The sequence below is a fragment of the Leuciscus leuciscus genome (assembly GCF_965113295.1).
Source record: "Leuciscus leuciscus genome assembly, chromosome: 16".
NCBI classification, from domain to species: Eukaryota; Metazoa; Chordata; class Actinopteri; order Cypriniformes; family Leuciscidae; genus Leuciscus; species Leuciscus leuciscus.
In genome coordinates this window covers 6,420,232-6,492,320 of record NC_138740.1, presented here as the reverse complement: position 1 = coordinate 6,492,320, position 72,089 = coordinate 6,420,232, and the positions used below count along the sequence as shown (strand labels likewise).

General features: G+C 39.3%; 1 pseudogene across 1 annotated transcript; it reads right to left on the bottom strand.

Moving 5' to 3' along the window:
- Positions 1-30,271: 30,271 nt before the first annotated feature.
- LOC309477977 (DNA repair protein RAD50-like) lies at positions 30,272-56,493 on the bottom strand (annotated as a pseudogene). Its single transcript has 20 exons — positions 56,314-56,493; positions 55,972-56,114; positions 53,996-54,181; positions 52,001-52,205; positions 50,568-50,696; positions 49,322-49,487; positions 48,671-48,864; positions 48,089-48,295; positions 46,923-47,105; positions 45,373-45,530; positions 44,576-44,751; positions 42,126-42,333; positions 40,002-40,191; positions 38,606-38,732; positions 37,121-37,314; positions 34,650-34,762; positions 34,385-34,474; positions 34,175-34,288; positions 32,455-32,582; positions 30,272-31,697 (listed from the first exon to the last, which is right to left on the bottom strand). The product of its transcript is annotated as a DNA repair protein RAD50-like (transcript).
- Positions 56,494-72,089: the final 15,596 nt, after the last annotated feature.

Here is a 72,089-nt window from a genome sequence, read left to right as displayed (position 1 = left end):
AAGAAAACAGTATCTTTTGTTGTTGTGGCGCTGGCTGATGTTCTTACCTTCAATGCCAGGAAACCAGGTCTGGAGCTTCTGAACTCAGCCTTCTCTTCTTCAGCGTGTTTAGAGTCAGAAACTACTGAATAAAACATTAAAAAAATCATTAAGTGACACAATTGGTGAAAATAATATACTTATATATATATATATAAATGCAGGTGACTTGACTATAAAAAGAACATTACAATGAACAAAATTTTGAAAACCTCACTACAAATAATCCAGAATTGAAGACAAATGCTAATAATCCTACTCTGTCTGTTACACTTCCTCACTCCTGAAATCACTGATCGAGTGAATCTCCTGAAGTTCTCCATCCTACAGTAGATCATTTCTAATCCACTCATGTTGTAAGATCTGCTCTAACGTCGGGCGTTTAGCTGGATCCAGGGTTAGGCACTGGCTAATCAGATCACTGCATTCTGTACACATTTTATCAAGGAGAGAGAGAGCTGGTTAGTCATGACCATGTGACACTAATGTTGGCATCTATGAAAACAGCATCTGAAACATGATTAATATAAGGTAAAGTGTTCTTCATCTTTACTTTAAAGGTGAAGTATGTATTTTCTTCTGCACTAGTGGCACATTGCGAAATTACAAAATAAAGCATATTTTTAAATACCTACGTCATCACGTCATCCCCGACTCAAACATCACAAACGCAGCTCTTACTGGTTCTTGTGAAGGCATGTTTCAGGTCCAACATATTAGGAATACTTTTAACTGTGTTGCATTTGTCTTTATGAACATTTGTCTTTCTGAACGGATGCATGATGATGCTGTATGGTATTAAAGCATGCTTTATAGCGTGTAGCATCACAATGATCTGTTCACTTTGACGAGTTCATGACCTGTTTAATCTCCGAAAGTAGAAATGCAGTGAATTTTGGCTTTCACTTCTGTGACTAAAGCTACATTTCTTATAGTAGTTAACTATATATCAAGAATTTTACACACTTCAACTTTAACTGTGTCTGTACTGAGCCTTTTGCTTTATGTGTGTGTTTATTAATGTTATCAATATCATTCACTCACCGTTGGATAAGCTGGTGTTCTGAAATGTAACTTTGGCTTCTTTGATTTCCGCTGGATTGTGAAAAGGAGGACATGCGTGATGCGTTCACCATCTCGTACAGACACACTCCTAGAGCCCAGACATTTGCTGGGACGGCGTGAAATCGAGGTTCTGTGAAGACTTCAGGAGGGCAGTAATCCAGGACTCCTGTAAGAAAGACATTTGTGCATTGTTGAGCAATTTTTTCAAAGTGTCAAATAATCAGCAAGTCATTACATCCTTCTTCAACAGGAAATTGTGTGCATGAACATCATTGTGAAAAACGTCATGATCAATGCAGTGTTGCACTGCCAGAACAGCCTGTCTCATGATGACCCGTGCGGTTGTTTCGTCCAGTTGAGGATTCCGATTGATAAAGTCCAGCAAGCTCTCGCAGGGTTCGGGATACTCCATTCGTTAGCAGCAGAGCCACTTCTGTAATGAGAGGTTCAGGACGCCCAGGCTAGAGAAAAGAAAAGAAGACAGAAGATTAGCTGGGTAAAAATCTGAAGAAAACTTCATTTTTAAAGGTACTTTTCTTTGATCTTTGTAGATACGATCAACAGAGCCTTTCCAGGCTTATTTGTCTATTACATTTACACCTAATGCTTCCTACAGGTGTATTGACTACAGTAATCAGCACTTAAACAACTAAATACACATTCAGCTTTTGGCCAACTTACAATAATAGCAGGATAAAGATCGTAGCAAGTCTTGCGCATCCGCTTGATGGCAACCTGCAAAAATGAAAAAAGAAACGGTATTCAATAACAGTAACAGCATTCAAGCGCCTGACCGTGCTCATAACATTTACCATTTGAGCTTCTAAGTATTAAACCATGTGTATTAAATATGTTTTGATGCGTGCAAGAGCAAAATGTTTATACAATTCAGCAAAATCAGCAAAAACCTTTTTGCCATCAAATTTGCATGTTCCCTCGAACACTCTTCCGAATCCTCCGGATCCAATCATCTCTCCCGAGACTCAAAGGAGTCTGAAAAACAAACAGGAAAATATGAAGAATATATGAGCTTCCTTTGTTTTATATTAGAAATATCAGTGCAGGTCGAAAAAATAATATTAATATTCTCTGAAAACAAGCCTCAAGATATCTTTAGTGGAAAACAAGACGATAATACTGTTTAAAACAATAATGACTGCAGATTTACCATGATTTGAGTCCAGATCTAGTGGAGGAACGAAACGCTCCACAACATCCACAGATTTACTGCCAGAACAGCAGCGGGACAGACTCCTCCACAAGTTCCTGATGAACGAACTAATTCTTTCCATCTTCTTCCGTTTTGTAGGTTTTCCTGAAAAAAAAATAAAAAAATAATTAGAAACATCTCTGACCTCACATTTAACAATGATATAACTTCCATTTTACTGTTAAATTCTTATCTTTAATGTCACAAATCCAAAGTAATGCAAATATTTCCAAGCTATCCGCCTGACGACGCCCTGTTTCTGCATAATACCTGCATTAAATGTCCCTTAGCGGTGACCAACATTTTTTTCACAATATTAAGTAATAATCATTTTATTTCACGATAATGATTTTTTTGTTATTTTACTTGATCTTTTATTAAAAAGAGAGCATACATTTCCAGGCCTCATTTGGCACAGTTCTGGCAATGGTAAAGGTCATATGAGCCATCATGTCTTAAAATATATTTCACATTTATTTTTTATGAAATATAATATATTTAAATAAACATTGATTTTATTAAATACAGCAATGTCTTATTAAAGACATAACTTAACCGACTCTGTTTACATGAATACTGGTCACAACAGCCATTTTGACACAATTTTGTCAGTATTTGACCATGCAAACAGAAACAGTAAATGTGACCAGACCTTAACTTGTCAAACATTTTAAGCAGTCACCATTCTGCCTTATTTCAGTCTCACCTGTGGAGCTCTTGATCACATCCTCCATGGCACCCGGAGCAGTCGGGATGTTGGAAGTCTTCACTGGCTCGACGGGAACTTGACCAGGCAGTGGAGGACACATCCACTCTTGGCACATTTCTAATAATATTAATAATCAATGTCAGTGGTCTCACACCAAAAAAATGCAACTTTCTATTTTAAGCAGTCACCATTCTGCCTTATTTCAGTCTCACCTGTGGAGCTCTTGATCACATCCTCCATGGCACCCGGAGCAGTCGGGACGTCTGAAGTCTCGACGGGAACTTGACCAGGCAGTGGAGGACACATCCACTCTTGGAAGCTGTCGGAACTGGACGACGACCCACAATACCGCCGCACCACATCCCTCACGCAGTCGGACAAAGATGGTGTGGACATGATGCCCGGTGGAGAATCTGTGGGAGCATCTCCACTGGATCTGCCTGAGGCTGGAATATACCAGACATTTTTTATAATATTAATAATCAATGTCAGTGGTCTCACACCCAAAAAAATGCAACTTTCTATTTTAAGCAGTCACCATTCTGCCTTATTTCAGTCTCACCTGTGGAGCTCTTGTTCACATCCTTCATTGCACCCAGAGAAGTCGGGACGTTTGAAGTCTTCACTGGCTCGACGGGAACTTGACCTGGCAGTGGAGGACACATCCACTCTTGGAACATTTCTAATAATATTAATAATCAATGTCAGTGGTTACACCCCAAAAAAAAAAATAAAATAAAAAATGCAACTTTCTATTTTCAATGACAAATAATTTATGAAGTTTAATAAAAACCAATTCTGACCTCTGCGAGAGCGTTTGGATGAAGTGGACGGACGTCCATCATCTGGCCTCTGCAACTCTCTCTTCCTCTGAGCCGGACCTGTGGACACAGAAACAAACTCACAAGACATAACGTTAGGTGTTAAATATCCAGGAATAATCTCCTGGCTCGGGCCTGGCATCCTCCTTCAAACTTTAAAAAAAAAAAACAATACAAATACAATACAATAAAATACAATTCTCCACAGAAATACCCCTCCCAATAAAACAACAACAGAAAAAAAAACCCTCCAAACTCCCTTTAAAATCAGAAAAGAACAATCAAATAGAAGTGTCCTCAGAAATAATATGATAAAACTGTAAATAAAACTATGTAAATGATTATATCCTCCGATCTCCTTCTAGAATATAAGTCTCCTCTCTGAAATCCTCCAAACAGGTTCAAAATCGCAAGATCAGCACAGCAAATATTCAGTCTCAACCAGCAGTAAGTGATCTAGCGATCTGTAGATATTTGCAGACAGAATTCATAACACGCCGCAATAACGAATTCAAATCACGCGTCGCTTTAGCAACACAGCATTATTCGAAATACCTGAAGTCGCGCGCGTGAGCAGAGCGCGTGACCGGTCAGGGGATCTCTGGATAATCCGTAATTCGTTTGTAATTATAAAACGAAAATACCGTTTTTCTGTTTTTTGTTTCAAAACGAAAAACCAAATAACCGTTTTTGGTGTCAGAATCAAAAAACGAAAAACCAATTAAAAACGGCCCGTTTTTCGTTTTTGCCGATCATTTTATCGTTATTCCTTTTTGAACAAAGAATGAAGAGAGCCTTTGAACTTCAGTCAATTCGTTTTTCGTTTATAAACCAAAAACGGAAGTCACCCCTTTATTCGTTTTTTCAAAAAACGAATAAATGACTTCAAAATTCGTTTTCCACATGTGGGCGGCCTGACACGCCCCCTTCCGCCGATTGGTCAAGCAAGTCTGAGCATGTGACGTCATCAGTTGTCGCTCAGGTCTGTTCAACAAAATAATAGTCCTCTACTATAGCTACAGATTCTTAAACTGTACAGGGCATGTCCGGGCTTTCTTCTGTGCAATTTTACACGTTTCACAGAAATCTTTACATCAGAAATATTAATTATTAGTCTGCCACCAGACTAGCGGGAGAGGCTCACTGACCAATGTTCAGTCAGCAGTCAGAACTTTTATTTTAGACGCTCCGTTTTGACACGGGATGGTGATTGCAAATACTGTAATGCCAATCGGCTGAGGGTGGGTACCGATGATGGTGAAATACATTTTTACTGAAACTGTAATCAGCCGCGACCCGCGAGAATGAGACAGATGATTGACAGGACGATAGCGGAGGCAATTAAAGGCGCAAGATAGCTTCTGTTAACAAAAACATAAATAAAAAAGTGTTTAATATAAGTGACTTTGTCTTTGTTTTATTGTTTTTGTTGGTTTTAATCAAATAATTGTGAACCACAAACTGAGCCTTCGTTTTAAAGGGCAATTTCCAAATATATTTTATTTATTTGTTATAATATGGGTATTTTATAATACAGCATAAATAAAAACAAACACACGTAATATGTGTATGCCTATAGGCAAAACACCACAGTTTTTTGGTTTTGTTTGTGTGAACTTTTATCCCCAACCATATTTCTTCATGGGCTCCACACCAGGGGTCACGCTCAGCACCCCTACTTCCCATGGTACTAACTGTAATTATGCTGACCCAGTTAATATGTAAAATCTTTGGTATATGTAATCTAAAAACACTTTACAGTGTGATGGAAATAAACTTTTCTTAAAGCGTCTTGTATATCACCACAGATTTATTGACACCCTTCTATCTGTGTTGTATACTGTAATAGACAATTGTCCTGCAGAATGATGAGGTTTTTTCTAAGAAAAACATTGCGAGCAAATGTCGAATTGTTGTTTGAAATATAAATCAACAACGTAAGAGGCTTTAGGCTTTTCTGACCCTGCATTTAGATGTACATTACACACTGTCTAATGCAGCTCAAAGGAGGCACTGTGAATTTGCATAGCAATTTCATTCTAAGAGGCTATTAAATGTGAAGTGACAACATGAAACACTACTTTCAATATCTAAAAAAAACACCAGTAGTTGGTGGCAAGTCAGCCTGATAATGATTGAATACCAATTTACTCATTTAGGCTCACAATAAGCACATTACATAATTATACCATAAAAAAAAAAAAAAAATATATATATATATATATATAAGGCAGGATCACTTACTGGTGGAACCCAAACGGAAGTCCAGTTCTGGCTGTATAATCAAACAATAAAAACGAGAAACAATGCATGCCATCAAGAACATTAATGATTCCACAGGAACTTGATCCAGTTTCCCCCATTTTTACTAATAACTACTTTGTGTTAATTCAGAAGACAGTAAGGCAAACTATTAAGCATGAACTCGAACAAGATCAATTAAGATTTTCAAAGCAATTTGGAACCCTTCTTGGTGGAAATTGACAGCACGTTCAAAAAGAGATAATGCATCATGCTGCAGGAGCATTATGGGGTGCAAGCTGTGCGTCAACCAATGGGAGGCAACATCTACACAGTGCCCTAAATGCCACTCCGAAGAGTACAACATCACTGAGGCTGCGGGTCTCTCCAGTGCCCTAGCTGGACGCAACTAAAAATATTGTTTAATTTTCAGTTCAGTGTTTCAATGAGTTTCAACTTTTGGGGAGAATCCATTTCAGTCACCAGAGGACCAGGAGGCTGTGGAGAGGCAGTTTTCTATGCAGTGTCCTGACATTTCATCTCTTTTTGAACGTGCTGTCAATTTCCACCAAAAGGGTTCCAAAATGCTTTGAAAATCTTAATTGATCTTGTTCGAGTTCATGCTTAATAGTTTGCCTTACTGTCCTCTGAATTAACACAAAGTAGTTATTAGTAAAAAGGGGGGAAACTAGATCAAGTTCCTGTGGAATCAATAAATGTTCTTGATTGTATTGTGTTTCGTTTTTATTGTTTGATTATACAGCCAGGACTGGACTTCAGTTTGGGTTCCACCAGTAAGTGATCCTGCCTTATATATATATATATATATATATATATATATATATATATATATAAAAAAATTTTTTTTTTTTTTTCTTTTCATGGTATAATTATGTAATCTGCTTATTGTGAGCCTAAATGAGTAAATTGGTATTCAATCATTATCAGGCTGACTTGCCACCAACTACTGGTGTTTTTTTTAGATATTGAAAGTAGTGTTTCATGTTGTCACTTCACATTTAATAGCCTCTTAGAATGAAATTGCTATGCAAATTCACAGTGCCTCCTTTGAGCTGCATTAGACAGTGTGTAATGTACATCTAAATGCAGGGTCAGAAAAGCCTAAAGCCTCTTACGTTGTTGATTTATATTTCAAACAACAATTCGACATTTGCTCGCAATGTTTTTCTTAGAAAAAACCTCGTCATTCTGCAGGACAATTGTCTATTACAGTATACAACACAGATAGAAGGGTGTCAATAAATCTGTGGTGATATACAAGACGCTTTAAGAAAAGTTTATTTCCATCACACTGTAAAGTGTTTTTAGATTACATATACCAAAGATTTTACATATTAACTGGGTCAGCATAATTACAGTTAGTACCATGGGAAGTAGGGGTGCTGAGCGTGACCCCTGGTGTGGAGCCCATGAAGAAATATGGTTGGGGATAAAAGTTCACACAAACAAAACCAAAAAACTGTGGTGTTTTGCCTATAGGCATACATATTACGTGTGTTTGTTTTTATTTATGCTGTATTATAAAATACCCATATTATAACAAATAAATAAAATATATTTGGAAATTGCCCTTTAAAACGAAGGCTCAGTTTGTGGTTCACAATTATTTGATTAAAACCAACAAAAACAATAAAACAAAGACAAAGTCACTTATATTAAACACTTTTTTATTTATGTTTTTGTTAACAGAAGTTATCTTGCGCCTTTAATTGCCTCCACTATCATCCTGTCAATCATCTGTCTCATTCTCGCGGGTCGCGGCTGATTACAGTTTCAGTAAAAATGTATTTCACCATCATCGGTACCCACCCTCAGCCGATTGGCATTACAGTATTTGCAATCACCATCCCGTGTCAAAACGGAGCGTCTAAAATAAAAGTTCTGACTGCTGACTGAACATTGGTCAGTGAACCTCTCCCGCTAGTCTGGTGGCAGACTAATAATTAATATTTCTGATGTAAAGATTTCTGTGAAACGTGTAAAATTGCACAGAAGAAAGCCCGGACCTGCCCTGTACAGTTTAAGAATCTGTAGCCATAGTAGAGGACAATTATTTTGTTGAACAGACCTGAGCGACAACTGATGACGTCACATGCTCAGACTTGCTTGACCAATCGGCGGAAGGGGGCGTGTCAGGCCGCCCACATGTGGAAAACGAATTTTGAAGTCATTTATTCGTTTTTTGAAAAAACGAAAAAACGAATAAAGGGGTGACTTCCGTTTTTGGTTTATAAACGAAAAACGAATTGACTGAAGTTCAAAGACTCTCTTCATTCTTTGTTCAAAAAGGAATAACGATAAAATGATCGCCAAAAACGAAAAACGGGCCGTTTTTAGTTGGTTTTTCGTTTTTTGATTCTGACACCAAAAACGGTTATTTGGTTTTTCGTTTTGAAACAAAAAACAGAAAAACGGTATTTTCGTTTTATAATTACAAACGAATTACGGATTATCCAGAGATCCCCTGACCGTGACCGCACATCGAATCTGGAAACAAACTGAATCAGGACTGAATGTTGTAATAATAATGTATCTTAACTGCTTAGCTAAAAATTGTATATGTTAAAGCATGAAATAAGGTACCACGAATCAGTGAATTTGAGTTTGATGTGTGTATATTATTATTATATCAGTAATAAAATATATATATATATAAAAAGTTCATGTTCAAAAAAGTATTTCAGAGACGAATACTAATGTCGTCCACCAGAGGGAGCCACAGAACAGCAAATTAAAAGACTATGAAAATTGTTCAATAACTTATAGTCAAAATAGCATACATTCATTATAGTTTCATAAAGTTGAATAAAGCCCAAGGGTCCGTGTACTTTTTGTTCATTTGATTTCCTGTTTGGAATGGAATAACGAGAAATGAAAACCAGCTTGTTTATTCGTTTTTTAGTTTAGTTTAAAAAACGAAAAATGAGATTTTGGCTCGATTTTTCATTTTTCGTTAGTGGTTTACAAATCGGTTTATGGGCTCGATATATCATTTGCACACGTGGGCGGCGCTGAAACGCCCCTTTCATCTGATTGGTCAAACCGCTCCGCCTTCAGTAAGCTATGAGCTTTTCTTTCTTTCAGGCAGAATAAGAGTCAGTACGAGTGCGGCACTTTAATGCACTTTAATCAAATAATGTCTGAAACCACCACTCACTGTTAACTACGCACAATATGTGAAGCAGAAATATGTTGCTGGTCACGTAATTCGTGTTGCTGAGACTTGCAAGTGTGACTCCATCTATATGACAGATTATTTTAGCATGATGTATTTCCCATTGATAAATACAGTGCAAATAGTTCAAATATCTCCTTGGATAAAAGGGAAGTGGAAATAAAAATCAATAATAGGCTGAACTGTGCCATGATAATATGTCCGTAATATTAGATGCCCGTAGATGACAATGACATACCCATAACTGTTACATTAGAGTTAGGGGATGACACAGTTTGTACAGTATAAAAATCATTATGTCTCAAGTTCCCATTAAACATGAAAACCCAACAACCCAATGGGAATATATCCTTAATGCGTAAAACATCCAGAGGTGGACAGTAAAAAAGTACATTTACTTGAGTACTGTACTTAAGTACACTTTTTGAGTATCTGTAGGCTACTTTACTTTTACTGTACTTGAAACTGATTTTCATTTTCAACGTTGGGTTTGGTCTTCTAAATGCAAATGTTGTCTTTGTTTTGGCTTATAGATAACAGTAAGGCTAACATATTCATACTAAAAGCCAAAAAACATTAAATCCCATTACTGGAACTGTGTTCTAGAAATAAATGTGATGTTGATATGAGGGTAGAAAGGCAGGCGTAGATTCAGAGGCATAAGGTAGGCCTACTGTAAGTATTACACACAACAATGCAACAATAATAAAACAATGCATTGACATTTACTTTTGATACTTAAGTACTTTTAAAAACGAGTAGGCTACTTCTGTACTTTTACTTAAGTAAAAATCGCTCTTTACAACTTTTACTTGTAACGGAGTAATATTTGACCAGTATATCTGTACTTTCACTCAAGTGAGGAAGTTGTGTACTTTGTCCACCTCTGAAAACATCTGTTCATAATCTGTGATTACACAATTCCAATACAAATAGCACCGGGAGGCGTCTGGAATAACTCTGCACTGATCAATACGCATTTTTAAGCCCGCTAATTTTATAGTAGCCTAGGCTCATATTCAGAATGTCCTTTTCGTATAACGCCAACAACCGCACAAATGGGCTTCCTTTGTGAAATATAGCAGACCACTGTTTTAAATAACAGTTTAAAAAAGGTGGTCTGCTATTTTTCTCAAAGGAAGCTCAGTCAGTCAGTCAGTCAGTCAGTCAGTCAGACAGACAGACAGACAGAGAGACAGAGAGACAGAGAGACAGATAGATAGATAGATAGATAGATGCGCCTTTGTAAGATATGCGCTCGTCTTCACAAAAACTACATGCAGGGTTTTTAAACATCTCGTGTGGAGAAAATATTGTTTGTTCTGGGCAGTATGGCAAAGCCATGGCAAAAAGCAGGATAACTTGTAGGCTATAGCCTACTTGAAAGGAAAACAAATTTGCCAAGTAAAAACAGTGTTTGTGTTATTTTTTCTCTCTAGTAGGCTTAGGCTACATCTTTAAATATAGAGCTCATGACAAATAAAAGTTCCAGATGGACAAACATTAAATGCAAAAACCAGTGTGAATAACAATATCTTAAAATAAACTAGAGAGTGGATACCCAGATATGGCCTGTTTATGAATGAAATTAATGCATTTATTTGTCATTTAAACTGATGCAAACAGGGAAAGAGAGTAGAAAACACTTATTATCCTGTCGCCCCCTCTAGTGGACAGCATTAAGTATTACCGCCTTCATTGCTCAGATAACGCAAGTCAATGGATTTTTTGGGAAAATAAGTCTGACCAGTTAGAAAAGATATAAGCGAGTCAGACCAGTCTTAAGGTCTGAGCTGAATTTGGTGAAGCATTAAAGTTCTAGGCGGAGTCAATTTCTCATAATAATAATAATAATAATAAATAATAATAATAATAATATTCAAATACGCTGGCTTTCTTAAGCCAACATAATAAAGAAAATTCAGAGAAACATCGACCAATTCAGTATGTAATAAAATTGTATTAGTTTTATAATAAAACTAATAACATTTTAAAGGTATGCCGTGCTCTTCAATTTACATGATTTTAATTAATCCCAAACCTGGTAATTTTGTCATTATTAATGTACGTTCACTGATTCTAGCTTCTTTCTTTTCTGTCTCTTTCTTTTCATGTGAACTGAGTAGGCTACACATGCTTACATTCATAAATATAAACTTTATTTCTATTCAATTTTCAAAATGATTTATAGCCTACATATAAGCCTACACGCCTACCTGCCTTTTGATGTAAATAAAAGACGAGAGTGGTAAATGTTACGGACATATTATCATGGTACAGTTCAGCCTATTATTGATTTTTATTTCCACTTCCCTTTTATCCAGAGAGACGGAACTATTTGCACTGTATTTATCAATGGGAAATACATCATGCTAAAATAATCTGTCATATAGATGGAGTCACACTTGCAAGTCTCAGCAACACGAATTACGTGACCAGCAACATATTTCTGCTTCACATATTGTGCGTAGTTAACAGTGAGTGGTGGTTTCAGACATTATTTGATTAAAGTGCATTAAAGTGCCGCACTCGTCTCGTACTGACTCTTATTCTGCCTGAAAGAAAGAAAAGCTCGTAGCTTACTGAAGGCGGAGCGGTTTGACCAATCAGATGAAAGGGGCGTTTCAGCGCCGCCCACGTGTGCAAATGAAATATCGAGCCAATAAACCGATTTGTAAACCACTAACGAAAAATGAAAAATCGAGCCAAAATCTCATTTTTCGTTTTTTAAACTAAACTAAAAAACAAATAAACGAGCTGGTTTTCATTTCTCGTTATTCCATTCCAAACAGGAAATGAAATTATCAAAAAGTACACGGACCCCCAAGAATGAGTTTGCAAAAACTTACAGACCATGAATTTTTTTTATTTTAATGATATTGACAACATATTTGTCAAGTTGCAGACATGAATGTATGTCCAACTGAAGAAGAGGCACTATATTAACTGTCTACTTTTATATAGTACATATATTCATACTTCCATAAAGAGACACTTAAAAACTCATATTTTATTTGAAAAGAGACATGTCCATCCATTGTATAACTATATATCATCAGCACAAGCCATTGTGCTTGAACACCGACGATCGCCTCAAGTTAAACTGCATTGTTTCATTTACCTTCTGTGTCATTGCCCACAACGCTTACGTGACAGGACTTTGAAACAGCAAACAGCTAAAACAATAAAAGGCATGACTTACATCGCATCCTTTTTTATAAGCCCACTAAGATCCACTTATCATTTTCAAGAATTTATTTAATTTTTTTATTAAGCTGAATGATTAATACGGCCTAAAATGAACACTCGCCAAACGCGAGTAAAAATCAACGTTGGCGAGTATGAAACGGTGTCAATCACCAGTTGGCCAGTAACATTTTTATGAATTCTAACAATGCAGTGTTATGAGAACATGAGCAAACATGACCGACGCTCGGATTGATGGACCAGCGCTGCATCGAAAGTTTAAGGCGTGCCAATTTAAACATGCAAGCGCAAGAACAGTTTGAACTCAATTTGTTATTCGCAAGTGGTTTGGGAAGTTTCTGTGCGCAAAAGCACACGCCCAGAAAGCTGTGACTCAGACAGCGCGCAAATACTGAATTGAGCCGTTTAAAAAAAGTGCGTGTTTCAACGAGTATCCTAGTGAACATAGTCAAGTCAAGTCACCTTTATTTATATACAATACAGATTGTTTCAAAGCAGCTTTACAGTGATAACATAAAAATAATACAACAAAGTTTGTTTTTCGAAGAAAATGGCATCATCGTCCACCTTAAGTAAGGCAGATCAATAATATTGTTGAATATTAAATGTCCCCCAACTAAGCAAGCCATTATAGGTCAGAAGTCAGATTGGATCAGAACATTGAGAATATTTATCCAGTTCCATCTGGTTGAAGATCGGAGTCACGCCGGTATGGAGACGAGTTTGTTGAGGATCGGTGCCGATGAGGCCTTCACAGGGCTGATGAGGCTGACCCTTGAGGAAGGCGTTGTGGTCGTGTCTAGGCGCAGGTCCACCATCTGATCTGGATACGGCCCGGATCTGGCTGACTGCAGTAAACCTCATTAGCGTAGATGCCATTCTTCTTATGATGTAACGAGTACATCAGGTCAGGTCATCATAGTCAGTTAAACAGCTGAGAAAGAAAACACACATGTACAGTATAAGTAGGCTATATTGCATCAGTGCATTAGGTCTTAAAGTGACAGCAGCCTAATAATCCTGCTGCTCTCTCAAAGGACAAAGGGGAAAAAAACTTACTGCTCTTGATTGAATACCTTTTGTGACTTTAATGAAGATTAATCTGTTTAATTTAGTAATTAATGCAGTGTTATTTAACATTTGATAATTGTGATTAATTTATAATGGCCCTTTTGCAACTTTTCCCTGTATTTATTTCAGATATCTGTCAACAGGAGACTCATTCCGATCAATAGCTTTTAGCTACAGGGTGGGTTACTGCACAGTGGCAAGGGTGGTAAAAGAAGTGTGTGAGGCAATATTGTCTCTCTTGGTCCAGGAATACATGCTTGGTGTCTCACCAAAAGTGGCAGATGCAGAGGTGTGAAGGCCACTTGCATCCTTCACAATTTCCTACGTTATGAGGATGGCTGATGCAGAGGAAGGAAGTTGTGCCCCCCTGCCATCAGAGCCACAGTTTGCCATGCAGCCCATCCAGCGAGCTGGCAGCAACAATGCCTCTAGGGAAGCACTGGAAATAAGCCAAAGGTACACCACCTACTTCTCTTCTCCAGCAGGTGAAGTTGCATGGAGGTATTCTGTCATCTAATGCCTCATAATTACTCCCACCACCATCAGGACCACTGCCATCAGTGCCATCCAGGACCACCACCAATAAAAATAAAAAAAAGGCTCTTTTAAAGCGTAACTCTCTCCAAAATGCAACCTAGGCTCTTTTTGTTAATCTACCCGAGGCAAACTTTCGTTTAAAAGCATAATTAGAATGGAAACGCCACTTTAAGTTTGACCGTATTTTCGTTTTAGGTTAAAATGCCTTGTGAATGGGAGTGAATGGAGCACTTTTATGATAGCATCAAAGCCCGTCTACGGAAAGCCTGTTCACTCCAACGCCCTATTAAGTCCTATTGGTTGTAGTTCCAATCAGAGTTCCACTGGGGGCGCTCGCCATGAGTGCAAAATGAATGGGAGTCAATGGGGCTAGACGGCTAAATTTGTCTCTTTCACCCGATTGCCGTTGAGAAATCTCAGATTTGATTGTAGGTTTTATAAGTTCAACATGGGTTATAGGTCGAAAGTTGAATGAACGAGTACTTATGTCCTTTCGATTTCTTACAGGTTGAGTTGTTGTTGCCCATAACACACTAGCATTCTGCTAATGAACGCTGATTGGTCAGTGAAGGACTGATTACGACCAGAGATGCCGCTTGATGGCATCGTGGCATCCGAAGCGGGACCAGAAACAAACAAAACAAAAACTCATCTAGCACGTGTATTTACCTGTGTCAGCTGTGTTGTGTGTTTACCTGTGTCAGCTGTGTTGTCGATGCCTCGAGAGAAAAGAAAGTGCAGAGCGCGAAAGCACCAAAGTGACTGAAGGATTGCCGTGAAGCAGTATCTCTGGTCGTACGATGTGTATGACGTCATTGACATTTTGAAAGACTTTTTAAAGCAAATAAGTGACTCTAAAAAATCTAACACCAAGCAATGTGTAATTTCTTTGCATCCCCTTTCGAAAACAACATTCAAATTACTAGACAAAAAATTATATTCTGAGAAAAGTGGATTTTGATGTGTATAGCGCCATAGACCTCCATTCATTCTGCACTCGTCCTGTGAGCGCCCTCATATGGAACAAGAGTGGAACTGCAACCGGAAGTTTATTGAGTGGCACTTCTCCCCTCATTAGACTTTCTCTGATAGCATCCAAAATCACTATTTTTAAAACACTAAGGAGGCTCGATACGACATGAAACTTTGCTCAAAGTATCACCAGGGGCTCTACACATGAACTCGAGCATTGAGAACATTGTTTGTGTACACAGAGTTTACTGAAAAGAAAGATTTTGAACAACTCACTGTAGCTGTGTCCACCGGGATTTTGACAGTCAAAAATAGTCGATTTCCGAATGCGAATGAACGGACTCTGAATTTTAGTATTGTTTCTTATATGAGGATCCTTTTTCAAATACAAGGTCAATATTAATTTTCACTAACGAGAAAACAACAAATTGTCCGTGAATTTATATTGAAGTAAGCTTTAGGAGCTTTCCTCCCTGTTACGGAGATTGACTATTTTTGACTGACAAAATGTCGGCGGACGGAAACACAGCGAGTTGTTCAAAATCTTTCTTTTTAGTAAACTCTTTGTAATTCCAGTTTACATCTGGTGTTTTAATCCGTCTCTTTTGTCCACTTCCAACCACTTCTGTCCTGATCTCTTCGAGGGGAAAGTCTATGGGTGGGTAAATGTATGGGGTTTATTCAGATCTTTCAATCTAATGGACAAAATAAGCTCACACAATTTACATATGAACGCGACCGGAGCCGACAGAAAACACAAGCAGAACATCAGCTTTAGTTTCTGATCTGACAGATGCAAGCCCAGCCGAACTACTGTGAGTGTGTGTTAGAAATCAGGGGTCCGTTCTTCGTACGTCGCTTAATACATCCGCACTGTTTTTCTCCACAGCAGAGCAAGAGCTACACTTATGTTACCCGTTTAAAATGTGCTTCCACTCGATCCAGCCCGATCTCATGAAAGTGTATAGCACGAATTTGATTTCTCATACCATTTATAATCTCTAACCACGACGCTCCGACTTTTAAAAGATCTGCTTCGCACTCCATACTCAGTTGGATAAGCTTTCAGACACCGGTTCACATGGAGGGCTTTCCCCATAGCGTCATCGACACAATGTCTCGTTCCCTGTTCTCAGGAAACATGTTACAGTCGTAACCTGAGACGTTATAGTTATCATCTTTAGATTAATCAAAGACTGAATTTAGTTACCTGAACCTAGATTAATCAAATCTTAACAAAGTGACCTAAACATTTTACTAGTAATCACACGTTTTATGTGTAATTTTACATGTAACGTTACAATAAATCGTAGGTATAATTTAATTATTTTCAATTTGAGTTAATACAGGTGGAGCTGGGAAAGGTGTAGTGTTTCTGAAAGCTGTAACTACAACAAATGCTGACAAAGTAATTGAAGGTTGAGCACGCAAGCTCATTGGCTACTCATACAGCAGGAACCAATCAGCTGTGCCCTACAGAGAATGATGGACCAATCAGCCTGTTTCATGACATTACTTTTTATTTGTTCTTGGGGAACTATTCCTATAAGCTTCAAGATTGACCTACATCTTTCTAATAATACAAAAATAGCATCTTTAACTTAAATAACCAATGGGGGTGTCAGGCAACAAATTGTATTATTATTATTATTACCCACAGACTCTAGTCTCATTTATTGTAGGGTTATGTTTTAGACAGGCTGTGTAAATTTGCAACCATGTACAGTAGATGGAGATTTTAAACCTTTTTAGGAACTGTACGGTTATCCGGACCACATGTGTGTCTTTTAGTTCCGTATAGTCATCCCTGATTGGTCTTAACCCCAGTGAGGGTTTGGTTTAGGGGCGGGGTTAGGGTTAGGCCATTGTATGATTGGTCTTAACCCCAGTGAGGGGTAGGTTTAGGGGCGGGGTTAGGGGTAGGCCATCGTGTGGTCCGGATAACCGTATAGTACCCCTTTTTATTTCGGGAAGCACAAAAATAGGCTTTAGCCTTTTCACTTCAAAGTTTTCTCATAGGTTGAGACTTTTTTAAAGCATTTCTTCTTTTGTATTCATTGAAAGCATTTATTCAAAGGGGACATATATACAGATTGGTCATTTATAAAGCACTATATACATAAAGATGACTTGTCTTGACTTTTAAAACAAAGATGACTTGATGACTTCTTTCCAGTCTTCAGTCTCTCATGTTCTGGCTCAGACGTGGACAGGCTCTGATCTCTAGTGTGACGGCTTGAGTTCCTGTCAGGATGGGGTTGGACTTCAGGCTTCAGGTCAAGTCTCGAGCTCGAGCCCTCCACCGAGGACAGCAAGTATGTTATTTCCTGTCCAATACAAAGATTATATAAGCAAGTCATCTCATGAATGTTTTTTTGTTTTGTTTGTTTATTTAAAAAAAAAAGAAGAAGCTGATTTACACAACGGAATTGAATTTTTTCTTTTGAACAATTGAACAACTGATTCTGTTTATTACCATTGAAGCCGCTTTGAAACTATGTGTATTGTTTAAAACGCAATATATATATATATATATATATATATATATATATATATATATATATATATATATATATATATGTTTGTGTGTATATATATATATATATAATAATCTAAGAGAAAACTATATTTTGTTGTTGTTGGCCTGGCTGATGTTCTTACCTTCAATGCCAGGAAACCAGGTCTGGAGCTTTCTTCTGAACTCAGCCTTCTCTTCTTCAGCGTGTTTAAAGTCAGCTACTAGTGAATTAAATGTGCTTCCTGGGGAGGCAGTGGACATGAGTGCTTCCTCTTGGGACGAGTTGGGCACAGGTACTTCCTTAGGGGACACAGTGGTCACTAATGCGTTTAGGTACAGGTATTCCCTGTGGGGACCCGTCTGGCATGGGTGCTCCCGCAGGGGACTGGGCAGGCACAGGCTCTCCCTGCTGGTACCTAGCAGGAGTTGGGGCTCCTTGTGGGGCCTCCACTATTCCCCACTGGCCTGAAGTGAGCCCACACCCGTTCTTCTCAAATGATGAGCGTAAACGATCCTCTACCTCCATTATTGCCCAACACCTCCCTGCGCGGAGGGCTGTGACGAGCTCATGCTCACCTAAGGGGCTTAAGGGTTCTGTTTCTCTGGAACAGGAGGGCATGGTGGACATGCTCAGTTTGATGGATAAGCATCTTTGATGGCTGTAAGACATGTTGTTCAAAAAAAAAGTGTATAACCGAATGGCTGTTCGTGTGCAACAGTGAACTATCTGTGAAAAACTGTGAGAGAAAGAGAGAGGGAAGAGAAGAGATGACTTAAGTACACCCAGGATCTCCGGAAGCTGGTTGCCTTAGTTTTATAACATTCATTAAATGTATCAATCTCTTTATGTATTATTATTCTTTACAATAAGCGATATGCCCAGTGGCAGTCCATCAGAGGAAGAAAAGGAGACAAAAATGAAAAAAAATTAATATAACAACGAAGTTGATGAAGTTAACTTGTGTTGTATTAAAAAAAATTCTGTATTAAAAGTGTTGTTATTATACTTTTATTTTTAAATATACTAAAGTAATTAATTATACAGTGAAATATTTGTTTAAGAACTTCGGAAACTACCTTGACTATTGACAAGTTGTGTTGGTGCTCGACGTGATTATAACGCGTATCAAGACTTTATCTAGACTTTAATTATCAGCAAATATATACAAATTATTTGTCTTAGTTTTTATTTGTCAATTTATTATTATATAATTGTATAATTAAGTAGGCTATAATTATCCCCAAAAAATTAATAAATATATACATATATAATATATATATATATATATATATATATAATGTCTTAAATACAAATATTTAGACATTTTATATAGATAATTATAGCCTACTTAACCCTAAAACAGGCAGCGTGACCTGAGAGTCTTTTTTGGGGCATAAGAATTTTTTTCCCCATCAAATCCTTTTTATCATTTATCACAGCCTGGTCTGTCTTGAGTATGCTGGTCACATAATTTGCTTCAAATTTTTTGTGATAAATTAGTCAGCCTGACCTAAATCCAACATGGCTACCGGTGATGCAGGACATTCAGATTTTGAGGAAAGTAAATATATATTAAACTTACTTTTCTTCTGGAAAAATAATAATAATACTGCTAACATTAATTTTGAACATTGTCTTAAGGTGCTGAAGAATAAAATTAATTAATATGTTGTTCATGTTGTTATTTAGCACGTTTTGAAATATATGCGACTCCTGAGTCACGTTGCCTTTTTAGGGTATAAAAAAGGGATTCATTTTGACCATCTTTGTATTTTGAGTTTTTAATTCACTATATTACAATTAAATCCTAATCTAATCATGACAAACTATATATCGTTGGAAAGGTCTAAGACTCCTAAATATATATTTTAGCACTGTTTTTTGTTAAATTTATGACAAGAGTGCACCTCAAAAAATCTACATCATAACAGGAGTTCTGGCGATTGTCACAAAAAAGTCGACGCACACACTTTTGATAATTGAAACTTTGGTTTTCATGCTAAAAGTTCATAATAAAACATAATCTAGTATTTGTCAATAAAAAATGATCAAATAATATTATACTCTATATATATTATCCTCTAAAATATAAAATTATCTTTTTATCACTTTTTTATTACATCATATTTTAGTAGTTATCATAAATTAGGTATCATTTGAAAGCTTACAAACTCAGAATTCATCCTGTGAAAAACGTTTTGAAATTGGACATTGCGTTACCATAGAAACGGTACTCTAAATTCTATTATCGGGCTCCTCCCCTTTTGGGCGTAATCATGTTTCATAATTTATGATCAAAACCTTTTCTAATCTTGACAAAATATTGTCAGAAAGGTCTGAGTCTCAAGGTTCAATATTTTGTGATAGAAGTGATATTTGGACAGAAGTGTATTAATTTGTTACGGCAGAATGCATACAATTAAATTCAATGGAATGTATGTCACCTGGTGGCTATTTTTGGTATTACGCCTAAACAAAATCTCATGGGAACTTAAAGTTTTGTGATATCAACTTCAAATTTGGAACACAACTTGATTAGATGAGTTCGTAAGCTTTCCAATGATATATAATTTGTCAACATTAGATCAGATAGGCCAGTAACAGTTAACAGATTAATGACTTGGTCCTTACCCTAATCAGGCAACGTGAACTGGGAGTCACAACTCATAAAATCCAAAATATATCAAATATTTCAAAAATTCTTTTGGATATGTTTTACTTAAGTCCAGATGATACAAAAAATGACTCGATCCCCTGGTCAATAAAACAAAATGCATTTGATTATAATTAACATGACAATGTGTACAAAAGTAAAGTAGCCTAAATTCACGTTTATTTTTACGTTTCTGTCAATCTGAGGTCGGTGTCGTTGCCACAACGCGTTGCTATTGGTTGCGTCAAGTTGTGTGTGTCTTTCTTCGGATGAGGGTCTAAAACTCCAGAGTAGTGTGTGTGTGTGTGTGTGTGTGTGTGTGTGTGTGTGGACGGCAGGCGGAACCGTAGCAAAAGTTATGCGTTTTAAAATGAAAATGCACTAGTGTAAACGTAGGTATTCCACATTCTGCCCGGGAACCGATGCTCTCGAGCCAAATATAGTTATTTCAGTGGCCTATGTGGCTCGACGGCAGGAAGGAATAACCAAACAATTTTTAAATGTTTTTTTTCCAATAAAAGTGTCGATTCAATTAAAAATCCACATATCACATATTTTAAAATATGACATAATTCAATGAAGCCTGTTTGTCATGTATAATACACCGACCAATCGTTATCTGGCACAAGTTAAAATTTCATTGGACAATGTGAAGTGGAGCGGTAATTTTCCAGTCATTCATAAATCGTTTGAAAATTCGATGGACAGACGAATTTACATTTATGAAGCGATCTGAATCTGCGTCAATGGATGCTAAAATCAGTGGCGGAGCTAGACTTTTAAAACAGGGCTGGCAAAGGGGTGGCAAGGTATTCTTTTGGGGGGTCAATATACAAAGTGTTCAATTACACTAAAAATAAATTATTTTCCACAAAATGTATATAGATTAAATTGAAGTTGTTTATTTTCCAAAATGTACACAATTATATATGTATTAAGTATACAGCAAAAATAGAACAAGTATTCAAAGTGCTCCTTGGACTAATCAAGTCCAGTAGTAAACAAAAACTGAGGTAAACTTGGACCTGTCAAAACAAGGCAGGACAAGGCAGTTGTACACATTCAAATATGTACCAAAAGAATAATAATAGAACAACAATACAAAAAAACATAGAGCCCTTTAACACTGACTCTAATGATAAACTTCAATAGTTGTACCAGGTATGACCTGCATCTACCCAGTGGTATGACATCACTAAGTTCACAAAAACAAACATTCAGAACAGCATAATTCTGCGGTTCTGGTGAGATGAAGCAAAATGTTTGACAAAGTCCTCCATATTAATGGAATATGCCCTCCTTGACTCAACACTGAGTATGCACAGGTGACTTAATCTATCATCTGCCATTGTTGTCCTGAGGTGGGTTTTTATTAATTTAAGGGCAGAGAAACTTCTTTCGCAGGATGCAGTGCTAACTGGAATCGCAACCGAAATTTTACTAAGCCTAAAAAGTTCATGGAAAACCTCTTCCAAAAACCCCACAAACTCAAGTAGAGAAGCTGGTCTCTCTCCACTTTTCTCCCTTCTTAAAAGAAGCCGTCTCGTTTGATGAAGCTCATGCTTAAGGTCTTCTAAATCTGACTCGAATGTTTTCCCAAAAGCAAGCAGGGGTTCCTCTTTTAAGAATGATGGGCTTTTGGGGTCAAGAGACTGCACTCCTTCCATTATCTCACAGTTAACTAATTACAACTAATTACAAAGCACTGCACAAAACCAGCACCAAAAGTCGCATTAATGGGTATATTATAGCTCATTTATAAAACAATAAGCTGGTCTGTCACAGGCTGAGGGACATTGCGATTTAAGAGACAGATTTTAAGATTGTCTGATTTGAATGTTTTTTTTGTTTTTTTTTTACCACTGATTGATTTGTAAGAATGCCTCATGTGAGCAAGACTCTGAGATTGTAGCTGGTTTTCTACTCTCAGAATATGATGTTGATGATGATGATATTATAATAAAGCTAATAAAAGATTTTACAGGATCCACCTCTTAGTTTCTTCAGCTGTTTTAATTCAGTGATGTATAGAAGCTTGTTTCCGCCACAGAATAAAAGGTAATTACGCCTTTTTAATCTCACAATTCACATTTCTAAACTCCTTATATCCTGCAATTCTGATTTTTTTCTCATTATTTCTAGCCTTGATTAATTTGGACAAAAATCATCCCTGCACAATGTCCATTGCATTGTGATGGTGGGAGTGGTCCTATGTGTGTATATACAATGCAGTTTTCTCTAAGCGGTTCTCAGAATTGCGTCCTTGGGACGAGGGCACGTTAATATATATATGATGTGCATGGATAAATCATTTATAATAAATTATTTCTTTATTGCAATATTCAATAAAAACAAGAATTGTCCATTTCATGGTGACTATAATATGTTGTTCAGGCAACACGTGCATACTATGATAGTTCCAATACGCAAACCAGGGAAAGATTGCACAAATCCAGGAAATTATAGACCAATTGCTTTGACATCTAACATCTGTAATATAATGGGGGGAAAAAAGGTAAATGAAAGGTTAATGTATTATGTGGAAAATAATTTTAAAAAATTCAAATATCAGAGTGGTTTTAGGAGAGGGAGAAATACCATGGATCCAGCTGTGTGTGTCTTTACATGAAATAAGAAAAGCACAAATAAATAGAGAGTGTAGTTACCCTGGAAATCCAGAGTTCTCACGAGAGCACAAGTTGAATTTGCTCAGCAAATTTTACTCTGGCGTCGAGTAATGATGCTCATTAAATATGCCCTTGTCTCCGAGCTGCACCAATCACATCGGGTTATCTGATATAGGCGGGCCAGAGGTGAGCTAAACAGATGACGACAGCGCTGTGACGTCGAAGTCATTAGTTAACATTGCAAGATGGCTATGGATGAACACCAGTTGTTTGAAACGGCTTTGGCCGCTACAATGAACGAGTTAGACTTGGCTTTTCATCTAAAACAGGAAATGAAGACGGCGCTCGAATCGTTCCTTTGCAAGAAGGGCGTTTTTGCTGTTTTGCCAACCGGATACGGCAAGAATCTAATCTACCAGTTAGCGCCGCTGGTAGCTAAGCGTATGGGGTTTATTGTTGTGATTGGTCGTAGTGTTATCTTACGTGCAGTGAGATTTTTAAAATGCATGCTTGGTGCCGCCCCTCGAGCTGGCCGATTTTCATTAGTCGACGCCAGACCATTAATCTTTCAGATTTAGGTCTGGATTTCCAGGCTAGAGTGTAGTGGCATTTTTCTTTGATATAGAGAAAGCATACAACATGATGTAGAGAGAGAAGGGCTGTTAATCAAATTAGGCAAGTTAGGAATTAAAGGTCAAATGTATAGATGGATCAAGGATTTTTTTATTAGGGAGAGCAATAAAAGTTAGAATAGGAAACAGATATTCAGAGAAAAGTTTATGATCGAAAATGGAACTCCACAAGGAAGTATAATGAGTCCTTTATTATTTGCTATAATGATAAATGATGTGGCAATCTGGAAGAGGGGAAGGAACACTGATTTTATTGTAAAAAAAAAAAATACAGGAGGCTATTACAATAGTTGAAGAATGGTCATATTGATGGGGTTTAAAATTCTCAGTTGACAAGACAAAGATAATGTTTTTTTTACAAGGAAAAAAAATTGGAGGTGAGGTAAATCTAAAATTATATAATAAAGAACTGAAAAGAGTGAAACATTACGTTTTTAGGGTTGTGGTTTGACGAAAGAATTACATGGGCGATGCATATCCAGAAAATATTGGACAAATGTAAGAAAGTGATAAATATAATGAGGTGTTTAGTAGGAAGTGGATGGGGAGCAGATAGAATGGCATAAAAGGCCATATATAGTGGGCTGATTAGATCTGTAATAGATTATGGTTGTGTGGTGTATGGATCAGCAGCAGATACGTCTGTCTCTTAGACAGTATACAGCATCAGGTATTGAGACTATGTACAGGAGCTATAAAAACTACACCAATTATAGCACTACAGTAGAAATGGGGGAAATGTCATCAGAAATGAGAAGGATACAGTTATCACTGAATTATTGGGCCATAGTCAAGGCCATAGTCAAGAGCATCCAACACAAGACAAAGCCCTGTTGGGAAAAAGAGAGGAGGAAAACAAAAAGCTTCGGATGGACAGTCATACAGAAAGCAACAGAACTTAAAGTTAATCAGTTAAAAGTTAGTTCAACTAAACCACTACCAGTAATAAAACCTTGGTTACTTTCAGACGCCACAGTAGATTTTACATTGTTAGAAAAGAGAAACAAGAATAAGGAATGTAATTCATGTAATGTGCAGACATATATTAATGAGTACCACAGCTATGTTCAGATCTACACAGACGCATCAAAGAGTATAGACAATAAGATAGGAGTTGCTTATACATTTGACCGTCAGTGCTGCTAGGAGGCCTGCGGGGACCAGGCCCTTCATCAAATTAGTTTCCCTCACTCCTAAATCCTCATGTGATGTACAACATACTTATGCTTAAATACATTTTTGATAGTATTTGAACTAATAAAATGAATTATGGAAAATAAATAAATAGAACCTTTTCTTCTTTTCGGTGTGGCAATGTGCAATTTACCCTATACGTCACATCATGTAAAATCACATGATTTATTTAATCAGCAGTTGGTCAGTTAGTTAGAATCTAACTCTTCTAATGGAGAGTTTTATGTTTTTATATATTACTGTATGATAAAATAATGCAAAGCCTATTTTTATAGGCTTAGTATTTTAATTAACGTTACTTCAGGTTATCACTGACCCAAATAATTTGATCCCAGTGGTGGACAGTAAATATTTTTACTTCGTTACTGTACTTAAGTACATTTCTCAAGTATCTGTACTGTATCAGAGTATTTTTCTTTTGGGAAACTTTTACTTCACTACATTTCAAAGCATAATATTGTACTTTTTATTCCACTACATATTTTTTTTTGTACTTTTTATTCCACTACATAAAAACATTTGCTCCAGTTGAATTGTGCTTGTATTGCACATTGCACCACTGATCTATATAAGTGGTGCAACCATAAAGCTGCCTCTCAATACGCTCGCGAGTACCACATTTACTTCTTTTTCGTGGCTTTTTGTGCTTAAACGGCCAAATACATACAAAATTGGCAAAATGCCCATCTTGCTATTCAGGTAAATACGGTCAGTCTTGGAACCCAAAATAGGTGAGAGAAAACGCATGTTGTGTAACAGTATATTGGATCCGTGCATAAGCTCTTAAGTGTCAGCAGCCTAATAAACCTGCTGCTGTCATGTTAATCATGCATTCAAGTTTTACAATGGAAACTATCCAGTGTTATTTTACATACAATTACTTACATTTTTGTAGTATTTCTTACCAGAATGCTACTGTTAGACCCACCTGAAAAACTTAAATCCATGTTTATTTCATTTGTCTTTTTATTCTATTGTATTTATTTGTGCTATCATTTGCAATTTGTTTATTTATTCTTATTTTATTACTGACTGTTTACTTGTCTTTTTTTGTAAATGCAGTTCAACAATTCAAATAAAGCCTCCCTGTGTTGTGTGTAAGCTATTACACAAAACTACCCCAATTATCAAACAATTATGAGAACAAATTATCTGTGGTGGTGGTATATGGCAGTTTTCCCTGTGGTATCAAAAACGGTATCGAATATTTTTCAAGGTATTGTATCGAATTCCAGTCCCATGACACATTACTACATGGTATATTTTGTTATTGATTAATCAGCAATTATCAGTAGTATCAATGTATTACAAGTTTAGGTAATAAAATAAAACGTTTTCTTGCTTGCAGATCAATACATATTAAAGGTACTCTAAGCGATGTTGGGTGACGTCACTTCTTGTTGACGTTAAAAGTATTGTCAAACAAAACGGAGGCTAGCTCGACCCTCCCTCCTCCTCATCCTGTCCTCGGGCGGCAGTCTAAGGTGGGGGCCTCGACAACCCGATGCCTGGACACGGAAATTAGCTCTAGGGACGTGGAACGTCAACTCGCTGGCGGGGAAGGAGCCTGAGATTGTGCGTGAGGTTGAGAGGTACCGACTAGAGATAGTCGGGATCACCTCCACGCACAGCTTGGGCTGTGGAACAACACTCCTTGAGAAGGGACTCTTTACCACTCTGGAGTTGCCCATGGTGAGAGGCGGCCGGCTGGTGTGGGTTTGCTTATAGCCCCCCAGCTCAGCCGCCATGTGTTTGAGTTCACCCCGGTGAACGAGAGGGTCGCTTCCCTGTGCCTTCGGGTCGGGGATAGGTCTCTCACTGTCGTGTGTGCCTACGAGCCAAACGGCAGTGCAGAGTACCCGGCCCTCTTGGAGTCTCTGGGAGGGGTACTGTAAAGTGCTCCGACTGGGGACTCCGTCGTTCTACTGGGGGACTTCAACGCCCACGTGGGCAGTGACACCTGGAGGGGCGTGATTGGGAGGAACAGCCTCCCTGATCTGAACCCGAGCGGTATTCTGTTATTGGACTTCTGTGCTAGTTACAGCTAGTCCATAATGAACACCATGTTCAAGCATAAGGGTGTCCATCAGTGCACATGGCACCAGGACACCCTAGGCCGGAGGTCGATGATTGACTTTGTGGTCGTTTCATCCAACCTCCGGCCGTATGTCTTGGACACTCGGGTGAAGAGAGGGGCGGAGCTGTCAACTGACCACCACCTGGTGGTGAGCTGGATCCGATGGCAGGGGAGGAAGCTGGACAGACCCGGCAGACCCAAACGTACTGTGAGGGTCTGTTGGGAATGTCAGAGAGATCTTCAATTTCCACCTCCGGCGGAGCTTCGACCGGATCCCGAGGGAGTCTGGAGATATTGAGTCCGAGTGGACCATGTTCTCCACCTCCATTGTCGACGCAGCCGCTCGGAGCTGTGGTCATAAGGTCTCTGGTGCCTCCCGAGGCAGCAATCCCCGAACCCGGTGGTGGACACCGGAAGTAAGGGATGCCGACAAGCTGAAGAAGGAGTCCTATCGGGCCTGGTTGGCTTGTGGGACTCCTGAGGCAGCTGACGGGTATCGGCAGGACAAGCGACCTTCAGCCCGGCTGGTTGTTGAGGCAAAAAATCAGGCCTGGGAGGAGTTCAGTGAGGCCATGGAGAAGGACTACCGGTTGGCCTCGAAGAGATTCTGGCAAACCATCCGGCGCCTCAGGAGAGGGAAGCAGTGCCCTATCAACACCGTTTACAGTGGAGGGGGGCAGCTGTTGACCTCAACTGGGGATGTCGTCGGACGGTGGAAGGAATACTTCGAGGATCTCCTCAATCCCACCGACACGTCTTCCATTGAGGAAGCAGAGGCCGAGGGCTCAGAGGTGGACTCGTCGGTCACCCAAGCTTAAGTCACCAAGGTAAATCAAGAAGCTCCTCGTGGCAAGACACCGGGGGTGGATGAGATCCGCCCTGAGTACCTCAAGTCTCTGGATGTTGTGGAGCTGTCTTGGCTGACACGCCTCTGCAAAATCGCGTGGCGGTTAGGGACAGAACCTTTGGGCTGGCAGACCGGGGTGGTGGTCCCTCTTTTAAAGAAGGGGGACCGGAGGGTGTGTTCCAACTACAGGGGGATCACACTTCTCAGCCTCCCCGGGAAGGTCTATGCCAGGGTACTGGAGAGGAGAATTCGGCCGATAGTATAACCTCGGATTCAGGAGGAACAGTGCGGTTTTCGTCCCGGTCGTGGAACACTGGACCAGCTCTATACCCTCTCCAGGGTGCTGGAGGTTTCATGGGAGTTTGCCCAACCAATCCACATGTGCTTTGTGGATTTGGAGAAGGCATTTGTCTGTGTCCCTCGCGGTGTCCTGTGGAGGGTGCTCTGGGAGTATGGGGTCCGGGGCCCTTTGCTAAGGGCTGTCCGGTCCCTCTACCACCAGAGCAGGAGCTTGGTTCGCATTGCCGGCAGTAAGTCAGACTTGTTCCCGGTGCATGTTGGAATCCGGCAGGGCTGCCCTCTGTCACCCATTTCTAGGTGCAGCCAGGGGCCAGAGGGTGTCAGGTTTGGGGACCACACGATTTCGTCTCTGCTTTTTGCGGATGATGTTGTCGTGTTGGCCCCATCAGACCAGGACCTTCAGCATACTGGGACTGTTTGCAGCCGAGTGTGAAGCGGCTGGGATGAGAATCAGCACCTTCAAATCCGAGGCAATGGTTCTCAGTCGGAAAAGGGTGGCTTTCCCACTTCAGGTTGTTGGAGAGTTCCGGTCTCAAGTGGAGGAGTTCAAGTATCTTGGGGTCTTGTTCACGAGTGAGGGAAGGATGGAACGGGAGACTGACAGACAGATGGTGCAGCTTCTGCAGTAAAACGGTCGATGTACCGGTCTGTCGTGGTAAAGAAAGAGCTCTCTATTTACCGGTCAATCTACATTCCTACTCTCACCTATGGTCATGAGCTGTGGGACATGACCGAAAGGACAAGATCCAGGATACAGGCGGCCGAAATGAGCTTTCTCCGCAGGGTGGCTGGGCGAGCCCTCAGAGATAGAGTGAGGAGCTCAGTCACTCGAGAGGAGCTCAGAGTAAAGCCGCTGCTCCTCCACATCGAGAGGGACCAGCTGAGGAGGCTCGGGCATCTGTTCCGGATGCCCACTGGACACCTTCCCAGGAAGGTGTTCCGAGCGCGTCCCACCGGGAGGAGACCCCGGGGAAGACCTAGGACACGCTGGAGGGATTATGTCTCCCGGCTGGCCTGGGAACGCCTCGGTGTATCCCCCGGGGAAACTGTCATCGCTAGTGGCCCATGCATGCATATCGACTGTCACTAAAAATCAGTGGTAAAACGTGAGGAAATGCTAGATTTTTTTAATAGCTGGCAAAGTTAAAATCTAATGAAATACACGGACACCTTATTTTTGTCCTTTTCAAAAGTAACTGAATGCCCTGCTACATATTAGCCTACTACAGTAATCATAATTGTATTTAAAACATTTAAATGTACATGTATAATTATGTCATTATAAAATAAATATTTGTTTATATACACACTATAAATGCATATATTTGAAAGTAATACATTTTCCGCTTAAAAAAAAACAAAACAAAAAACGCTCCGTACATAGCCTATATCTACGCGTCCCCTAAACCCACATAATAAAGATGGACAGTGACATAGAAATTTGCACAGACTAAGCATACGTTCCATACAATTGAGGTATTATCCGAAATATCTACATTTTAATAACGAGTGATTATTTAACAAAAGGCATAACGGTCAGGGTTACGTTTTAGACACACACACACACACACACACACACACACACACACACACACACACACACACACACACACACACACACACACACACACACACACACACATCTCTGAAGCGATAGAAAAGTCCTCGGGACCGCATCACTCGCAAGACGAAACCTGCATTGGTGTACAAGGCCGAAGTCCACCATTCTCCAGTTGAATGGTTGCTACACACACATAGTTTAGATGTGTCCGTGGTTGATGGCCGGAGTCTAGCCCTGGCAGCATCGCGGGGAAAGATGTACTGGAACTTTTGCACCACGAAAACAAACGCGCGTCCCATCATTGCCTCTCTCCTCTACTACGCGATATCACAGTTTGACATGTCTGTCATTGGAAAGTTCCACGTGGTGTCATGAATAATTAAGAGAAAGTGTCTTCTCATTGGATAAGAAAACTCAGTACATGAATAATTATGAGACACCGATGAGTCATCAAAGTACTATAGTGCTCTGCCACGTCACTGCCTGTGACGTGGACACGATGAAGATTTTAAACCCGGAAGACGAAAATAGCAGAAAAAAACTAAAATTTAACCATTTTCCCCATACTATTAAATCTAACAGATGCTAACATTGTCTTCAATGGTGCTCAACACACATACCTCTGTTAAAATCTCAGAAAATTTGGTTTAGGGTTTCATGACCCTTTAAATATTTGGAGTGACATGACTATACTGACAACTGTGATCTTTTATAAAGTAAAGAAAAGTCATTGACAATTTAAACTCGATATCTTAAAGAATAAGAATAAGAAATTGAAGAGTAACGGCTGGAAAGTCAGGATAACGCCTCTGCACTGTAGATAGGCTGATGACTGCAGAACGATTCAGACAACCACAGGCCTGCTGATGTAACTTCTGTGAAGACGCAGGACGATACCGATCTAAACCAACGATAATGATTTGTGACTTCCTCTGTATATTCCTCAACAGAAACCATAATTTTTTGTAAATTTGATTTTAAATTTGTGCAGAACAGAGACCAATGAAAATGAGATCAAATTTGGACGAGTCAAATGAATGTAAATTGTACACAGATCTCGTAAACTATAAATGAGTGGTCAGTGCTTGTGCATCGAACCACTTAGCCAGGGTCTTCATGCAGGAGAGAATCAACATTAAAATATTATCTGAACCAGTATAGTTCCACAAGGACCTGAGTTTAGTGTTAGTACTAGTCCCACAATTGTGTGGAAAAATATCATATGCAAGTGTATTTGCCCATGTGACATCACAGACCCCGTAATATCCTAACAAACTGCTTTTGTAGCTCGGTTAAATGCTTTTGTTTTAATGAGGAGGATGTTTTAACAACTTCTAGGGTATTTTAACGGTATAAAGACCTTTTATGTGTCAAAAGGTCAAGGGAAATTTGATTTCTCATGTCATGAGCCCTTTAAAGTACAATAACAATGAAAGGCATTTCCTGCAAATAAAATGATGCTTTCTTTATTACTTTTCTGCAATTTTACCTATGTTGTAGCTTACTCTAACTTTACTGGGTATTGCAGTGATTATTGTTTGTTCTTGTATGAAAAATTGCTTTCTATGTTTCTCTTACATAAAGCGCTTTGTATAATCTCATCTGCTGAACAATTTCTTAGTATTTTCTGAATAAATATACAAAAATGTGTATAGTGTGTAATATAATGTTTTGGACCAAATTTTGTATACATTACACAATTATTTTACATGGCAAGATCACCATAGCAATGGTTATAACATGTTAAGCGATTTAGCATCTTTCTGTGGAGTCCTTGTGATATTAAGCCCACCAGTTAGTGATGATTCAACTACACCATTAGTGCTAAAAGTTGAGTCAGACTTCCTTCAGTCTAGGTCATCGCACACATGGGCTGTTGCTGATTGTTGATTCTTGTTCTCTGCCGAACCACATCAAAACCAAACCTACACACTCTGACAAACCGCTACTTGAAATTACCCTTCAGAAAACCCCTGATAGCAAAACCTACTTACTGGTCTAGAGCTTTATAGTAGATGTCCAGGTCCTTATTGGCCAACTCTGTTGTTCTCATGACAATCATTTTGTCTCTGTAGAGATCCTCAGCCCGGCTATATTGATCCTCATTGAGCTCTTTACGAAAACGGAGGATCTCGTCCTCGTAGCCTTTCTGCCGACCGACAGCCACACTGCGGTTCTTTTTCAGGTCATCCAACTTTCGCTCGACTTCTCGCCGCTCACTTGACAACAGAAGATACACTCTTTAAGATACACACTCATTTGAACTCTCACCCTTTGTGAACATTTAAAGCGGCGCTATGCAGTTTTGGCAATTCCTTCGTTGTTTTCTCGCCAGTTTCTCTATAGAGCTCCCCCTACAGCTTCGGAATAGATATTTGACAACACTGTCGTCAAAACTCATTGGTGACTCTCCCCCTCCCATCTTCTAACCCTGGTCATGTACATTTGTTTTCAAAGAAGCCGGCGAACGCATGGAGCCATGTCCACTGAGGTCTGTATGATACACAGAAGGCCAGCATATAAATGTTTAGATAGTGTATGTGTGCAGTGCCGTAAAGCAATTAATTACACGCGAGACCTGATATCACACGATACTTCCTAACGCTGAGGTCAGGCCCGCCGGCCCAAAGTTGCAAGGGTGATTTTTTCCGCTCACAGGCGCTAGGGGGGTGCGAGAAGACCACCATTCAACCCGAAAAAAGTCATATAACCATTCCAATGACTCCGAAGCCGTTCAGTTATGGTAAATTAAGCTAAAAAAAACCTGCATAGTTCCCCTTTAAACAAACTAGGTTTCATTAAAGTAGCAAGGAGTAAAATCTATGAGTTGGTGAGAGAGATTAATTTAGAGTTATGGTAACCAAAGAACATACTCAGCATATAAAGTCTTCTGAGCTTCAGAAAGTGTCAAACATCATCAGGACTTCCTAACTGGCACTTGGTAGTTGTATATAAGAGGTATAAGTTATCTCATACTTGCGCAACTGCACGACTTGCATGTTTCCCATCTCCTTAAGCAAAGCCTCAAGTTTTCTAGACACCCCTTTCAGCTCCTCCGCACGCTTCCGTAAGGTCAAGTTATCTTGTAGGCAGCGTTCTTGAACCTGTTAAAAATCACAAAATCATATATCATTAAAAATGGAAATGAATAGCTATATTGTATAATTAAATTATACTGTAACGCTAAATGCCTATAATTAATGGCTAAAATTGTGAAAAAATCTATTTCATAGAGACATCAATAGCAGTTTTGGTATCGGTGATATTGGCCTTCTTTCATTAAACAAATATTTAAAATATAGGCTACTGTCTTTATGTTGTTTCTGCATTGATTTGGAGAATATGAAATTATTACAAATAAAAAATATATTAAAAAAAATGAACGTTAGGTACGATTAATCCAGTAAATGAACGCACTTATACAGTACTGTACAAAAGTCTTAGGCACTTTAGTATTTTCACCCCCCCAAAATTTATTTAAGCCATGCAGTTATTTGGATCTTTTGCTGTAGTATGTCAGTAGGAAATATCCATTTACATTTCTAAAGATTCCTTTTGCCATTAATTGTAATAATCCAGTGATATTTTTAAATGCACAAGGAGTCTGACAACAGCCGGTGCTCCACACGGAGATCTGATCTCACCATCATCAAGTACATCTGTGATTACATGAATGCAACTTTAAATTACTTCTGCAGTCTCAAAATTATCCAACCACCCGAGTAGCCCTAACCCTAACCCTAACCCTAAACCCTTGAGTGACCGCAAAAGACCTGCAGCAAGACTTGGTGGCAACAGACACTGAGGTTTCAGCTTGCACAGTAAGGTACGTACTAAACGCATGCGGTTTTCATGCCAGAACTTCAAGACGTACACCACTACTAACCCAAAAGCACAAGAAAAGTCCGCTCCAATTTGCTCAAAATCATATAAATAAGCCACAGAGGTTCTGTGGAGCGATGAAACAAAACTTTTCGGCCCTGTGGATCAGCGGTATGTTTGGAGGAACAAGAATGAAGCATTTGCTAAAAAAAATAAAAATAAAAAACTCTGCCAACAGTTAAGCATGGTGGGACTCTGTGATGCTCTGCGGCTGCTTTGCATCCTCTAACACTGGAAGCCTGCAGTGTGTGGAAGGAGAGATGGATTCATTAAAGTATCAGGAAATCCTAGTGAGGAAGCTAAAGCTTGGGCGTCATTGGACCTTCCTTGGTGGGATTTGAAGACGACGGTTGCAGCACGCAAACCCAAGAATATTACTGAAAAATATTCTAATATTCAGAATTAATGAATATTACTGGGGTAATATTGCTCATGAGGAATGGGCTAAGATTCCTCAGAATCGCTGCCAGAAGCTGCTGTCTGGGTAAACATCTTGTTTGCAGCAGATCAAACAGCATAAGGATGTTCTACTAAGTAATAAAGATGCTTGCCATTAAAGGGTTGAATAATTTTAGAACTGCAGAAGTCATTAAAAAGTGGCATTTTCAGTTGAATTTGGGGAAACCACTTGAAAGATTTGTTGTGTTGAGCTATTTAAATTACCTTTGTTTGATTTGTTCATTGCAAACAGCTGAAAGTCTGTAAATGTTGCCAATAAATCTGATTTGCAATGGGGGTTGAATAATTTAGATTACAACTGTATATATAGGCCTATGCAACAACAAAAGCAAAAACACATAAAGCTTTGCTTGACCTTCTGAGTGTCAATATCTTGTCGGATGTTGCCCATGTCTTTATTGGTCTTCTCTCGCTGTTTTTCAGCCTCGTGTAGTTGTTTGTCAACCTCTTGTAGCTCAGTTTCTTTTTGCTAAATAAGAAAAAGTAAAAAAAGAAAATAAATGAGAAAACATACTTGCATTTATTAGGAAACGAGAGCTAAGAGATGCACATTATTTTGTCGTACCTCTTTGTAGTCTTTGCCCTCTTCAATGTACTTGGTGGTCTCTCTTTCAAGGAGGGTCAAGTTTTTAACTTTTTCCTTGAGTGAATTTATCTAAAAGAAAGTATAAAGTTTTAGTCAACTCTGATGATAAGCAATGACTTTGGCTTGCATTAAAGTAAAAATCCACAACCTTTCATGTAATACATTGTGGGGAATAATTTCACAGTAAACATAAATAAGTCACATAAAACCTAAAACACAAATGCAAAAACAAATTAACCAACACCTTTTCTTGCCCTTCTTCCCGTTTCTGCATCCTGCGCTTTCAACAATGTCCTGTTTCTCCAGCTGGAGCTTCTCCAGAGTTTCAGCTAGAGGAGACATCTGCTCCTTTGCATCCTAATAAACACAAATCATGACACACCAGTAAAAATATGATTACATTATCGTTCAAAAGTCTGGGGTCCGTAAGATTTTATGTTTTTGAAAGAATTATCTTATGCTCACCACAGCTGCATTTACTTGATCAAAATACAGTAAAAAAAAACTGTTGTGAAAACTGTTTTTCTATTTAAATATATATTTAAAATGTAAGTTACTCCTGAGATGGCAAAGCTGAATTTTCAGCAGCCATTATACTATTATACTAAAATGTATATTACTGTCATTTTTTATCAGTTTGATGCAATCTTACTGAATAAATACATAAGTAATCTATAGATGTTCCCTTTTATGGGTTCATATAACGCTGAGTCAGGAGCTGAAGCTATGGGAACAGTAAACCACAGCACTACACTACGAGATAACTGCTGGTTTATCAGTCTGTGATTGCAAAAACACAAAACACTGACAAACATGAATAAATAACACCCCGCTCAAGCAAAAAGCAAAAAAAACCAACAACAACAACAACAACAAAACTGGGAACCTGGGGTCAGGTTAATATCAAGATTATAAACTGTTATAGAAGTGTCCAGAGGTGAAGATAACCCACACGCCTCATAAGCTTTACAAATAGCATTTCTCACCCAATGCAACATCAGCTACTCAGACCTACACCATTATGGTCTTGATGGTCAACTTAAACCTTTAACTCTCTGGGGTCGATAAACGAACCGGTGCATTCTGTAACTGTTGGATTTTTTCCACATAGCAGCGAAATCGACTTAAAATACTCTTAACTGGGAAACACCTATGCAATCTTTTACATTATCCCAAGACACAAAGGGTGGAATAGAAAAGGGCAACACTGCAACCTAGGAACGAAATTAAGCTGATGCAGCCTTGGGTATATATATTCTAAGTAACCTAGGTCATAACAAGACCTTTGCCAGGCCTGTAAATCTCTGATTCTCTCAAGAGAGGACAGAGCCAATAACAACACTGTCTTAAGTGTCAGACTCTTCTCTAAAGCTGATTCCATTGGCTCAAATGGAGAATCTTTTAACCCTTTCAAAAAGATAAATCCAATGAGGGAAATTGTACAGAGCAGAAATGTCTTGGCTGCCTCACACCTTGATAAAGCAGAAAACCAGAGAGTCAATCCACAGACAGCGAATCAGATCCAACTGTCAGTCTCTGCACCACGATGCAATAAGACAACACTTGAAGGCACATATGTGCCTCGTAGAGGGTATCCTCCCCTTTCTGAAGGTTTAGTCTCAACTCAAGCCCCCGCAAATCAGAACCAAATTAAAATACTTAAATGAGGGCCAATTGAGAAAAAACAAAACAAAACTGGTAAAATCCAACCTGAGGAAATTCCTGTGCCTCTGGGACAATTTTAAAACAAAAATACTCATCCTTCAGATAGATCGTAACAAACCAATCTTCGGTTTGAATCTGAGGAACAAGTGTACCTTCAACCACCTACATCTCAGACACAGTTTTACAGATAGTGGTGAACTCAGAAGCATCTGAGATTGTGATTGATATACCCTGATGGAGATCCTAGAAGAAGGGCAAAGGCCTGCAGGGCAGATATGGTTTAGGTGGCCTAGAATCGGTCTGATTCTCCAAACCGAAATATATTGCACCACGAGCTAACAGATCTGCACACAAATCATCATGTGCAAACTCATCCGGAGAGGCTTTCAGCATGCAATTTAGAGAGCGATAGGGAAAGCATGACAGAAATTCATGGGCTCACTCTCCATAGCCTCCACTCTCCCCTAACTCAACAATCGGATCCCTAAGCTTTAGGTCATGCAGCACTTCAGCAATAGCAGAACTAGTTAGAGAGGGATGTCCAATCATTGTTTCCTCAGAGAAAAAAACTAAGCACTTTCATTTGAAAATTCTTGCAGTGCTGACAAGTCATTAAAGGCGGCTTGAGCATGATGATAGCCCAAGCACTTATCATGCGAGTCCTCGCTCGTAATAAAAAAGGACACAGAGCCACATACTTACGAAATGCCATTGTGTTCACCCAGAGGATAATAATCTCCGTGATGAAGGCCACCAAACATGATGAATCCATTCAAATCAGAAGAAACACACTACATGGCTCAGATTTCTGAAGAGCAGAAATCTGAGGAGTGATGCCATGATAACATCCTGGTGACACATGCCTTAGTGACCGGTGCAAGCACAATCAGCCAATGAATTGGTGTGATTCTATACAGGTTTCAGACAATCTTCATACCTGGAGGGTGTTTCGATAATGTCAGCTAATGACGCTGCATCGAGTGAACCTATGAAAGGGAACTTTTCTCATTATGAATGAAAGGCACATTAAAGTGGAGAGGCGCTCCTCACTCGAATGTCTCGTTGGAGCGTCTGGATTTCAGTGGAGAACTCCACACACTGCTCCTCCAACTGTTGACGCTTCTGCATGTTGCTGGAGATCAGGAGCTTTTCTCCACGAATCTCGTTTACGCTGCTTTTCAAGGCCTGGATCTGCTCCTGCTGGTCCTGGATCAGTTTCCTTTTCAGCTCGATCTTACTGCAGGCTAAACACGAGGAGCATCACATGGAGACACAGTGATAAACAGGGTCATATACAGTAGGTGTTAGAACTTATTTTACCAGTATTTGGGTATTTGACATAAAATACTTAGTTAACATTTGCTGTGGTGTGACATGCTACATTTAAAATAAATTCCAATAGCATTTTGCTAATACTTCTTTTATATTAACAATGCATGCAGTTTCTTTTATATTACATTACTTTGTTTAGTCAGCCACATATTTTAATTTTATGTGTTTTTATTTTATTTTATTATTATTGTAGGTGCATTTAAACCTCTCCTGTAAATTTAAAGATTATCCCTAACTGAGATTTAAATCAGAGTTTAAAGTAATGGAGCAACAAGATTAAAGTTAATTTATCTTAAATGTAAAATAAAACTAGGATCAAAATGATAGTTTAAATGAGAGCATGCTTATTTTTAAACAAATTTTAAAGTTTGGTGCAACAGAATTACTAGATACACATAAGCGTAATCCCTATTGGTGCAACCTAAGTAGTGAAAGTGATTAAAAGTATCGAAAAAATACCTTTTCCTATTAGCATCTATCTATCTATCTATCTATCTATCTATCTATCTATCTATCTATCTATCTATCTATCTATCTATCTATCTATCTATCTATCTATCTATCTATCTAGTTGGTCGTTGTGTCTATCTGTTGATACAGTACTCAGGATATACAATTTCCCTTATAAATTTATATAAATATAAAATAAGAATATCAAAGAACAAATGACACATGTTTAAATTAATGTACATGGCCATTCAAAAGATTGGGGTCAGTAAATGAATACTTTTAATTCAGCAAAAGACTATTTAAACAGATTAAAATTGACAGTAAAGATATTTATTATGTAACAAAGGATTTCAAATGCGGTTTTGAAATGCTGTTCTTTTGAACTTTCTATCCATAAAGACTCCTGAAAAAAGTATCATGGTTTCCACAAAAATATTAAGCAGCACAACTGTTTTAAGCAGTACCAAATGAACTGAAGGATCATGTGACACTGAAGACTGGAGTAATGATGCTGAAAATTCAGCCTTGCCATCACTGGAATAAATTACACTACTATTTTTGTATATATTAAAACAGAAAACATTATAAATTGTAATAATTTTCCACATGTTTTTACTGTATTTTTGATCAAATAGATGCAGCCTTGGTGAGCACAAGAGACTTCTTTCAGACCCCAAACTTTTGAACAGGAGTGTACATTCACATGAGATTCACAAAAAGTGTTTTGTATTCTACATAAAGAGCTGAACGTACTGGTGTCCAGGCGGTGTTGGGTCTCTTGTTTCTCCTGGCTGACCTGCGTCATGGTTCGGCTGAGGTCAACTCCCTGAAGCTTGGCTGCATGCTGAGCGATCTTTCTCTCCACATCCTTCAGGTCAAGCTACATATGACAGGAAACATTCTGATTACCCACAGTTCAATAAAAATACTGCGTTGTGCTAATACTAACTTGTGCCACATCAATTACTGTTGCGTCCAAGTTTATACTCTATTTCAAGTGAGAATAATATATCGAAAGCCATTTATGAGAACTATTCATTTATAGCACACCTTTAAGCTAAGCTTTTTTTAGAGCTATAGAACACTATAGTCTCTAGACTCTGTCCCGGACACCAAAATTGTAATGATTCATAACAATTTGTTTTTAGATTTCTATGGAGATAAAGGTTAAGATCGTGATTTTTTCAGGAGTAGTACAGCACACCATGAGAGTATATTAGCACAGTTTGTTTGCTTTTGGGATCCAAAGGAGCATTTGGACCTGGAAACTGTAATGTATGACATCAGACTTAAAGGTGCACTTATGCAGGATTTTCGGGGAAAAAATTGTGTATAGACTAATACAAAAATAATGCCTCTCAATCACGGTTTATGGTCCACTAGAAGTGTGCAGCGGTGTTTGTGTCTACAAATACACTACTGCCTATATTTTCATATTTTCTTCCTGAATTCCTGTGGAATGTGTAGCCCCAGCCAATAATGATGCGTGGCACAGGTGAGTCTGAAGCTTGGTTAAGTTGTCCGGTAAGTTGCTATTGCCTTGTTGACAGCTATCTGTAATCCGTCAGAATACTAGGCATTATAATTATGTTTTTATGATGACACGTAATTATTGTTTATTAGTGAGCTAGACTGATGATGGCTAAACTCGCTCGCAAATTACAAGCAGTCATCTAATTATTTGCGGATGATTGACACAATATTTGATTTTTTTTTTTTTATAACAAAACAGCTTATCGCTCATGTTCCCGCTGGTGTTCTCTTGAGTCGTTCGGCTGCGTGTGCAACTGATAGACAGGGAGAGGACTTGTGCCTCTGGCGGTTTTCAGCCTGTGAGGAGGGGCCAAGTTTAAATGTTGTGTTTACAAACAGTAACTGAAAATCCTGCATTGTGCACCTTTACAACCGGATAACAACTTTTGCTCTATTCTTCATAAAGCTACTATATGACTTCAGAAAACTTGAGATTTAGTACATAATAAACTTTCAGTATTGTGTATTTTTAATAAGAATCCCAAATACTGCAGTTTTCTGAATGTTCTATGTGATAAATAAATAAGTCTTTAAGTAAATGTTGTGTTGTTCTGATGTGCTGCATGTTACTGGATTTTATTTTCTGCGTTTGGACTGGCTGGAGATGAGCTTAGACCTGATAGCGATCCATGAGGGAGACGTCCTGCAGACAGGCCTTGGCGGTGTCCTCCTCAGACATCAGTGTGCACAGCAGCGTCTCCTGCTCCTCAGTGTCTCCTTTCAGCTTCTCAATGTCTCGATTCACACGCTGGAGTTTATTTCTGAGCTCTGGCAGCTCTTTCTCCTGGAGCTCCACTATGGACTGCCTGTCAAGACAAAAAATATTCATCAATATCAATATAAGGGGTGGATGGAAGGAGGGGTAAACTGGTGGATGGATGGAGGATGGGGAATGAAGGGGTAAAAAGGAGGAAGTATGGATGGAGGAATGAAGGGGTAAGTAAGTGGATGGATGGATGGATGAATGGATGGGGGAATGAAGGGGTAAACAGGAGGAAGGATGGATGAGGGATGGAGAAATGAAGGGGTAAACAGGTAAAGAGAGGGGGGAATGAAGGGGTAAACAGGAGGAACGATGGATGAGGGATGGAGAAATGAAGTGGTAAACAGGTGGACAGAGATTGCTGCTGTCATTGCAATGCAACCATGCACTGCGCTCTCCACAACAACAAAGAAGTTTTAGTTGCTAATGGATTTCCACCTCCGAAAAAAGCTTGCTGTAGCTCTGCTACAAGATTTATTTACGGAGAAGAGAAAAACACCTGTAGTGTTTGGGTGCACCCCCCATCCTTCATGCTAACAGAGATTTTAATGTTGTTACGGAAAGGGTGAAGTTGATTGGTTGGTTCTTGTCACATGACCTGCGGTGCGTTTGCGGCATTCTGAAAAGTAGATATTTTTTCATCTCGCTGTGCCTGGAAAAAATAAGCGCATCGCTTTAATTATGAGCGTGCTTGCCGCGCGCCTACATTTGAACAAACTTGAGCGTGCAAAAGACACGATATGTGAACGGCCCATCGGCGAGCTACCTCAATCAAGCCACGAGCTACTGGTGGTAGTACACGAGCAACGTGTTGGAGACCCCTGCTCTAGAGCTCTGCTTTGTAGACTACGACTCAATATTTTTTTGCTACTTTGTAACTTTCTGCGGCCAGCATTTCTGGAAATGAACAAGGGTAAAACCTTTTTTAGACCTGACTAAATTACATTTAAGACCTCGGATGAAAATCTGGCCCTTTTTAAGACGTTTTAAGGCCTTAAATTTAAAGGTCAGAATTTTTTACTTTTTAAGACCCCGCAGGAACCCTGGATAAACAGGTGGATGGTGGATGGATAGATGGAAGGATGGGGAATGAAGGGGTAAACAGGTGGATGATGGATGGATAGATGGAAGGATGGGGAATGAAGGGGTAAACAGGTGGATGATGGATGGATAGATGCAAGGATGGGCAATGAAGGGGTAAACAGGTGGATGGATGGATGGATGGATGGATGGATGGATGGATAGATAGATGGAAGGATGGGGAATGAAGGGGTTAACAGGTGGACATATGGATGGGGAATGAATTGGTAAATAGGTGGATGGATGGATAGATGGATAGATGGAATGAAGGGGTAAATAGGCGGACAGATGGATGGGGAATGAAGGGGTAAACATGAGGAAGGATGGTTGAATGGAAGGATGGGGGAATGAGGGGGTAAACAGGAAGAATGATGGATGGAAGGATGGAGGAATGAAGGGGTAAATAGGCGGACAGATGGATGGGGAATGAAGGGGTAAACATGAGGAAGGATGGATGGATGGAAGGATGGGGGAATGAAGGGGTAAATAGGCGGACAGATGGATGGGGAATGAAGGGGTAAACAGGAGGAAGGATGGTTGAATGGAAGGATGGGGGAATGAGGGGGTAAACAGGAAGAATGATGGATGGAAGGATGGAGGAATGAAGGGGTAAACAGGTGGATGATGAATGGATAGATGGAAGGATGGGGAATGAAGGGGCAAACAGGTGGATGGATGGATGATAGATAGATAGGGGAATGAAGGGGTAAACAGGTGGAAGGATGCAGGAATGAAGGGGTAAACAGGTGGATGATGGATGGATGCATGGATAGGTGAAGTAAAAGATGGATGTATAGACATGAAGTAAAGGATGGATAGTTAAAGTGATAAACAGATTGAGGAATAGACAGATAGATAGATAAAGTGATAACTGAATGGCCAGAAAAGTGTTATTGCCTGATGGGCTTCAGTGCCATCATTTCATCACGCCTGCGCTCTTTCCTCTTCAGGTCCTGCTCGGTGTTCTTCAGTTTGTCTGGGACGTGCCGCAGCTTGGACTGCATGTCATTAATGACGTCCTGGAGCTCGGCCTCTGAGTGGAACACACGCTGACACACGGGACAGCAGGGCTCGCCCTCCTCCGTCAGCTGACTGATGAACATGGCTGCCAAGAGAAGACAAAAAGATAATGAGAATCAGTGCTGGGGGGAACTCATTACAAGCAACTTGAGATATGTAATCAGATTACTTTTTCAAGTAACTTGTAAAGTAAAGTTTGAATTTTCCAAAAAATACCTCAGTTACTTTTTAAAATAAGTAACGCAAATTACTTTGTTTTCCCATTTATTGACTGACAGCTCTCCTGTCCCCATGTTGAGAGAATCATGAGTAAGTGGAGAGGCGTTGTGTGAGTGTGTTTGTGTGCTTTGTGAACATGATGCTTATTGCAGTTCTAGACTAAAAGTGAGCGTGCATTTACTCATCTCACTTGCACAAAAAAAGATTCAATATTTCTCAAAATGAATAAAATCAGTGAAATGCAGAATCAGAATACTATGCAAACCTTCAAAAACTAAATATGTTAAATAAAACATACATTTTTATGCATTTAATCTCACTTTATTGACCAATGTACTTGTTTCTGACCTTTGATAATGTAGAGAAACAAGTAGAGAAACTTGTGCATGCTTTCATCACCAGCAGGGTGGATTACTGTAATGGACTCCTCACTGGCCTTCCCAAAAAGACCATAAGACGGTGTCAGCTCATACAGAACACTGCTGCCAGGATTCTGAGCAGAACCAGGAAATATGAACATATCACACCAGTCCTCAGGTCTTTACACTGGCTCCCAGTTACATTTAGGATTGATTTTAAAGTATTATTACTGGTATATAAATCATTCAATGGCCTAGGTCCTCAATACATTGCAGATATGCTCACTGAATATAAACCCAACAGATCACTCAGACCATTAGGATCATATCAGCTAGAAATACCAAGGGTTCACTCAAAGCATGGTGAGTCCGCTTTTAGCTATTATGCTGGAACCAGCTCCCAGAAGAGATCAGATGTGCTCCTACAGTGGTCACATTCAAATCCAGACTCAAAACACTTCTGTTTAGCTATGCATTTACTGAATGAGCACTGTGCCACTGTTCGTCCGACTGTTTGTACTGTACTGTATTTTATTTTTCTGTATATATAACTGTTTTAATTATTCTTATTTACATTTATTTACATTTATGCATTTGGCAGACGCTTTTATCCAAAGCGACTTACAGTGCACTTATTACAGGGAGCAACGTGGAGTAAAGTGTCTTGCTCAAGGACACACTGGTGGTGACTGCTGGGATCGAACCAGCAACCTTCGATTTACCAGTTCAGTGGTTTAACCCACTAGACCACCATCTCCACATTTATTTGTATTATTTTTATTTCTTCTATGTAAAGCACTTTGAATTGCCATTGTGTATGAAATGTGCTATATAAATAAACTTGCCTTGCCTGCCTTGCCTTGCCTTGATGATTCAGTTAAACCATAAGCAAAAATGACTATAGATTTTTTTTGTTTTATTGGTTAAAGTAAGTGTTAAACTTTTAAGTTTTAAGTTTTATTGGTTAAAGTGTTAAACCTGCATCCTATTCTTCCATTATCCAGAAATGGCAGCAGAGCTGATAGGTTTGTCTGAGCTGCGCCCTCTACTGTACAGCCATGAATTTCCTTCAGCCTGAGGCTTATTATTTCACTTTTGGTGTGAAAGGGTCTTTACATTTGCCCAAAAATATAACTTTTTTGTTATAAAAAAAACAAGCCCAGCCCAGGTGCAAAAAAAGTTACGCAAAATTAACATAACTCATTACTTTAAAAAAAAAGTAACTAAGTAGCACAATTAGTTACTTTTTAAGGGAGTAACGCAATATTGTTATGCATTAATTTTCAAAGTAACTTTCCCCAACACTTCCGATAATCACATTCAAAACACGGAAGACTGAGAAAACCAGGAATGTTCTGAATTCACACACATACTGGGTTGTGTAACTGCTGTGGACTTCATAAACTCAGCTGTGTGGGTCCCAGCTTGATATCTTATCAGACTTCATATCAACAGTCATTGCTCTACTTGGCATAAAGAAAGTCTATATCCTGTTTACCAATAAACAGTAATTTACCGTCAAGCAGGCCCACACAGAATCTGCATCTGAAAAGCTTCAAAGACTTCAGCAGAATTCAAAGGCCATCATACACAAAACGCGTCCCTCGACCCTAACGGGCTCATGTATGATTTGTCCATTATATTAGCATTTTCTACCAAATGTATATGGCATTATTCTGAAGATTTGCCAACAAAATGAGCACAGTATGTAGATTTAGTGTGGATCTGAAATGTTTTGTGAGAGCATACCCCTCTCTTTAGAGGACTTCTCCAGCTCATCCTCCAGTTTACTCAGGTCTGACTGGAAGTCCTGACTGCCGCACACGTTGAAAAGTCTCTCTTCATAGTTGACCAGCTGCTCTTCCTTATGTTTGATTTCTGCCATGATGTGAGTCTTCTTCTGTTCTCCAGATGCAAGCTCCTTACTATGAAAAATAAAAATGAAAAGTCTTGTCTAGTAATGCTAGTTAATTTATCTGAAGGCTGTAAAGGATGTATTAACATTTATTGGGAATTATTTCAGCACTGTTAAAGTTAGAGTAAGTTGGAGGATAATTACATTTTATTGTGTAAATATAGCATTTGGAAAATTGTACATTCTCCGATATTATTTTGCACATAAACATGTATTTTATTGATGTGTGTGAACTTACGAACAGTTTATGTACACTACTACAAGTGCAAGTCATATCTGCCATATTTGCTAGACAGCCCTATTTTAGACATGTCTGTGTAAGCTAAACGTCACCATTTGAAAACTACACTGCATGTTCCACTGACCTGAAGATGACCTGTTCCTCAGGAACCCAGAAATCGAAACCAAATAAGTATAAGATTTAAGTATGTGGGTGGTTGTACAAAGGCCAGTATTTTCTGTTACATCAGTGTCAATGCATGTGTGTATGTCGCTCATCACGTAGACATTTCAATTATGATTAAAACTGCATGAAACATTATAGGCCCTCACACTGAATATCATCATTTATGGCTTTCTCTAGCTTATTATAATAAACGTTTGCGGAAAAACAAATCAAAGGGCGACAGACTTCATTTTGCTGAGCCGTTCTCTGGTGGAGTTGATCTCTCTGGTTTTGGAGTGGATCCAGTCTGCCAGCTCGCTCTTGCTTGGAAAGTGTCCTAGCAGAGACACCAGCTCTTCATTGTGTCTCGACTTGATCTTCCTCACTTGCTCCTCTTTCTCCATCTGGAATCCGAAGCAGAGATGAACTATTTATTTTCTAGTTGGATAAAGCTGTCTCTTTGCAAGTCTCTGTCTGGCATAAGCACTGATCATAAAACTGCTATATTAGAGTCTATAGATCACACTATCCAGACATTACTGTGCTGTATATTCTGTATACTGCCATAACTGCCTAGAAAGAATGCCTTTTGGCCTAAGTGACGTCCAGTTAATATCTCACAGTTTGCTCTGATTCAGCACATTTTGATAAATGTAATAATGGGAATAATTTGGTTCATCCATATACTGTATATAAAAATCTGCAAACTTCTAAAACATAAATAGTAGCATATATTGTCTTTGCTAAAACACTCTTGCTTTTTAAAAAGAGTATGAAAACATAGCCTAATTTCTGAAGGAACTATTTTATAGATTGCACATGACCTTAATAAATAATTATTTAAAAGCAATCTATTCAATTAAAGAAATTAATCTGAAAAATTATCATAGTAAGAAATGGATGACCAATGTTTGTAAAAGATGATGTGTTTGATTGACCATTCATTTTTAAATTCAGATTTCCAATCATATCTTGCTTTAGGCAGCATGGAATGTTATAAATTATTTTGATGCCCCATCAAACATTTTAAAATAAACCTAGCATTAGTTTTCATTTTAATAGGCATCAATTCAACTTTTTTTGTTGAAACTGAAATTTAACACAATGTACAATTGTAATAGTGTACAAATGTACACTATTGTTATAAATAGTTAATTTTTTGTGATGTAAAAATGACAAACTGAAGTGTTTATAAAAGACTGGAGGATATTAGGCGGTCAGGAAACTGCAGAAAGACTGTACTGACATCTAGTGTTACAGTTATCTACTGCAAACATTGTGCTGGCAAACTCAAACACCTCTAGAACTTAACACATTTTGTAGGATATATTGTGGTATCTCGAGATTATTAGCAGAATTCTGATGTCATCTCTGCACCCCTTTATTGTCCAAAGACATTTGTTTTGTTTGTTTGCTGCATTTGTTTCGGAATTAGGCATAAAGGTGTTATCACAATGGATGGATGAAGCATTTATAAAGCACTTTTCTAATGTACTACTACAATACTGTACATACGGTCTCTCCTCAACCACAACTGGAGAGAGTCTGGACTTCGGTTTAACGTCTCATCTGAAGGACGTGCTTTTTTTGACAGTATAGTGTCCCCATCACTATAGTGGGACATTAGGACCCACACAGTCCACAGGGTGAGCAGCGCCCCCTACTGGCCTCAACCTAGTTTTCCCAGGAGTCTCCCATCCAGGTACTGACAGACTCAACCCTGCTCAGCTTCAGTGGGAAACCAGTCTTGGGCTACAGGTGATATGGCTGCGGGCGAGAATGATGTGTGTGTTCACCTTGGTCTTCTTGAGCATGTCCATCTCTGCATGTGCCCTGGTGTGTGTGTTGAGCAGTTCCATCTCCTGGTCCAGTCTGCGCTGGGCCTGATCCAGTTCAGTTTTCTCCTTCTGTAGATCGATTACTTCTGCCTTCAGACTGTCCACAGTACAGGCCTGCGTGGCATTATCAAGCTCACGCTCCTATAAACACACATACATTAAGAAAAACACATACAAAAGCAATGCAGGGTGTCAATGATGGTAGTTTTGTTGGTTGCGGTGTTAGTATTGTTTTCTTTCTACAATTTATTTTCAGATTTTAGGCCAGATTTATTAAACAGGGCAAATTAGCGTGAGACTGTAATCCTGACTGACATTAAAAATAATGTCGCAAATATCAGTAAATTGAATACCGCAGATCTTAGTAGATTACGTTGTATAATTTATTTAAATACACTTCTCACATAAATTTTACATCTGAAAGGGAAACTCCTACATATGTATGCAATAAGGTCAGCTGCAAAAATGACTGTGTCTGTCTTTTCATCGCTATTTTCTCACTGTGTGTCTTCAGTAAACCTCAAAGTAGTTTTTTACCCCAAAAGAGGGATTGAGCTGGTGCAAGCTGTTAGCTGACATGAACGCGCTATATACATAAATGTTTTCCATAGTCATTTTAGTTAAAGGTTCAGTTGGTGGAAACCAACAGAACATTGACAAATGAAATACGTTTTGTATGCGCAGGTCGCACAAGCGAACTGAATTTGTTTTGCACTAATCAGTTGTTCCATAAGGTGGCAACACTGGCCCGGCTGTTGTTTCACAGTAGAAAACGAAACTAAAAGAGACGGAACAACAACAACATAGAACATACTGAAGACTGCAACAACAACAAACATACATTGACAAGCGTTTGTGTGAGGGGTGTTATGAGAAAGCCGCAACTTTATTTTAAAAGACATTTTTATCAGTCATAACTTCTGGAGAAAAATAGGGCAAACACTGGACATAGATGAAACTTTCTAGAGTGCATGTGTCGACCGTCTGCATGCTATCAAATGGAGTATATTTTGAAAGGCTACGAGTTCGACTGTACGCATATGCTAGCGCATGCGTTAAAAAAAACTAAGTATACTTTGGGCTTAATGCTTAAAGCAAGTTTAGTGGTGTAGTGCAGATCTAACCGCTTTCTGAAGCTCAGTGTCCAGCTCCTGCAGTCTGCTAGAGGAGCCCTCCAGTTTTTGGAGATCACACTTGATGTTCTTCAGTTCCTGTTGTTTCTTGGCCTGTATGTCTCTCTTCAGCTCAACGGTGCTCTCTAGACCGGTCTTCTTATCACGGAGATCATTGATGCTTTGCTGCTTCTGTGCCTCTTTCTCCTGCATATCTTGCTGAAAACAAGAAATTATTATTAAAAATGGCAACATGCTATATACTGATACTAATACTGAACTTTTGAAAATATATGAAGTTTCAGGATATTTATAAATATCTGAATTAATATTATTTAATAATTTTCTGTTAAGCATTGAATAATACAAAAATAATATAATTAAAGTGTTACCCAAACATTACATATGTCTCTATATTGGATAAAACACTTCATAAAGTGTATAAAAATTGGCAATGCAATATATATATATATATATATATATATATACAGTGTATATATATATATATATATATATATACTGTATATATATATATACATACATACAAAAGAGCGTGAACTGGGTGGTAAATGAACCTGCAGTTCAATTATCTACCATAGTTTGGTTGAGGGCTTCAGTGTCCTGGTCCAGTCTCTCTTTGACTTGTCTGTGGAAGCTCTGGAGTTGTCTTTCGTTAAGAGGAGTCCGATCATAGCCCTCCAACTCCAGGGAAGACGCTAAACTCTTCACCTGGGTGTCCCTCTTTTTAATGTTTTGTGTGTGTCTATCTGCCTCCAGCTGCAGACGGCCTTCAAATGAACAGAAACAATGACGATGAACAGCTCTGAGAAAGAATAAGCTTTTTTCCTGCTAAAAATGCATTTTGAGCAAAATCACTCGATGTGAAAGTATTAGCCTAGTTATTAGTGCATGTCTACAAGTATAGTGTACTTTAGGACTGGAATAACTAATCTATAAAAGCAAAATTTCTTAAGTGAAGTAACTTTGCAGTAGTAGTTATTTCAATTTAAAAAGAGGATAAATGATGAAGGCCACAAAGTGGGAGAAAAGCAAAAATATATATGTGTTTAACGCCTAAAGCTCGAGACGAGAGCACTTTATATAAGAACTTAAGGACGTCACTATTCTTCTATTGACTCTTTTAAATACTACAATCAACGAAACAACCATTTGATCATATATAGAGAACACATTTCCACCACCACCACACAACAATAAATTAATAGCAAAGGAGCAAACGACTACCTTGCTCAACTAGCAAGTCATTTTTGATGCGGTCCATCCTCTTGCACTCTCGGCCGGCCCGTTCTAACTCGCGCTGGCACTCCGTAAGTCTCCGTTCCTTCTCTTTGACAGTCTGCTGGTGGTTCTGATACATGTCCTGCAGCTCATCATCTGAGCCCTGAAACACCTAAAAACACAGCACAACACAGAGTCAAGGCGCCCCAAGGAATGAACACACGGTGTGCTGCAAGGCTCTGTCTTAGGCCCTTCGTTTTTCTTTCCGTACATGCTCTCTTTAGGTGATATGTTTTGAAAACATGGTATTACGTTTCATTGTAATGCTGACAACTCTACATTTCTCCAGACTCAAGACATGTTTAATATTGATGATTGTCTCTCTGTTTTATTACAATTTAAGAAGTAACCTTTGGGGAAAGAAAGAGGGGAGGAATAAATCGAGACATGACTCAGGTTGAACTCAAATCTGTCACTTGGGGACATTTAATTTAATATTCAACAATATTATTGATCTGCCTGCATTGACACCATTATCTGAGAACTGAGGTGAGCTGGATGATGACATCACTGTTTTCACCAGAGCTGCTATATATATATATATATATATATATATATATATAAATTAACTAAATTACTAACTTTTTTTTTACACCAAAAATGAAACATCACTGAGCTTACTTAAGCTGGACTGTGACGCTGTTTTCTTCTGGAAACAAACTTTGCTGCACTATTTTCCTGTTATCTCTGTAAAGCTGCTTTGATAACAAACTGTATTGTAAAAAGCACTATATAAATAAATGAGACTTGACTTGACTACCAGTGAACCAAAGCATCAACACTAATGTGACTTCAATGGGAGCACTGTTGAGAACAAACACATAGTATAACACTAAGAGTTTATTTGGATCCCCAATAGTCCAGAAGAACCCTTAGGTAAATGAAGAAAATTTTATGGCTTTTAGTAAGAAAACTTAGTGGATGGACCTCTTTTATTTTCAAACAATATAAAACAAATGACAAAGATAAGCAAGCAAACGCAAACCCCTCATTCCAACAGCAGATGAAAAACAGCAGCAGTTAAAATACCAAAACCATAAATTACTGAACATCCTGTACATGTTTTCTATGCAAAACACTTCCTCTGCTTTCGCATGATCCTTATCTGGCATTTATGACTAATACTGAGAAGCAGTGAAAGCTTCATAACTGATGACTGATATATAAAAAAAAAAAAAAAACCTTGGGTTACCTGCTCCATCTTTTCCTCTAGTTCCCGGTTATCATCCTTCATCTGTTGCTTCCTGCTGTCCAGAGCTTTGATGTCATTATCCAACTTCATTATTTTGCTGAGGCTGCTGTCTATGTCATACAGTCGGTTCTGAAAACATGGGGAAAGTGTGTTTAGTGAATATACATCACATGACTGCATTAGTGTATGGGCTAAAATTCAACTGATGTGCAGTCACAAGCACACATTTGGACTATTTTCAGTGGGGCTCATCTATCTTTTGTTTTTAACTCAACTGATCATAATGTGAAGCTTCTGTTTTTGCACTGATGTCAGACTTATCAATAATTTAGAATCAATTTTATATTTTAGTTTGGTATCAAAATAATAAGTATAAGTAAATAACAAGTATAAAAAATAAAAATAAAAGTATTAATCTTGATGACCTTTTTATTAATAAATAATTTAAATGACTGGATTATTTAAAAATACACATTATTACATGTTTATGTAAATGCATACATGTAAAACATATATTTTTGGGATGAATTTGCTGCCAATGACAACAACGATATGAATAAAATCTTATATCACGATACAAGTAATTTATTTCATGATAACGATATATATCACCATATATATCATTTTGCTTTAAATTAGGTTATGATTACAAAAATGTTGATACCATAGAAATGTCATAATTCCTGTCACAAAAAACGAATACTAGGCTTAAAATGTTTATTGTTTTTTTAACTCAAGCTCGAAGACATGTAAACAGTCAGCGATAAAATAAGAATACGAAACCAATTTCCAAGATATATGACCAAAAAAATTTATAAATAAAAAATAAAAAATGCAGAAGAATAAATAAATAAGAAATGCTACATAAACTGTATAATCAAATAATAAAAAAAAACACTATAGTCTTCAATGGGGAAGTTAAACATAAATTTCTTCTAATTAAATGTACAAAAGTGATTTAGTCAGGGAGAGATTTTCTCTCTTTTGTAGTTTGATAATCATGAAAGACAGACAGCAGGAATATAAGGCACTTTAAGACCGAATACCCTGACCCAATATACACATGTGTTTTCTTTCTCAGCTGTTTACTTTCACATAAGACATAAATGAATGTTTTGACATACAAGTTTGTGTATTTAACCATTCAAGGCCAATGCTTGAAAACGCATGCAAATGATACGTTTTCGTGACCATGCCGCACAGCAACGTCACGTGAGCGTGTAACTGCGATAGAGACGATAGTCCAAAATTTGTACCGGTTAATCATGTCTACCGGCCCACCCATACACCTGCCTCTATTAAATACAATTTTAAATATTCATTATCCAAAACAATCAACTGCCACAGATCTCAAAAATGGAAAACCTCTATTCTAAAATCCCACAGAAAATAAAAAGAAAACCGGATCAGCCAACAAATTCTTGGTGTCTCGCCTTCAGTGGGTCAATCTGATTCTCGATGCGTTGGACATTCTCTTTGGATGAAGAAAGCTGAGCCTCTTTAGTGGACAGCAGCTCTCTAATCTCTAGGGCTTTATCTTTGTACTGTTTTAGGTACTTGAGGTCCGTACTGCAGAGAATAACAGTCTGGGCCTGCTTCTGTCTCAACTTCTTCAGGGTCTCCAATACCATAATGTACCTTTAATCAAAAGGTTTTGGTTATTTTCGGCCATTCATTTGTAATGCCAGCTTAATATGAGTAAATGACACCACAGGACAAGCCAATATGCAAAAAAGTCTGTTTAAATAGACACTCATTTATCGCCATCTACTGGTGTAGGCCTACAGAATTAGACCCATAGTGTTCAAAGCTTCTCTGGCATGATTGTTGAGAATTTACAGTATTTACAAAACATATATTGTGTAGATAATACACAACAGTCCTTTATAGGGTAATAATATGCATTAAATGAAGGGGAAAAGGGGAAAAGAAATAATTATATACACATATCAAACTTCTAAAAAGACTTTGGAATGGGATGATGTTTTCTTGTAGGTTATATATATATATATAGTGGTGTGAAAAAGTGTTTGCCCCCTTGGTAAATATGATCAAATATGGCTGTAAAAAATAAATCTGCATTTTAAATCCTTTTGATATCTTATTTAAAAAATGTGCAAAAATCTAACCTTTCATTGAAGTAAAATAATTGAAAGTGTGGGGAAAATCACATTATGAAATAAATGTTTTTCTCCAAAACACGTTGGGAACAATTGTTTGCCCCCTTTTATTAAATACTTTTTGCAACCTCTGTTTTCCAAGATAACAGATCTGAGTTTTCTCCTATAATGCCTGATGAGTTTGGAGAACACCTGACAAGAGATCAGAGACCATTCCTCCATACAGAATCTCTCCATCCTGTTGGTATTTGATCGAATCCGTGATGCCATGTATCTGAACAAGATGTCCAGATGGTCAGATGAAACAAAAACATTAGCTTTTTCGGCAGCAAACACTTAAGATGGGTTTGGTGCACACAGGGATAAAAAAGTACCCCATGTGTAAAATGAAATACTCTGCTGTATCTTTAATGCTGTGGGCCTAATTTTCTGCCAGAGGTCCTGGACATCTTGTTCAGATACATGGCATCATGGATTCGATCAAATACCAACAGATAATAATCTAAACCTGACAGCCTGTGCTAGAAATCTTATAACGGAGAACAGGATGGAGAGATTCTGTATGGAGGAATGGTCTCTGATCTCTTGTCAGGTGTTCTCCAAACTCATCAGGCATTATAGGAGAAAACTCAGAGCTGTTATCTTGGAAAACAGAGGTTGCAAAAAGTATTTAATAAAAGGGGGCAAACAATTGTTCCCAACGTGTTTTGGAGAAAAACATTTATTTCATAATGTGATTTTCCCCACACTTTCAATTATTTTACTTCAATGAAAGGTTCGATTTTTGCACATTTTTTAAATAAAATATCAAAAGGATTAAAAATGCAGATTTATTTTTTACAGCCATATTTGATCATATTTACCAAGGGGGCAAACACTTTTTCAAACCACTATATATATATATTTTATTACATATTAATGATTAAAACTTCATTTGAATGCTGTTATGGGGATGATATATCTATGCAGCAAGAATACCTTTTCCTAGATCTTTTGAGATAAAATAACTTGATGAACTCATAAACTGACTGAAAACATCCTTCACACTCCAAAAGCATTATTGCTATAAAAATTACTAGACAAAAATTAAAGGCATTCAGTGCTGTTGCCCATTAAGCATTTGTGAAGGGGATCGTCTAATTCTAAGTTTCAGAGAGAGGATGTAAAAGGAAAAACTAAAACATATTTTACCAAAGAGTCATATGTGGACCTCAAAAAAAAAAAAAAAAGAACAATAATAAAAAGTACAATATGACCCTTTTAATGAATGAAGCTTAAGTGACAAAGCCATTGTCCAGATAAAAATACCTTGTGGCTGAGAAAATCTCATCAAACTTCTGCTTGAGGGCTTTCCCTTCACTGAGAGGCCAGTTGGACTCCTCTTGGTGGCAGAAGATGACATGGCTGATGACAGCTTTGGAGACGCCCAGGGATGAGATCATCTCACGGTCTAGTTCAGCACATTTAGAGCTCTGGATCTCTTTCTCTCTGTGCCTGACATCAAGAGAGGTCAAGATGTATTAACATCCAACAAGAAAACAAGTCCTTCAAACAGGGAACATAATTTACACTTTTCATGGGCCAAGTGGGAGTAAAGGGTTGGGAACCGAGAACCGGAAGTGTTTTTTTAAATGCTGGAACCGTGCGAAATTCCTAAGTTTTGGTTCCAAAAACGGTTCTGGTGCGATGTGTGGGCGAAGTGCTGGGTGCTTATCCTTTAATAGCAATGTCTCACCTCATGAATATTATAGGGCACCTATTATGCAAAATCCACTTTTACATGGTATTTGGACATTAATGTGTGTTGGCAGTGTGTGAACACAATCACCCAACAATGATAAAAATCCACCATCTCCTTTTACTTTAATCCCCATTAAACCAAAGCAGTCTCATTAGATATGCCGTTTTGATTCTCTGAGCAGTGTGACATCATACTGCTCAGGCCCCGCCCATGGCCGCTGACTGACAGTCCTGCATTACCATAGTTTCCGCCCTCAGCGAGTTGTACGCTATCCGCCATTTCCTCTGCGCTCGAGCAGCTCTAGTGACAGTGTCTTGTAAGCAATCCCGGTGTTCTGTTGTTGGATGTAAGAGTGAGCGTAAGAGTCTTCATTTTCTCCCATGTGCCGCAAAATATACCTAAATTAAATGTCTGCGCAAATCAATTCACTCCATACTGCACTCCTCACGACGGACCGATGGCTCACGGACATTTCTCTGCACCACATTTCCCTTCAGCCTAGTCTCATACCGATCATTTCACACACACACACACACACACACACACACACACACACACACACACACACACACACACACACACACATTATCCGTGTCTTGTGTTTTGTCCTTGTGTCTTCGTTCGTTTGTTTGTTTGTTGTCTGGGAGTAGTCGGTCTTTCGGCGGGTAAACGCTGCGTCGGCCAAACAGGTTGTGCACACATGTACAAATATACTCCACTGTGGACTGTCTTACTCATTGGCACTGTAAATAAATTACACCCTGCATTAGAGTGCTGTGTGAGTAAGCCATGTTTTTTTTTTTGTTTTTTTTACGGACTCCAGTTACTTTTTCCCTTCCCCCCAAAGTGGTGGCAGCGGTGGGATATCAACTCACAAAACAGCGCTAAAAGGACGAAAAACCAGGGCTGGGTTGCGGTCACAGATGAAGAAGGCGACGATGGAGAATGTGGCTTGGAATTCGGCAGAGACTACAGAGGAAGAGGAAGTGATGGCAGGGCTTCCTGATACCTCGAGAAAGTCCAGGTCACTACGGACTGAGCCAATGACTCCAGACGCTACAGCTGGTGAGGGAATGGTTTCCGAGCTGAAAGGAAAGCAAACAGTAGCAATAACAATTGCTGTTTTTGGTGTAGAACTCCTAATAGCAATGCAAATTGCTGTTTTGCTCTCTTCATTTTCTTTAGAAAATTTGCACTCTTCTGTGAAGGTGATCTAGAAATGAGCGATCACTTGACAACCACTCAGCTTAGAAGCAAAGTATGTATGAATTGAGTATACCGGTCCTATTTATACCCGTATTGTCTGGGTGGGTGTGATTCGACATGCAAATCTCACTGGCCAATGTCCATTGGCTCGTTTTGTTACCACTTGGAGGTGATCGGTCTCCCAGGCGAGACCCCATTACATCAGTATCATCGTAACGTCAAACGTGACTGACTGAATGGGAACATAATATTTTTACAGTATTGCTACTTTTACTGAATTTTTGCTCAAATAAATGAAGCCTTGGTGAGTATAAGAGACTAGTAAAAGACAACTTACTTGATGAAACCCTCAAGGAATTTGAACTCAGTTTTCTTTCCCTTCTGTGTACTTTGCATAGACTTCTGGACTACCACAGCATCGCCATTCACATCTCTAAACTGGAGTCTGATCCGTGCCTGTACATCCGTTTCATGAACATCCTACAACAGACCAACATTATCTATAATTAAAACTCTTTAAAAACTAAGTGTCATACTGCCCAGCTCTTGCATTGACAATACGAAACAATGTTTGCAAGTTTGAAAAAGTTGAATAAGACAAGCAAAAATATGTGTAATTGAGAACATTTCTATAACAGCTTATATTTGTTTACTTGAATTACTCCTGTCAAGGACCTACTTTGGGATCGTGGACAAAGGTGTTTCCTTTACTTCCTGGTGGAAAGTCTCCTGAAGTGATGTATTTGAGACACTCAATGATGGTCTGGAAATTCATAAAAAGAAATAGTTAATAGCCACCTTATTCCTGCGCCCCATGGCGAAAGGGTTACTCTAAAAACGCTGTAACAAGGTATATTGCTATGGGAAGAAGGAGGTGGGAACCGGCGAATGTTCACACACTTTATATTTGTAGAAACTACAAATGTAGTTTTTTTGTTGTTGTAAAAAACTACAAAATTGTAGTTACATAATTCCTGTTACACGTGTACTTACACATACCATTCTGTGGGTCGTTACATGTGTAGTTACACAAACATTACAGCTGTAGATACTATGTACCAGTTTGTAATTACACTGTAGTTACATACTATGTACACATGTAGTTACCATGTACGTTCACAGGTATTAGGGCCACTTAATGTAAAGTGGGACCACACTTTATTTTACAGTGTCCTTGTTACATAGGTTACATGTACTTACCATAGTAATACGAGTAAATTATGCATAATTACATGCAATTAACCCTCAACCAAATCCTAAACCTACCCTAACCCTATAGTAAGTACATGTTGTTAATTATTATTACTCAGTACTTGAATATATAATTACACTGTAACAATGACACTGTAAAATAAAGTGTTACCTAAAGTGTTACCAAGTATTGCTACTTAAGTACTGAAAAATAATATGACTCAAGTAAGAGTAAATACGTCGTTTGCTTAAAAACTAAAAGTAACTACGTTACAAAGTACTTTAATATTATTTTTCTATTTTTACCCAAAATGGGGAGATGATAGCGGTATGTTTCGCTAAACACTCACATGTCATCCGTTTAATTCATACTGGAAGCCCAGTACTGATTCATCCCTCATGCAGAAAGTCCACAAGTGAGATTCATAGAAGTATAAAACTTATGACATTTCAAGAAATGCCTTATATGGATATAATAACATGCAAATAGAGATGTTTTAACTGATGAAACATGAAGACAAACAGATGATAGCGATAATATATCTGTTCATCAAGCTATCTCAGGTATTTTCGTAAGAATGATGTATATGTCTTTAAAGGGATAGTTCACCCAAAAAGGAAAATTAGCCCCTGATTTACTCACCCCCAAGTCATCCTAGGTGTATATGACATTCTTCTTTCAGACGAATACAATCAGTCCAAAAAATGTCTTGGCTCTTCCAAGCTTTATAATGGCAGTGAATGGCTGGAGAAAATTTGAAGCCCAAAAAAGTGCATCCATCCATGATAAAAGTGTTCCACTTTTACTCCAGGGGGTTAATAAAGGCCTTCGGAAGTGAAGCCATGCGTTTGTCTAAGGAAAATACCCATATTTAAAACTTTATAAACTATAATCACTAGCTTCCGCCAGACGGCCGTACACATCGATTTACGGTGGAAAACCCGTGACCTGACACACAGCGTAATGACGAACGTGGAAGCTCAGAGGAAAGAGCTAAACAAAACATCGGTCACGAATTAGCCATTTTGAAGAGAAATGTCGGAGTATTTCTATATAATAGAAGAGGAGCTTCAGTTTGTTGCACAGCCCTATTTGTTTAAACCGCGAGAGGTTTCAGAGCTTACGATACTCCTACATCATGCATCACGGGTTACTCTTGTGACGCAAGTCAAATTGCGTAGTATGCGTACGGTCGTCTGGCGGAAGCTAGTTATTTTAGATTATAAAGTTATAAATATGGGTATTTTTCTTACAAAAACCCATGGCTTTGCTTCTGAAGCCCTTTATTTACCAACTGGAGCCGAGTGGAGTAATTTGTTTTCCTAATTTTTTCCAGCCATTCACTCTCCCATTATAAAGCTTGTAAGAGCCAGAATATTTTTTAATATAACTCTGATTGTATACTGAAAGAAGAATGTCATATACACCTAGGAGGACTTGAGGGTGAGTAAATCATAGGCTAATTTTCATTTTTGGGTGAACTATACTTTTAATGCAATGCTATAATCAACATAGCTTGTACCATAGAATATAATAAAATAATATATTCTCACTCTGTGTTAAGAAGCAACATGAAACCACAGAAGTCACTTTAAACACGACTGACATGTATTGTGTTTTTGGAGCAAAACATGATATTAAACTCATAAATTGTAGTGTTTGACGGTATGCTAAGCAAACATACTAGCTTTCCCTGTTGTCAAGAGCGATTGTTTTATTACTAATTTTGAAAAGTAAGACCAGGTAAGATCATTTGAATGTTTTCATTTGAATCATTTCATAATTGAAAGCAAAGAAGGTTAAGTGAGAGGTCCGATTAAAAAGAGATTTACAACAGTATGAATAAAAAAGTGGCAGTAAAAAAAATTAAAATAATAATAAATAAAAATTAGTGGTGTATGGTTAATATGTTAAATAAAAAAATAAAAAAATTCGTTCTACCGAAAATGTGCTGGGAGCCCACTGTTGCTATAGTAGCGAACTACACTTTTACATGCATCTGATTGACAGATAAATCATGCGATCTTATTTCACTGTTGTTGAGATTTTTTCAGCTTTGTACAAAGTTTGCTTCGTACATTTAATGTATTGTATTGTTAAAGAGGGCGAAATTGACCATTTAATTGAACTGTGCACATTTATTTTAGACACTTACATATTAATGGTGCTGATGATTTTTAGAGACCCCCACAGGTGTATGATTTTACTGCTTTCATGGGAGCTCATCCTCTCTCTATAAGAGCTCATTTCTTGCTCCGTGTCCGTGCATTTTAACCGGGAAGATTTTAAAACGAGCCGTTCATTAATAAACACGCAAAATCGCTGTGAAAATACAGACCGGAAGTCAAAAGACAACGAGCGCAGCGCTGAAAAGGGGCGGGGCTACATAAGGTCTATAGGCTATATATCATGTTATACATGAATATCAGTCACGTGACCTCTTACGTCATCCGCTCTTTTTCCAGTTGACTGCCGCCATCTTGAGTACCTACCTAGTACTGTCTATGGTACTGACAAGCATTAACTAGCTAGCTTGCTACTATTTACAGCTTCGTACGGATACAGTAAATGTCTACGAAAGACAACATTTCGCACCTCGACTGCCATGAAACGAAACGCTATTTTCAAAAAATAATATCGTTATAACGCGATCCCTACGCGATACCTGATGCGTACTTCAAGCCTCTGTCCGGTGCTACCGAACAACCAATCCTAGCATTCAATTATATTATATGTTGATCCGACTATTTTAAGCGTGTATTTAAATGGTCCAGGGGCAGAACTTTTGCCAAGCGTGTCAGAGGTTCTGGGTTCTGTGTTCTAATCCGGACTCATATATTTTTATTTTATTTTTTTCTCATCAAAACCGATTATGTTTATCAGTGGTTGTATATCAGGCAGGGACACGTTTGTGTGCAGTTTGTTTTGTAATTTCACCGGAACAAATAGAGAGTCTCTCCACATTGAAGCACGCATCCGAGTGAAGACTGTGCGCGAGCCACAAACAAACACAGTATCCGCACCACTGATCGCAGCGGCAACGAGCACTTTGATCACTTGATTTCAGAAACAACACATTTCAGCGCTAGATCGCCTCTTATTTAACAAACGAACGAAATGAATGCTCTGCTAGTTAACTGGAGATGTTTTGATTATTTGTATTGGTACATTCCTGCCGCGAGATGTTTCAAAAGTGGTGGGGACATGTCCCACTCGTCCCACCCGCAAAATACGGCATCTTAGCCTGTAAGGTAGCCTGTAAAATGATATTTTGGGGTCTCCTTTTTTGTTGTTGCACCCTACCGCACATGTTGAAGGCATAGCTAGCTAGTTCCTTTGCGACTGACGTGAATCAGGTACTCAAGATGGCGGCAGACAAGTTCTAGAAGTGAGTGACGTCAGTGAGGAGACGTTGGTGACATCATCTGATATTCATGTATAGCCAGATATGACGGCACTACTGCAGCATCACCACAGGTGAGCAGCTGAGAAACTCATCAAGCCAATGTGCAAACTATCGCAAATCAAAGTGAAAGTAAGTCGCAGACGCTTAACACACAATCATCTTCATTAAAAGTAAAGAAACTAAATATGATTAAGATCTGGGCTAATACAACCAATGCTGATATCATTATTATCTCTGAAACCTGGCTTAAAAAAATCTGTATCTGATGAACTTATTTCTATTGAAGGTTTTAAAGTTTATAGAACTGATCGGGTTGGCAAAGGAGGTGGGGTTGCCATATATGTGAAATCCAAGTTTATAAGCTCGGTAACCCTGTCACTAACTAAAGCTAAACAGTTTGAAATTCTGACCGTGAAAGTGAATATTTCAAAAGATGCTGATATTACAGTAGTTGGGTTTTATAGACCTCCATCTGCTTCAAAGGATGCTTTCCAATCTATATCCGAAATATTACATGAAATTAATCACTCTGAATTTATTCTTATGGGTGATATGAATTGGGACTGGCTTTCTGGGAACTCTGATTGTTTTAAAGACTTATGTAATGACTTAAACTTAGTGCAACTTATTAATGAACCGACAAGAATAAATCCCAAAGCAGAAATAAAATCTACTCTCCTAGATCTAATCATAACAAACTCAGTTCATAAATATACCTCAACTGCCGTATTTTGTAATGACGTCAGTGACCATTGTGCAGTCGCTTGTGTAAGAAATACAAAAATCCCTAAGGTAAAACCGCACATGATCCTAAAAAGACATTTTAAAAGTTTTGAACAACAGGCTTTTCTGCATGATCTGTATCATAGTGAACTCAGCAGGGTGTCTTTGTTTTCGGATGCTGAACTGGCATGGGATTTTTTTTCATTTAAATTTTATTTCCATTGTAAATAAATATGTACCAATCAAAAAGTTTAGGAAATCAATTAAATCTTTGTCGGGTGCACGTGTGACCTCAAACCTCCCAGAACAGATTCTTATTGGTTCAGATGAAATAAAAGACAAAGCAGTCATAGTCAATCAGTTTAATAAACACTTTATTCAGGCTGGATTCATATTTAATCAAACCGTAAATAAATCTGTCCCATGTCCTGCCATGTCAGCATCTGAAAATGTAAATCGGGAATTGTTTAATTTTAAACCGATTTCAGTTTCAGAAGTTCATAAAGCCCTCAGAGACATTGATCACAAAAAGTCAGCAGGTACAGATAATCTGGATCCCTTTCTGTTAAAAGTGGCAGCTGATATTATTGCTGAGCCCATAGCACATATTTTTAATTTGAGTCTTCTTTCAAACTCCATTCCTAAAAGTTGGAAAGCAGCCTATGTTCTCCCTTTACATAAAGGTGGAGACCTATCAGAATTGAATAATTACCGTCCAATATCAAAACTTTCTGTTTTGTCAAAGATCTTGGAATCATTTGTGAATGTACAGTTAAAACAGTATTTGACTGACAAAAACATTCTAAATAATTTTCAGTCAGGGTTCAGAAGTGGCCATAGCACTATCACTGCTGCTACATTAGTGACAAATGATATTATTGGGGCCTTAGATAAGAAGCAACATTCTGCTGCATTATTTGTTGATCTTTCTAAGGCATTTGATTTGGTGGATCATGGATTGTTATTGACCAAACTACGTTCAATTGGTTTAAGTGAGAAGGCTGTTGCATGGTTCCAGAATTATTTTGTAGATCGTACTCAATGTGTTTATGCTGAAGGTTATAAATCTGATTTTCTTGAGATAACTAAAGGTGTCCCTCAAGGATCAATCTTAGGACCCATTCTGTTTTCAATTTTTATAAATGATTTGGATAGAGATCAAGCCAAATTACATTTATACGCTGATGATACAGTGGTTTACACCCAGGCTTCCACCATTTCAGTAGCAGTGCAGGAACTTCAGACTGCGTTTCAGGCATTGCAATACACATTATTGAGTCTAAAACTGGTTTTAAATACACAGAAAACAAAGTTTATGGTCTTCTCAAAAGCTCGAGCACAGCTACTTGACAATTGTGGCCTTTTCTCATTAGATGGGAAATCAATTTAGAGAGTGTCTTCATACAAGTACTTGGGGATATGGATAGATGATAAGCTTTCCTTCAATGAACATATTACTGCTTTAGTTAAGAAACTTAAAGTCAAGCTCGGCTTCTATTACAGAAACAAATCTTGCTTTACTTTTAGTGCTAAGAAGAAACTTGTGGAAGCTACTTTTCTGCCTGTAATTGATTATGGAGATAAATTGTACATGCATGCGGCATTTTCCATCCTGCGTCATGTTGATTCAGTTTACCATGCATCACTACGATTCATAACAAATACAAAGTCCCTTACCCATCACTGCATTCTTTATGATTTAGTTGGTTGGACATCACTTAAAATTCGTAGACAACAGCACTGGTATATCTTTATTTATAAAGCTATACTTGGCAAATTTCCACTGTACCTCTGTAACCTCCTCTCTGTCTGCTCTGGTATCTATCAGCTACGCTCCTCAAAGTGGTTCCTTTTTAATGTTCCACGAGTTAAAACCGAATTGGGAAAAACTGCTTTTTCTTATTTAGCACCTTGGGGGTGGAATAATCTACAAAAAGAGCTAAAGTTAGAAACTCTTATTTCCATAAATGAATTTAAAACTACTGTAAAGAGTGTTGTGATGGAGACATGTTCTTGTTTTTCTTAAAGAGTCTCATTGTGTTTTATATTTTTATTTTTAACATTTTGTACTTTTTTTTTATCGTGAAAATGTAATTTGGTGTTTGTTATGTATGCATTTGTTGTGATTTGGCTGCTACCTTGGCCAGGTCTCTCTTGTAAAAGAGATTCTGAATCTCAATGGGACCTCCTGGTTAAATAAAGGTATAATAATAATAAAAAAAGAAACTAAATGATCTTATCAGTGCTGTTGCCGCTCTCACCTATTGCGGTCTTTGATTTTGAATGAATGATGATCAATAAAATGAAGCTCTGTTGCTTTCCATTAAATCTGCATATAGCATGGTAATTGAAGATCAGATTTAAATCTGTTTTGCGAAAACACATTTATATGTGACCAGGTGTAAATGGAATTGTTTTGATAAATCAGATAGCTATCTGAGCAGTAAAAATGCATGGTTTGTGCTGCTTAATCATTTAAAATGTAGCAAGCTGCATAGCAGCTCCAGTAGTAATGAAAAGATTTATTTTGTGATTTATATAATATAAATTTATACCTGCTTGATAATGCTGTGGCCACATTGGACCAGCGGTTTGGAAAATAGATGGATGATTCAGCTGCGGCTTCATCTTCTGGTCAGACGTGGGAATTCATTCAGCATGCGACTCTCACAGTGCATTATGGGTATTCTCTAGCCGTTGAGCATACATCAGTACACTCGTTAGTCGTTATTGCGGTGTATTGTGGGATTGAATGAGTGTTTTAATGATGTCGACTCCACTATGGTTTAGGACACCAGTACAAATGGCTGTCCCTTCAAATATTGCCCTATGTAAGGGTATCCACCTCATTCCTGACGACCTTACTACGTTTTGAATTATGGGTGGCACTTCCGGTTTGGGGAACAATAGGTTACTTGCGTAACCCCGGTTCTCTTATAGCATTAAGTGAGGTGTCTCACTATGGGATACGCCCCTTCCGCGGATTCCTTAGAAGTCCTATTACATTACGCCCGCCCCAATTTGCTAGCAGACTTGACGTAGTATCTGGGAGTGTCTACCCCACCCCTCAGTATAAGAGGAGCAGCACTACGTCATTACGACATTCAAAACAAGCACACCTCTTCCTCGCTTCACACAGCAAGCAGGGTGATCTGGTAAGACACCTCACTTAATGCTATCAGAGAACCGGGGTTACGCAAGTAACCTGTTGTTCTCTTTCAAGCATACGTTTCGGTGTCTCACTATGGGATATTCTAACTCCCGTATTGCCAGATAGCCTGCCTCGAAGTCTCCTGCCAACCACAGCAACGCCTCTAGGGCTGGACGAGTCCTGAATCATGACTCAACTTCAACGCTCAATACTGCATGTGCTAAAGTTTGAGCTGTAACATCCAGTTTATAGAACCTTGCAAATGTATGCGGCGAGGACCAACTCGCTGCTTCACAAATATCCTGTATCGTGACTCCTTTAAAGAAAGCCCATGAAGTTGACATTCCCCTTGTTGAGTGTGCATGTAAACCAGCTGGGGGCGCATGACCCTTACTGGAATATGCCAATGAAATCGCCTCCACTATCCAGTGCGACAAATGCTGCTTAGTAATCGGTGTCCCCGTTCTTGATTTCACCCAAGATACGAACAGCTGATCACTCTCCCTGAACCCTCTGGTTCTTTCCGTGTAAATGCGTAAAGCACGCACTGGGCACAACTCATTTAGCTTTTGCTGTTTTGATGAAGCAAAAGGTGGTGGATAGAAAGCTTTTAGCTCAAAAGGAGTGACAGAATGAACTACTTTGGGCATAAATGCAGGATTAGGCTTCAGAACTACCCCTGCATCCCCGGGCATGAACTGCATACATGCTGAATGCACTGAATACACGTGAATCTCACGCGCTTCGCCGAAGCCAAGGCTAACAGCAGCGCCGTCTTAAACAACATTATTTTTAAATCAATCTTGTCCAGTGGCTCAAATGGAGACATTGAGAGAGCATCAAGTACCAGTGCTAAATCCCATGAAGGGGAAAGCGGTTTTGAAACTGGCAAAGCGCGACGCGCGCCCTTCATGAACCTGCACACGCCCTAAAGGATGCTGCCCCACGGTTTTATTATCAAAACTTATGTGACAAGCAGAAATAGCGGCCAAATACACCTTTATGGTTGAAAACGCTTTCCCTTGGTCTATCAAATGATAGAACGACTGCCACTGAGCACTGAAAAGGAATCTCATGCTTAGCTGCGCACCAGCGCTCAAACACGCCCTATTTGCATTCATAGAGAGACATAGTCGACTAAGCTCTAGCATTCTGTATGGTTCTGATGACATTGTCAGACAGACCGGTTGTATTCAAATTTAACCACTCACAGGCCAGGCCCATAGTGCCAAGCGTTCTGATTGGGGATGAAAGATTTCCCCCCTGCCTGCGACAGTAGATCTCTGCGTAACGGGAGAGACCACGGGTCTTCGTACAGCATACGTATGATCTCCGCCAGCCAGTATTTCCCTGGCCACTTCGAAGCTATTAATATCAGCTTTAATCCCTCCTCCCTCAGTGTTGGGGTGTTGGGGATATTAACGCTATCGGTGAGAACGCATAAAGGAGAGTGCAGGGCCAATCGTGTGCCAGCGCATCTATCCCCAGAGGCGCGCTCTGATCTTTCAGAGAGAAAAACAGAGGACACTGAGCATTGTCGTGGGATGCGAACAGGTCCACTGTTGCTCTGCCGTATATTTCCCAGATCTGTTCAACCACTTCCTTGTTCAATTTCTACTCCCCGTAAAGTGGATTTCCCCTGGCCAGCAGATCCACACCCTGGTTCATGACGCCCTGTACGTGCGTCGCTCTCAGGGATGAAAGATTGGCATGGCTCCACAAAATCAGTTTGCGTGCCAGCATGTGCAAGGGAAGTGATCTGAGGCCTCCCTGTCGATTTATACATGCCACAACTGTAGTGTTGTCCGTTCTCACAAGAACATGATGCCCTTTCAGAAAAGGAAGAAAATGCTTCAACGTTAGAAACACGGCCAGCATTTCCAGATAGTTTATGTGAAGATTGGTCAGATGATGACCCCATCTTCCATTCACTATCCTGCCCTTGTGAATGCACAGAAACAGAATGATTGTGTGATTTCTCACTTCTCGCTCTGACTGAGCTGTCACCAACCAATCGTCTATGTAAGTAGCGAGAGAAATGCCTTTTTCCCTGAGCGGGGTCAGGGCTGCTTCTGTACATTTTATGAATACTCTCGGGCTGAGAGACATGCCAATTGGTAGAACCAGGTATTCGTATGTCACTCCAAGGAAAGCAAACCTCAGGAATTTCTAGTGGGGTGAATATATGTTTATGTGAAAATATGCGTCTTTCAGGTCGATCAATGTAAATCAATCGCCCGGGCGCACCAGATTTAGGAGTGTAGAATGAGTGAGCATTCTGAACTTGTACTTCCTTAAGTATTTGTTCAGTGCACGTAGATCTAAATTGGGACGAAGGGCACAAGTTCCTTTCTTTAGGACGAGAAAGTATCTCGAGTAAAACCCACTGTGGCTTTGCTCGTGTGGGACCACTCTTATCGCCCTTTTCTTCAACAGAGAGTAGATTTTGCCCTGAAGAATGTGCTGTAATTCTCCCTGCACTGGAGAGTGAATTATCCCTTTGAAAATGCGGGGGGATGTGGCAAACTGCAGCCTGTACCCGAATTGTATTGTCTTTAATACCCAGCGGGACTAAATGCACTCTCGCCAATTGTCTATTTGCAGCGTTCTGGTGCCATCGTGTGGCTGAGTCATGAACGAGTTTCTGGTCTGTACTGCGCATGCGTGGGCACTTAGCGCTTGAGCAGAGTCTGAGTGGCTCATCACCTCTAAGGGATCAATCGCTCCCCGAGGTGATGTTATAATGTATTCTGTGAACATGTTTTGCAAAAATTTTTGGGGCATTATGTTTTCCAACATTCTCTGTTGTTCTCAATTTTGAACATGAAAAGTTATTGTGACTAGCGAGTGGGTGTGCACCACTGAACCGTGTCTTGTCCTTTTCACCGCTCTGCTTCCCCCGGCCCAACTAGGCGCTGTTTTCCCCACAGAACATCTTGCACTCCACTCTGACCCTCTGCTCGGAATGTGAAAGTTGGGAGGTGGGCGGGCCATAGCCTGCGTGAAGGTCTGTCGGGGTGGCGGAGGGGGTGCAGTCTGTGTCTTTTTTTGGCATACAGAGTTGCAAGGCCTCGTCATCCCTCTTTTTTTCTTCGCATCTCTTTTGCATCAGTGTCAGAGCTGAGCCGAAAATGCCCTCTGCAACAACCGGTGCATCCAGAATGGCTTATTTTTCTCTGTCAGAGAGATTAAGCCATCATCCTCTCTCTTGGATAACCATTGTGGCCATGGCTTTCCCAGCAGCTTCAACCGCGCATCTCTGAAGACGGAGAGAGAGATCCGTGTTGTGTCTGACCTGGTATGGTAGACACTTCGTCCTGCAGCTCCGCTTGGTATGCGGTCAGCAAAGAGATCGCATTCATAGCCCTGACAGAGAGCGCGACTGCTTTATAAGCGCGTTCCGTCATGCTCGACTGGAAATGGCCAGCTTTAGATGGCAAGGTCGGATTTGCAGCCTCCCTGCGCTTCGGTTGCAAGTGCGTGGCAACTAATGGCTCCATGGGGGACATTCGGAGAAGGCCTTCCTTTTCCATCCCCTCCACATCGAGAACGGAGCCACCCTGCACTGGCATCTTGCTGGTAAACGGCTTGTCCTTCCACGTAACTGCAACCTCCTCCAGGAGCTCTGGGAAAACAGGAAGGAGCTGTCGTGCTGCCTGTTTTGCACTCAGCAGCCTCTTCTCCTCATTGCGAGACTTTGCAGTCTCTGCTACCACGGTCGGCCACGGAATATTTAGTTTCCCTGCAGCGCGCTTGCACACATCTTGCAGATCAACACAAACAAGAGGGGAGGATGGTGGCCCGCCCGCCTCTTCCATTGTGTCAAAAGCATCCAATGAAGCCCTGAAAGGAAGCGTGTTTGAAACAAGAAACTCATTTATGTTAACAATTGCAGAAAAATACTTGCGATTTCTATCTAGCTGTCTCAATTTCCCTAGAGGTGGCGGCCTACGCTGCTGAACCTCATGAGGCGGTGGCACTCGCTTCAGCTCCTGGCGCGGTGGTAGTGTCTAGCGATGAACTCTCGTCCTGTTTTGAATCGGCCACGGAGGCCGTTTGTGAACTCTTGTCCAGTCTCGACCCAGCCGCAGAGGCTGTCTGTGAACTTTCATGCTGTCGTGAACCGGCTCCGGAGGCCAATTATGAACTATTGTTTTCTCCTAAACCAGCCATGGAGACCATCTCTGAACCCTTGTTGTCCTGCCCTGAAACGGCCTCAGAGGTCATTTACGAACTTTCATCCTGTCTCGACCTGGCCACGGTGGCCATCTATGAACTGCCATCCTGTTCTGAACCAGCCAAGCAGACTGTCAATGAATTCTTGTACCGTCCTGAACCAGCCAGGGAGGCCAGTTATGAACTTTGGTCCTGTTCCAACCCGGTCGCAGAAGCCAGTTATGAACTTTCATGTGATCATATCACAGCCAATCAACTCTCGTCCTGTTCTAAACCGGCCGAGGAGGCTATTTTTGAACTCTCGCTCAGTCCTGACCAGTATGGTGACAGTTGTAAAACCCCAAAAGATTAGGACCTGCATAGACCCTCAAGATCTAAACAGAGCAATACGAAGGGAACATTATCCTCTTAAAACGCTTGAAGTTGTTGCAGAAATGCCCAGAGCCAAGATATTCTCTGTGGTGGATGCAAATCAGGGATTTTGGCAGATCCGGCTGGATGATGGCAGTTCTAAACTCTGTACATTCAACACACCCTTAGGGGGGTACAGTTTCATAAGGCTTCTTTGTGGGATTTTATCAGCTCCAGAGGTGTTCCAAAGGTGTTTGTCTCAGCATCTGGAAGGAATGGAAGGAGTTGTTAATGTAATGGATGATATTCTGGTGTGGGGAGAAGACAAAGACTCACATGACTGCAGACTGAGGAAGTTGTTAGAAAAACTGAGAAGCATAAACCTGAAACTGCACAAAAACAAATGCAAGATTGGCCTAAGTGAAATCAGCTACATAGGTCACGTGCTGAGCAAAGACGGACTGAAACCTGACAATGAAAAAGTGACAGCTATTCTTGAGATGCCGGAGCCACAGGACAAGTCAGTCCTGCAGAGGTTCTTAGGCATGTTGCAGTACTTTGCAAAGTTCATCCCAAATCTTTCAGAAGTAACTGCACCTCTCAGAAAGCTGCTGGAAGGAGAAACACTTTGGCACTGGGAGAGTGAACAACAAGACAACTTCAATCGTCTGAAAGTGCTAGTGAGTACAGCACCAGTGTTGAAATTTTATGATGTGAGCCAGCCGGTTACCTTGTCTGTGGATGCCAGCTCAGAAGGTCTAGGATCTGTGATTCTTCAGGAGGGACAACCAGTAGCATACGGCTCAAGAGCACTAACAGACTGTGAACAAAACTATGCACAAAACTATGCACAGCTGTTAGCAATTGTGCATGGCTGTGAAAAATTTCACCAATATCTGTATGGACGCTGCATTCAGGTTGAGTCCGACCACAAGCCATTGGAGATCATTTTCAAGAAGCCACTCCATAAAGCTCCGTTCCAGACTTCAGAAAATGATGATTAGACTGCAAAAGTATAGCCTGATGGTGAGATATGTTCCAGGAAAAGAGATGATTGACAGCTGTGATTAACAGGTTCTCTGAGCGAAGTAGTCACTGAAGCACCAAAATACTTTTTTTCGGGATCTTCGGAGGACTGAGGAGATTGGAGCTTTAAATTTAATATCTACATTTCTATAATTAATTTTAAAAAGTGCAGGAGCGTGTGCTTGCAATTGATTCTGCGAGAGTGAGGGCGGGGCCTTGATTTCACGGCTTCCTTCCTGCTCACTACTGCGCACAACTACTGCGCGGACTCAGATCCCGAGATCGCTACTGCGCAGACTCAGGTCCCAAGATGTCAGCGCCATATCGGGACACTGGCAGCTTCACTTCTCACCAATGGAAGAGAGCGAAGGGGCGTCGTCCATCTTTTTTTACAGTCTATGCTCCCGGATAACAGGAAATGAGCAAAGAGGTGGGGCGTGTGTGGAGGTGAGGTGCCGGGCTATCTGAAACCACGCCCCCTAGCTCGACGTGATCGAGTTAGCTCAGGCATAGGAGCTAATGCTATATGCTACTGGCCTCGCGCTAAAGTGATAGCTGACTTGAAGTAAAGCCAATAGTTAAAGTTCATGTTTTTGCCCTTCGAAATACTATAATAGTTAAAAGACATAACTAAAAGTGAGACTATGTATATCGTGATGCATTATTATTCTGCTAGTTAAAAATGTATTATCATGCAGTAACTTACAGTATTGATCTGAGCGTGTGTGAGTGACAGTGATTAATGAGCATGTCAGCCAAGTTCGTAGAGAGCTTTATTCAGTCCATTATAAATTCTGATTTTGGCCGCCTCTCAAATAGAATAGAATAGAATAGAATAGAATAGAATAGAATAGAATAGAATAGAATAGCCTTTATTGTCATTGCACTGTGGAGGTACAACGAAATTTGTCTCCAAATTGGTACACCACACAAAAAAGGTAACAAAAACTACAAGGAACAATAAACAACATACATCAGGACAAAAGACAAATAGGCTAAACAAATGATGTTCTCTCATTAAAATGTAAATAAAAAAAGACAATATATATATATATATATATATTTTTTTACATGTATATATATATATATATATATACATAAAATCCATTTAAACGTTAAAATCTTAGAGTGTCTGTAGTTATTACAGAGTGCAGGTAGGAGGAGGTGGACTAATTGCACTAATTGTCTGCTCTTCATGGGGTATGGGGTGATTGAGGGGGGGCGGGCTTATGTGTGCAAATGTCCATAGGTATTGGCAGTTCGTAATGGGTTAAACCATAGATATTACCCAAGAAGTTCAAGTAAATGCACCAGAAATCCCCGCTCATTCAAAGGTGTGCATCTATTGCATGGATGGAGAAAGCACTGACACTTGCAGGATTTCATCTGACGGTACTTTTTATGTAACACTAAAAAGTTAAATAAGCATATCTAGTCCATCTGTTCCGTGAGAGCAGCGGTACCGCAGAACGAGTGTAGCCTCAATATCTATAGATGTTTTTAAATCTGATCTCCAAAAAGCAATGAAATTGTCAAACATCCATGAGTGCATGTTCACAGAGGAAAACAACTGAAAAACAGCGCTGGTTGTTCTCTCGATACTCGACAACGACGGAATCCAACGGCGTGGGCGAAGGTATAATGCGTGAACTAAATTGTATGAAATAAGCACAAACATATAGCAGAGATGCCAAATTCAGAGGCTGGGATTAGTTGAGGTGACATGACGCTAACAGACACAGACAGCAGACAAACTGCTAGTATTGACGGCAGCCGCAATCCACCTGTCACTCAAGGGCCACGCCCTTAATTATGGAGAACTTTTAGGCTTAATATAATTTAAACGATTGATTTATAAAAAAATGTATCCCGCTCACAGTATCCCGCTCACAGTATTTTAACATGGTGGAGATACAGATTTGACTAACTTTTGCATCCAGCCTGAAGCAGCCAGTCGATGAATTGCAGTTTAATTCACTTCCGTGTTGGCTTCAAGAGAAAGGCCCTGTCACAAATGGCACACTAAGCACTCGTGGTCTTCCTACGAGTCCGCACTTTCGTGACGTAATGGCACTTTGACTGTCGGGAAGAAGTCTGCTGCGGAGTCCGCATCAGTGCGTGCTCGGCAAAAGTGCGCATCGAGGGCACATATCGACTGCAAAGGGGGCACTCGCGAGCACCCTTCTGAGGCCTAAAATGAAAAATGGGACACCCTACGGTCTCACGGACTTAACGGACACGCGCATGTGGCAGCCATTGTAAGTCCACAAGACCGAAAGTGTGAATGAAGTGTGCCATTTGGGACAGGGCCAGAGACAGGGGGTGCTTCTCATTTCTTATTTGTGCATCCTCGTTACCTTTCCTCGCGTCTCAGCTCCACCCCCTGTAGGATACGAGGGAAGGCTGCAAGGAAAGAAAAGGAGGATGGAG